This window comes from Helianthus annuus, chromosome 2, assembly GCF_002127325.2.
Source record: "Helianthus annuus cultivar XRQ/B chromosome 2, HanXRQr2.0-SUNRISE, whole genome shotgun sequence".
Lineage (NCBI taxonomy): Eukaryota > Viridiplantae > Streptophyta > Magnoliopsida > Asterales > Asteraceae > Helianthus > Helianthus annuus.
In genome coordinates this window covers 56,673,729-56,745,817 of record NC_035434.2, presented here as the reverse complement: position 1 = coordinate 56,745,817, position 72,089 = coordinate 56,673,729, and the positions used below count along the sequence as shown (strand labels likewise).

The window sequence follows — 72,089 nt, the reverse complement described above, 5'->3', positions numbered from 1 at the left end:
AATGGATGGTTATGTAGGATGAACATGTTTGATTTAAAATGAAAACTTAAAAGATGAACTACTTGAAGATCATGAAAAACATTTGAAAAATGCTTGTTTGATCCGTTTTGTTTGAGAATTAGACAAGGAAACATGTTTTTGCAATTCTATTGGATAGTACAAGTTGGACAGGTGTGTGAGTCGAGACCCCCTGTTTCGACTCGAGACCATCAAAGAAACAACTTGAGACCAGGCAGCAAACATCAAGGACTCGTGACTAGCTACTTCTCGACTCGAGACCTCATGATCTCGACTCGAGACTGAACTCGAGATCTCCAAGGCTGCTACTCATATATACACCACTCCAGAACAGAGGTTGCGACTCGAGACCAGCCATTCGCAATCCGTGACCTCTTGGTTTCAACTCGAGACCACGAGTCAAGACCTCCTGGTCTCGACTAGGCTGTCTGACTCAGTTATTGGGCCACCAAATGTGACAAAGTGTTTTGGGCTTGTATCTGTGCTACTGTGCTATGTGCTGATTGACTGTTTAAGGATTAGAACAGGCCCAATAACTTAAAAGGTAATTGTATGTGATACATGCTGCTGATTAACTGTTAGTAAGATAGGATAGGCCCAATAGCACTTGTGATTTGCATGTTATGTGTTAGAAACGTGTAAGATATACGTGACTTGTTTGTATCCGAGCTTGACCCAAACTGGTAACCATGTTAGGACGTGGTGACCAGCGTGCTTGACCAAGTAAACTAATCTGCCGAGCAACCCAAGGTGAGTTCACAACTTCTAAAGCATGCATTCCCGGTGGTTTGGGAAACGGAACTTATAACAACGCTATCCTTTTGTAAGGGATACAAACCTACTTCTCTTCCCTTTATATGGGACCTTTAGTTAATTACTATTTATATTGGATGCAACAAGCAATACTACACGAAACTCTATCACGCAAGTCCCTACTACTTAATACCGATTAGTCGTCGGGGCCTGGCGAACGGGTTATTAGTTGATAGCACTATTTAGGTCTTACCAGCCTCACACCGTGCCCGTGTATGGGATCGGGAGTGAACTAATAGACTCTGGCAACCGTCAATGATGATAGAACATTGACAAACGGGGCACTCTACGGAAACGTACGGTCGCATAGTATTCGGTAGTGTAAAACCAGTTTTGTAGCTTACTTAAGGGGTTGTTCCCCTTGGCATGGTATAAATGAGTAAATTAACTGTTGAAACAAGTTTTTGGAATTAAAAACTGAACAAACTCGTGAACTCGCCAACATTATGTTGATACCCTACTGCATGCTTTGCAGGTACCCAGTGACTCAGGAGCTTGCAGCTTAGGGATGTGTAGTGGTCGTCTTAACCCGTGTGTTGGGTTCTTTAATAAACTTAAACTATGAACTTTGTTTGAACTGTTTTGCCTATGCTTCCGCTACTTACCTAAACTACTATATGAGCTTAAAACTTTTGGACTTTGATTATGATATTTGCTAACCCTGTGGTTGGTGAATATTACTTATGTTATTAATTAAATTGCTCAGTATAATTGGTGGCTGGATCCTGGTCAGTCACACGCCTCGCGGTAGTACTCCGCATGTGGTTTTGAGGGTGTGACAGATGGGTATCAGAGCCATTTGTTAGAGTGAACTTGGTTTTAAAAAGAAAGTCTTTTTGAGAAAAACCAAACTATAACCCGTGACTCGTTACGACACTACACTCCAAGTGCAAGACTCAACGTATTAGACCTCATAGCTCGGACTTGTGTTTACTTGCCTGTTTATTTTATATCTATGCTCTACAATACGTACTAGTACGCCTACTTAGATAGATACACTTCCCTCTTCTATCTCATCCTTGCTACACTGCAACATCACACTCATATAATGTTATCTGGTTATGAAGACAATGAGTGGATGCAGAAGAGGAAACATTAACATGACTCAAGCTCAATTCACTAACCTGCTTAACACGGTGGCTGCCGCTTTCGCAGCTCACCCTGGAGGTAAACTCGTTATATTAGGATGTTTAGATCCTACCCCCGCATCGTCTTCTCACCCTTAAACATATTCGCTTCGCTTCTCACAACAGGTCAGCATACGCCTGCACAACCACGTGTTTGTACTTTCAAAACTTTCATGGATTGCAAGCCTCTCCCTTTCAATGGAACTGAGGGTGCCATAGGCCTTCTGCACTGGATTGAGAAGGCCGAAGCTGTCTTTGCTGTCTGCGAGTGTCCCCCTGCTAATTGAGTGAAGTTTGCTACTGGTACGCTTGAAGGAAACACACTTTCATGGTGGAAAGTGTAGACTCAGATGCTAGGTTTGGAAACTGCTAATGCTACTACGTGGGAAGATTTCAAGAACATGATCAAGGAAGAGTACTGTCATAGGGACGACATCCACAAACTCGAAAATGAGTACTTTGAGCTTAAGATGGTTGGATCAGAGATTGAGACCTACACCAAGCTATCCAACGACTACGCTGCTCTCTGCCCAAACATGTCTCGACCTGCTTACCGAAGAATTGAACTCTACCTCAAGGGTCTAGTTCCAGAAATCCAGAGCCATGTAACCTCAGCCCACCTCACTTCGATTCAGCAAGTCGTCCGTCTTGCTCACAAACTCACTGATCAGGCTGTGGAACAGGGCAAGCTGCCCAAAAGGATCAGTGCTACTGCTGGAACTTCTAGTGACAACAAGCGTAAGTGGGAAGGAAATCAAATCAAGGATGCTAACCCCACTCAGGCCCCAACTCAGCAAAGGAAAACTGAAAACAACAAGGGCCCTCAGCAACAGGGTGGCTATCGAGGAAACCACCCCAAGTGTAATAAGTGTAACCGACACGACAGTGGGCCATGTGGCAAAAGTCAATGTCAGCGATGCAACAAGATGGGGCATGAAGCCAAAGACTGAAGGAGCCAGTTTCCAGCTAGGCAGAATCAGCAACAACCACAACAGCAGCAAGGAAACAACCGTGGATGCTACAAATGTGGAGCAACGGGGCACATGCGAAGGGATTGCCCTGAACTGAACCAGAACCGCAACAACAACCAGGGAGTCGGAAACAACGATCAAAACAACAACAATGCTGGGAACTGTGCAAGAGGAAGGGCTTTTGTGATTAGAGCTGGAGAAGCTAGGAATGATCCCAATGTCGTGGCGGGTAAGTTCCTACTCGATGATCGTTATGTTACTGTATTATTTGATTCAGGAGCCGATGCTAGCTATGTATCCCTACGTATTATTGGTGCATAATGTCTAAAGCCTGCGTCTTAGTCATAGTTTGTTGGTGCATAATGTCTAAAGCCTGCGTCTTAGTCTTAGTTAATCAATGTATAGGGTCTAGTTATGTTAATTATGTATTGTATAGGGGTTAGTTGTGTAAAAGTTGGGTTTTCATATAAAGGTTTCGCTTATATGGACATGTCCATATAAGCGAAACTATTTGTTAAAAGGTTTCGCTTTTATGGTATGTTCACATAAGCGAAACTATTCCCCTATAAATACCCTAAGTGTTTTCTCATTTTGTACGTTGATGTCATAAGTGTAGCCGACCTGCTGACCATGTATTTCATGAAAGTTTAATGAGAAAACGGTGTAAAAGTGTATTACTTCTGTTTCTACTCATTTCTTCTACAGTTTTGCTTTGATTCATGCCAAATATGTATTTACGCTACATATTCGGTAGGTACTAGCTCGAATTGACTCATTTGACTGTCATACTCGGTCCTACAATTGGTATCAGAGCCAGTTGTGAGCTAGTTGACCCGAATCAAGGCCTTTTTCAAGCACTTTGTGAGTTTCTGACATTTCTACCGGACAAAATGGACTGAGAATTGGACATACTGTGTAAAAGTATCGAATAACAAACCCTTGAAAAGCTCAGACCTTAAATCAGCTTAAAAGTGACCTAAAATGGCTCGAGAATAGGTTCCGCTTGTGTGTCACCCTAGAGGTTTCGCTTATTTGGACCTGGAAATCAAAGGTTTCGCTCAAAAGGTTTCGCTTATAGTGCCATTTTTAGAGGTTTCGCTTGTGGAGTTCCGCTTATTGTGACATTTTCAGAGGTTTCGCTTGTGGAGTTCCGCTTATTGTGACATTTCAGAAGGTTTCGCTTATAGGTTCCGCTTCAAATGTCTTTGCTGAGGTTTCGCTTGAAGGGTTTCGCTTATTAGTCTTGAAGTAGTTCCGCTTTTGAGATCATTGTGTAGTTTCGCTTATTTGTACATCACCTGGTTTCGCTTATTGGGTTACTACTGGGTTTCGCTTATTTGAACAACTCAGTGTTTCGCTTATACGTACACTTAGTGTTTGGTTTCGCTTATTTGACCTGTGTTAGTGAAAAATCTGTGTTTTTGAGCAGTTAGTCCATTTTGTACGCGTTCAAGTATTGGAAACTTAGTCTGGGTTAAAAGTTTTCTGTCAGATACAACCTGTTAATCAAAAGGTTCAACATTGTTCGAGATTTGTCACTAAAAACGGATAATCAAGATTTCTATAACATGTTTGCGGGAAGTGGTGCGGCTATCCAAAGTCCAGCTAGTATCGTACAGAATGTCAACATGGAAAATGAATTGGAAACAATGCAAAAGCCACCCAAACTGATGAGCTTAGATGAATATGCTGGATGGTCCAGAAGGTTTAAAAATTGGGTTCAGGCCAACCATTTCGAGTGTTGGATGAAGATTGAAAAGAAATACGTACCTCCAGTTGACGGGCTCGGGTTGGTTAATGGCATTGGAAGTCTTACAGATACTGAACAGACAGAGTTTAAAGCTGAAAAGAAAATGGTGAGCATCTTGCAGCAAGCAATTAAAGAAGACATTCTTGTGTTACTACAGCATGACGAAAGTTCTCAGTCAATCTGGCAAACGCTACAACTGAAGTTTAAAGGAAGTGTTTCTATGATCAAGAGTAAAAAGGCGCTTATCAAGAAAGAATTCGATATTTTTACTGGGATCAAAGGAGAGTCAACAAAACAGTTAATCGAAAAATATTGCCACCTTGTAGTTGAAATGAAAAGATTAGAAATTGAAAAAACAAATGAAGAATGGATTGATAAACTTTGTGATGCACTTCCATATGATGAGTGGGGAACGTATCTTATGATGTTGAAAAACAGTTCTGATTTTGTGAATCTCAATCTGAGTTCATTTATTGAAAAGATCGAAGCCCACGAGCTTGAGTTGTTGAAGATAAAGAAGATGAATTCTGCTAGCATGCAACAAGATGTATCTTTATACTACAAAGGCAGTCTTCCAGTTGCGAATCTTCAAAGCCCAAAGATACAAACAGGATTCAGTGCTGATAACACTTCAAATGCTACATCAAGTTCTCATCAATCAAGCAGTTCTACGCCTTTCGCGAATTTTGAACCGAATATCAAAGTTCAGGAACAATCTTCGCCTCAAAGCTCTACTGGATCAAATCATCAGGCATATGTTTCTGGAGTACAGTGTAATATTGCAGTGAACATCAAAAATGGAAACGAGATAACTGAAACTGCTGCGAAGCAACATATTGCACTACTCGCTTCCGTTCTCGAGGCATATGAAGGTCTAGTTGCGGGGAGAATTGGAAATCCGGACATAACAAAGGAGGACTATGACCAAATAGACCCCGAGGAGCTTGAACTGATTGACATTAAATGGGGTATGGCAAGCTTAGTTCGTCGTGCTCAAAGGTTCATGGAAATCACGGGAAGGTCCATATCAGAAGTTGGGATTTGATAAGTCGAAAGTAACATGTTTCAAGTGTAAAGAACGCGGTCACTTTAAACGAGAGTGTCCAAACCGTGAAGTCAACAATCACCAAAACCCGTTCACCAATGATTACTATCGACAGGCAATCTACCATCGACCGAACCAACATCAAACTGTTCAAAGGCCACAGATAGAAAACAAACCTGAAAATGCATTGATTGTGAACCAAGATGAAGAACAGGTAGCTGTAGGTTTTAGTTGGGATAAATATATACCTGGTAGAGATGATCAGGCCATGATGGCAGAGGTTGTTGAGATTTCTGAGGTAGTGTCTGAACTGGAGATTGTTGATGAAGTTGTTTCTGAAGTTGTTGAAGAAATTCCTACAGAAAATGTTATAGATGTTGAGGAAATAGCAGCTGAAGTATACTCCTATCAATCACAACAGGAGGAGTTAGCTTATACTATGAAATCAATTATGCCTCCTAATGTGTTTGATTCTTTTGCAGGTTATTTCGAGGAACCAAGAACCGGATCTTGTCCTAGATTTGAGGAGAAGAAAGAAGCCGTCGAAGAAGTGATTGACGTGTCTAAAGAGATGACCGGAGAAGTTCTGAAAGAAATTGCTGACAAAGCTCTAATGGGAAAGATTAAAGAGGTAGATTCAGAACCCAAGGAGTCACAGTCTGTCGATAAGGTGTCGGTTAACAGAGAGGAATCTGGAGTTCAGGAGGTCAAATCTGTCAAACAGTCTTTGTCTGAGTCAAAGCATGTCGGTAAAACTGATTGTAATAAAAAGGTTGATGAAAAAGTTGTTCCAATCTCTGAAACGCCATGCCAACGTTGTTTACAACCGTGCGTGGAGTGTCTTGAAAAGGACACTAAGTATCGGTAATTGAAACATCATACAGATATGATTAAGTTTGACATTGAACAATTAAAAGAAGCTTATGATACCTTAGCCAGATCAATTAAGATGATTCAAAAAGAAAGTGTCGAAAATGATAAAGCTACAAAATTGGCTAAAGCTACACTGTTTGATAAACAAAAAGAAGTCAATTCTCATCTTGACACAATTGCGTCACTAAGAAAAGAACTTGAATTGGCTAAGATAGAGAATGACATGATTGATAAAAAGTTAATGAGTGTTTTGGAACAAATCGTCCCTCAACAGCCACATGCTACACCTGTTTTCAAGAGCGTTCCACCCCCAATGTGGAATCACTACACTCAGAAATATCCAGATGGGGTGGAAGCTGCTTTAAATCTTAAGCTGAAAACGATTGAGAGTGATTTACCTGACAACATTGATATCACTTTCACTGCATCTGACATTGATAACGAATCTCAGGTTATCAAAAATGTTATCGATTAGGTGTTGGATGAGGAAAGTGAGAAATCTGAAAAGGCTCATTCTGAGAAGGCTGTCAGTGATTCTGAAGACGAAGGAAATTTCTTAGATCGTTATGTACCGAAATCGGAAAAGAGTACGAATGATGATCCGATCATGGTGGTATACACTATGATTGGAACTGACAAACTTTATTCCGACTTCGAGTACCCGCTTCAGAATGTCAAGATCGAAAATGTCGAGAAAGTGTTTAAACTGGTTGAATTGAACATTAACGAAATTAATAACAATGATTTCTTTTCGAAACTGAAAAAATCGTTTGTTACTTCACGTCCCACAAGTTCGGAAAAGAAAGATGGGGTTGGTAAAGGTCAAAACAAGAAAAATCATCTTAAAAACAAAGGAATTGGGTTTGAAAAGAAAACGGCTAAACAAGTGGTTAAGCCAAAAGAAAAGATAAATGATGTTTTTGTTGCTGGTCCTAGTACTGAGGTTGAAAAGGAGTATATTTTTAGTCAAAAAGATGTGGACGATTTCAATGCAGCACAGAAGCTTAAAGAAGAAACGGTCAATACTACTTTTGTCGAGTATGATAAAAGGGTGTGCTATCGCTGCAATGAGATTGGACACATGGCAAAACAGTGTCAAAAAGTGTTTAAGAAACATGTTGTTGAAAAACCAGTTCAAAAACAAATGGTTGAGAAACCAAAGGTTGAAAAACCAAATGTTCAAAAACAAGTGGTTCAAAAATCTCGACCTAAATCACCAGTTGTTTCAAAAGGTAAAAACGAAATGGTTTCTCCGATCCGTATTCTGAAAAGAGGTGAATCGTTGAAGTCGGAGGTTAAGCCGAAATCGACTTTGGAGATTGGCGAATCCTCTAAGACTAGAAAGACTTCAAAGTTTTACCCTAAGACGAAAATTTTTGAAAATCAGTCTTGGATCGCGAAATCGAAACCGTCGGTTGAGATCAAGAAGATGGAGAACACTTTGAAAAATGATTCAAATCTTTTTAAAGATGATGTGGTTGATTTTGAAAAAGAAGTTGATAAGTTTCTTGATGAATTTCCTCCAATAACTAACAAAGTTAAAACAATTGTGTAGGATCGATTTCGACCTGAATGAGTCGTTCGGAAGAGCTCTCGTACGTTTCAGAGGCGGAAACTAAGAAACGCACTAGAAAACAGCTAGAAAATCACTTTAATCCTCTTTTACATTCAATTAACAGTGTTTACAGTGAGAGGAAATACCGGCAGCACTTCGGTATCAATAGACCCTCTCGTTACAAATGTTGACAGTTTGAAGCCTATATATACTACACAAACTATCGTTTGAAACACTTTCAAACGGACACAATTAATCTCAAACGATATGCCTCAAACGGCCATCTTCAAACGATTACATGTTAAATTCAAACGGTTGACTTCAAACGGAAGTCTTCAAACGGTGGCCTCTCAAACAATTGAATCTTCAAACGGAACCTTCACATGATTGGTTCTTCAAAAGGCAACTTTCTATTGGACCATACTTCAGTTGTCTTATGTGAGAATGATGCACTATGTGATGTCATTGATGATGTCACTCATGTGATGTCATCAATGACATCACATAGTGCATCATGTGATGTCATCATCAAAGATGATGACATAAACCTTGATCAAATCCGCAACGAACCCGAGACTTGACATAAGACGAAGACGACAGATGACTGCACCAACAGACTCCCCCTCAGATGTTGACGAGTCTTAAATGTCGAGTCTTCACAATCTTCAGTCTTGATCTGTCTCTGGGCTTCACTCTCAGTCTTTTCTTGCAGGTCTTCAGACTCCCCCTTGCGATATGCTGGCATTTCTTCAGATCATCAGCATCATCAGCTTTAGGATCGTTGTCTGGCTTTCCGTCTAACAGGTTTTCATCTTATCCTGCAAAAACTCTTCCTCAAAGTAAAATTTCTCTCACATACATATCTCAAACATAAACACATGTACTAACTCCAACTCACTTCTCAAAAACATAATGATTTTCCAATCTGATGAACCACTTTAGGGTTAGATTATGAAAACATTTAATTCCAAACATACACTCCCCCTCAAATATTGCTCATTATGTTTAGCACTCGGAATTTTGAAAATCTGCTTTTCAATATCAGTTGTCAAAAAATCTTTTTGGATTTTTCAAAAATTTATGCTAAAACACACTAAAATCTTTTTGGATTTTTTCAATGAAAAGAAATGAAATATAGAAAAGAAATATTTACATACAATATTTTTGTGAGTTTGTGTAAGAGGATCATATCATTTTTGAGACAAATCACCAACACCGTTAAGCTTCATTTCATTTTAAGTTTTAAACAATTCACCTAGATTGTCAGTATGTTTGTCCACTTAAATTTTCACACAAAGTTCAATTGATCCGAGATACGATATCAATGTTTTAAGAACTTAAACTTATCTGTGTGTCCCACTACTTGAATATACTCCCGTATCCAGATCCCAATATTCAGTCTTACAGGTGAATATACCACAGATGATATCTGTAAGGGGTTAGGTGCGAAACCGTGAGAGCTCAGGTCAGAACTTCCGTTCAGCAGAGAGATGACGGCTCGACTTTTGGTGGGTCCCCTTTAGAGGATCTTTTTTTACAACAGCAATGACTATCAATTTTATAGGTGAGTATACCACAGCTGATATCTGTATAGGGGTTAGGTGCGAAACCGTGAGAGCTCAGGTCAGAACTTCCGTTCAGCAGAGAGATGACGGCTCGACTTTTGGTGTGTCCCCTTTAGAGGATCTTTTAATTTCAACAGCAGCGACTATCAATTTTATTGTTTCATCAGCTTGTTGAGGGCGGCGCTTATGTTTCAAAGCTTTGCAGAAAGCATTATCCGGGGACTAGGTCAGTACTTCCATACAGCAGAAGTCCCGGGATAATACCCCAGATATCACTGAGCATAAAGACCTAGTATCTCAGAATAAGGGACCTTTCAAACAAGATTTCAGGGGTTACCTATATATCCAAGCAGTTTTGTTAACCCACAAAATAAGCAAGTTTGATTTTTAGGTTTATATCTCTTCACAATTTACTAAATGTGTAAAAATCTACTGACACATCCGCAGTAAGATTGTTTATCACTTTTAAACTTTCCAAATCTTTAGCATGTTGTGATAGTCCACTGATGTACTATCATTTCCTCTTTTTCACAACAAAACTCATATTTGATTTTATCATGTTTTTGGCTTTTTCAAATTTTCTAATGTTTTTGGATTTTCTGAAATTTCTACTCCCCCTAAAATGCAAACACATTAAAGAAAACTGAAATCAAACTATACAGAAATATGACAATCGATATCAAATCGCATCAATTCGCCATTCTCTTGGCATAAACAATCAGAACTCCCCCTATCAACAAACTATTTTCTCATTTAGATTTCAAAACACTTAAGTTTGTTTTAATCAAAATGATTTTTCCGGAAAATAAGTTTGGTTGATTTTACCACTTGTAAGTATATCAATACTAAGTTTGGGGAGGTGGTTCATCATCTTGTTAGTTTTATCAAATGTAGCAAATCAAGTACAACTTAATGTCCTTGATTCACTGTTTGCAATCAAGCAACCTGTACCACTTGTAAAAATAACCAAACAATACCACTTGTAGATATGTCACTTCTACACAAATCATTTTACCAATCAGAATGCCGATTCCTGCTTCGCACTTACCAACCTGGAAGCTCCGGCGTAGTCATTCAACCTGTAAAGTTATTACAATTTTAAGAATTTTTTCATACAAACTCATAATACATGAATGATGCCGATTCCTGATCCACGATTACAAACTTGGGATTTCCGACAAGTCAGGTTTTTTAATCGAAGAAAATGTCCACCCAAGCCTGACCAGCCTTGGGTGATTTCAATTCAGACTTGGTTGGGGTGTAAGTTGCTTTCTTTGTAGCGTAAAAGTCTTTTACCCCTTTCACCTTCCCATTGACCATCTTTCCGAAAATCTTCTTTACTTTCCCATTAAATGCTTTCTCAACATCAAAATTATCCTTTTCAGAATAATCCTGATTTGAGATTTCAGACTTTCCAGCTTTCCTTTTAAAATTCTCAATCCTCAATGGTGGAAAGTTGTCGTTATCCATTGAAGGAACTGAGTTTTCATCAATCTCATCAAACTGTGGCTCCTCTGATTTTGTGGAATCAGATTCATCGCCAGATTTTACCTCAGATTTCTTAACAACCCATTTTTGGTTGTCAAGTTTCACACTACGCCTATAAAATCTCTTCGAACACTCACCAACTTCAAATGTTGAATTTTTGAAAACTTTAAATTGTTCAGTTGGTGGTTCGGTTTTATCAACAATAACTTCTTTCAGTTTTCCAGAAACTCCCTGTTTTGTGTTTGTCGCTTTCAGACAGTTCAATGCAATGTGACCAGCTTCATTGCATCGGAAATAGATTCTGGTTTCTTTCTTCACATAAGCTCCATTCTTTTTCTTTTCGGCAAGAAATTCTTGATTAGATTGTTTCCAGAATGAGCTTTTTGCTTCCTCTTCCGAGCTTGTACCTGAAACAAATTTTGTATTTGTTTTAGAAAATTTTCCAGTTTTATAGTTTTCTGGTGGAGTAAAACCAAGTCCTTTCTTTTTGTAGCTACGATTGTGGTTTGGTTTCTTTTGAAAACCAGAACCAGAATTGTAACCTATTTTCTTGTTTAGTCGTTGTTGAACTCTTGAGGTGTAAAATTTAGGTTTACTATTAAGATTTAAATCTTTTATTTCAGAAATATTAATTTCTGTTAGTTTGAAAATGTTTTTAATCATTTCTGGTTTAACACCTCTTATTGGAAACTCTTTATCAAAATATAATTTGTCAGAACCATTCAAAGTATACACAACTTCAAATGTTTCATCATTCAAATTAGATTTTGAAAATAAAAACTCTTTATTGTAAACCCGTTTTCCCAATGATTTAGAACTCTTTTCAGACGAACTCGAACTCCTGACTGACTGACACGAACTTTCGGACTCGGACTTTGACTCTGACTCCTCATCCTTATCCAACACCTGATCGACCACTCGTTTTATCAGTTCGGACTCATGATCTGTGTCGAACGCTGTGAACGTGACGTCAATATTGTCTGGTAAAACATCGGTTATCTCGGATTCTAGCTTAATATTGACCGCTTGTTTTAGTTCTTCCTCATTAGGTTTTCTAGGCGAATACCCTTCCCAAATCGGAGGCGGACACTTATTATAACAGACACCCTGTTTCTTACGAGTATCCTTCTTCTTCTTTGGCTGTTCATCTTTAAATGCCTCAAAACCTTCAACTGTCGGATAAATTCTATCAATTATGTAGTCACAGCCTTTGTAACTTTGCAGCAGTCTTCTGATTCTTTCATTCTCAGCTGCTTCATTATCCAACTCTTTCTTCCATTTTTCACATTCTTCAATGTACAAGTTGATCTCTTTCTGCTTTGTCATCATTGTAGCATTCATCATCTTCAAAGCTTTTTCTCTTTCTGAGTTAGTCTTCTCCAGACCATTCACATGCCTATTTAATACATCATGTGACTTTTTTCAAGTTCTTTACATCAAACAATAACTGTTCTTTCAACTTTTCTAACTCACTAAACCTCTCATCTTTTTCTATACATTGTTTACAAGACTCTAAACATGTAAGACAGGGTTTTGTGACTTCAACGATCTTCTCGACTTCAACTCTCTTTTCTACTTCCACAATCTTCTCAATCACTTTGACTTCCTTCATTTCCTTTGCATCTTTCTTCTCTTTCAATTTCTTCAGTTTTTCTGCAAAATAAAATTCAAAACTATCAGAAGATAAATGAGTTTTTTCCAATATTAATCTGTTCAATTTCTTCATCACTATCACTTGTTTCTGATGAACTGTTTTCAGAAGAAACATATCCTTTATCTTCACTCTTCTCTTCATCAGATAACACTTCCATCCATTCCTTCAGCATTTCTGGCTTTCGAGTAATATGTGCAATGAACGCTTTAACATTTGAATCAGCTGGAATAAACTTGTCCCAGCTAAATCCTTCAGCCATTTTCTCATCATCTTGATCAATGATGCCATAATAAGCTTTCCTGTTTGCATCCTCGATCATTCTTCCATGTGCCATTTGAGGTTTTTTTGTTGATGCGGTTGATGAGTGATTTGCTGATAAATGGTTTTTCTATAATAATAATCTTTCCCAGACGACTCCTTTTCTCCTCTTGGCTGCTGATTCTTGCACTCTCTTTTAAAGTGACCTTTCTCTCTGGAACGAAAACAAACAACTTTAGATTTATCAAATCCAAGATTAGAAAGATTTGCATCGAAGAAATCAGTTCTCCCTGTAACCAATCTAAACTTTTCTGCTCTCCTCAAAACACTTGCCAAGGCCCACTTGATGTCCATGAATTCTAGCTCCTCTCCATCAATCTGGTCATAATCTTCTTTTGTCAGCATTGGATTGCCAATTCTTCCTGCAATCAACCCTTCATAAGATTCCAATGCAGTGACCAGTAATCCCATATGATGCTTTACAACTTCTTCAGAATAATTTTGACCATTTTAAAGATGTAGAGCTACATTGCACTGAATCGAATGTCCATTTCCAGCAGATGCACTTTGAACACTTGGAGGATTCACCGTTGAAAACCCACTAGTGTTGACAGATCCTTGACTGCTTGGTTCAGACTGATTTCCAGCAGTAAATGCAGTTTGTATCTTTGGACTGGCTTCAGCAGTTTGAACATTTCCTTTATAATACAATTTAATATCTTGTTGATGAGTAGAACTGTTCATTCTAGCAATTTTCTACTGCTCCAAATCCTGTGCCTCCAGCTTCTCGATAAACTATGCAATAGATAACCTGCTAAACTGTCCGGAATTCTTCAATATCATCAGATATGTGCCCCATTCCTTTTGCGGTAATGCATCAACAAGCTTTTCAACCCATTCAGCTGGAGTTTTTGTAATTTTTAACTGTGACATGGTGCGAACAAGATGACAGTATCTCTCAATAAGAGTTTTCGTTGTTTCACCAGGCATGCACGTAAACAGCTCAAATTCCTTCTTTAGTAAAGCTGCTTTACTTTGTAGCATCTCCGTACTTCCCTCAAACTTCTTTTTAAGAGCTTCCCAGATAGAATAAGCATTTTCATCGTATTGAAGCAATACAAATATATCTTCCTTAACAGCTTGTTGTAGCAAATTGATCATCATTTTTTCTGCTTTGTAACTTTCCCTCTCTTGTTCACTGAATTCAGAAATGATTTTATCAACTCTCATAGCGTTTTGTGGTCTAACATATTCAGTTTCGATGCTCTCCCAAGCTTTTAGATGATTTGCCTACACCCAATTCTCGAACCGTTTCTTCCATCCATGATAATCTTCAATTCCCATGAGTTTCGGGGGTTTTTGCATTGTTTCGTTTTCATTCTCCATTGTCATGTTCTTAGCAATGTCGGATGGACTAGCAGGAGTTGTAGCAAACGCGTTATAAAAATCTTCACTCATGATTTGATATCGAAGAATTTCCCAAACTAGCTTTCAAATTGGAGAGAAGAGGTTTCAAATGTCACATTTGATTTTCCGAAAACAAATGAAAAGTGTGATGTTGTGTTCGGGAGTGTGTCGGAAGTAAAGAAATCATGGGCTTCATTGTTTGAATAAATTGTTTTTGTTGATTGCAGGGGCTGCCCAAGTCAATTCTATCAAGATGGATTATGGATAGTGGAGCTTCACGACATATGACTGGGACTTTAGCTCTTCTTTATGATGTTAAGTCAATCAATGGAAGCAATGTTGGGTTTGCAGGGAATCAAGGAGGAAGAATAGTCGGTCAAGGAACGCTTACAAACGGAGTGATCTCATTTGACAAAGTGAACTACATAGTCGAGCTGGAAAACAACTTACTGAGTATATCACAGATTTGTGATAAAGATTTTAGTGTGCATTTTACTAAATCTGAACGTTTAGTGTTGAAACCAGGGTTTAAAATCCCTGATGAGTTGGTGTTGTTGCGCGCTCCGCGGGTAAATGATCTTTGTATTTTGGACATGAGTGTCGCAACGCCAACAACTCATCAAAAACAGTGTTTTGTCACTATGTCTAAAGCTACTGAAAAGGAGTCCATAATGTGGCACCGGAAAATGGGTCACATTCACGTGCGAAAAATGAACTTTTTTGTACATAACGATTTAGTTGAGGGTGTTAATGTAAAAAACTTTCACTTAAATGATGATTGTATTGCATGTAAAAAGGGAAAGCAGAATCGGAAGTCACATCCACCGAAGTTGCTCAAGTCTATCAGGTTACCTCTTGAGAGATTGCACATGGATCTCTTCGGGCCTGTCAACGTCAAGAGCATTAGCGGGGATTTATATTGTTTGGTGGTGACATATGACTTTACGAGGTTTTTGTGGGTTGTGTGCTTAGAACGAAAAGATCAAACATTTGAGTCATTGATGATGCTTTTCAAGAAGATGGAAACGGTGTACAAACTGCCAATCCGGAGGATTCGGAGCGACAATGGAACGGAATTCAAGAACAACAAGATGTACGAGTTCTGCAACGAGAAGGGAATTCTTCATGAATTCAGTGCACCGTATCCACCACAGCAAAACGGCGTAGCTGAACGAAAGAATCGGACCCTGATTGAAACAGCACGTACGATGTTAGCCGATTCCAAGCTACCAATCTACTTCTGGAGTGAAGCAGTTTCAGCAGCCTGTTACACTTTGAATAGAGTTCTCACTGTCAAGAAATACAAGAAGACTTGCTTTGAGCTGCTGCACCGTTACAAGCCAAATCTTGAGTTTTTAGAACCGTTTGGTTCACCTTGCACGTTTATAGATGAAAATGGTAAATTTGGAGCAAAAGCTAATGAGGGTTTCTTTGTAGGTTACGCAAGCCTGCTGAAGAGGGTGTTCGTACCATGTCTGGGGAAGGTGATTCGAGTTCAACACGTGGATTGTCAGAAGCACACTCCATCGCCACAACTTCCCGGACAAAGATTCCTATTCGATTACGACAAACTCTGGGAGTCGTTTCAACTGCCTGTCGAGCCGAGTGATAAGGAACTAGCTTTTCTGTACCAGTATCAGCATATACTTCACAAGCGCCTGTGTCTAGTCCGCTAGAAGTTTCTCAACCCACCGTGGGTACTCACGACAATGAAGCAGGACCAAGTGGAACTACTCATGAACCACCAGAGGAACTAGCTCCGTCATTTGACGTTTCTGACGACTCAGAGGAGGAACCCGCTCCTACCTTTGACGAGGAGCCAAATGATACTTCGGAGGATGCTGTGGATCAAATTGTTGATCTCGAGATTTCGAATTTGGAATCAGAAGTAGTTGTGCCTGACACCGTGTCATGCCACGGACGCTGTCTTACCATCCTTCAGAACAGATCATTGGTGACCTACAAAGTGGTGTCAAGACATGACATCAAATAGACCGAGCACTTACTTGTTTTTACTCTTCTATTGCTGATATGCAGAAAGAAGTCTCACTTAAATGTTTCATTTCGCAGATAGAGCCCAGAACCTACAAAGAGGCATTAACCGAGGATAGCTGGGTGAATGCTATGCAGGAGGAGCTGCAACAGTTCGAAAAGCTGGGTGTCTGGAGACTTGTCGATCTGCCAAAGAATCAGAAGTTAATCAAGACAAAATGGGTCTTTAAGTGTAAGCGTGATGACAGAGGTGTCGTGGTGAGAAACAAGGCACGACTTGTGGTTCAAGGCTTCAGTCAACAGGAAGGAATAGATTACGATGAAGTTTACGCACCGATGTCAAGACTTGAAGCAATTCGAATTTTTCTAGCCTTTGCGTCTTGGAAAGATTTTAAAGTTTATCAACTTGATGTCAAATATGCCTTCCTGTATGGCATAATCAGAGAAGAAGTGTATGTGGGGCAACCGTCGGGGTTCACAGACCTACAGCACAGAAACAAGGTGTATCTTCTGGACAAAGCGCCATACGGACTTCACCAGGCCCCGAGAGCCTGGTACGAGATGCTTTCAAGATACTTGCTGGACACCGGGTTCACAAGATGTACAGTAGACAACACTTTGTTCACCAAGGAAGAAGCAGGCCACTTGTTGATTGTGCAGATATATGTTGACGATATCATTTTTGGATCCACCAACGACGACCTGTGCAAAGAATTTGAAAAGGTTATGAAGAAAAAGTTTGAGATGAGCTCAATGGGGGGATGAAGTTATTCCTCGGGCTGCAGGTGGAACAAATGCCAGACGGAATCTTCATTCACCAGATGAAGTATGTAAAGGACGTGCTCGATAAGTTCGACATGACAGATTGCAGTCCTGCATCCACCCCCCTCGCGCAGAATCATGGAATTTGTCCCGACAAGCAAGGTGTGAAGATGGACGAGACATTGTACTGATCAATCATCGGATCGTTGATGTATCTCACGGCTTCCCGTCCAGACATCATGTACCCGCATGTCTGTGCGCCAGATATCAGTCGAATCCGAAGCAGTCACACCTGACCATAGTGAAACGTATCTTACGGTATTTGAAAGGTTGCCCAAGCATCGGCTTATGGTATCCTTGATCGGGTGACTTTACTTTGTCTGGTTTCGCTGATTCTGATTTTGGTAGTTGTAAACAGAATGCTAAGTCCACCACTGCAGGGTGCCAGTTCTTCGGAACTCGACTTGTCACCTGGCAGTGCAAGAAACAAATTGCAGTAGCGTTCTCTACATGTGAGGCTGAGTATGTCTCAGCTTCTAGCTGTTGCTCGCAGATCCTTTGGATCCAACAGCAGATGCGCGACTTCGGTTTGCAATTCTTGGATACACCGATTTTCGTGGACAATGAAGCAGCTATTAATGTTACTAAAAATCCGGTTCACCATTCGAAAACTAAACACATTGAAATCCGTCATCACTTTACCCGTGATTGTCACGAGAAAAAGTTAATTCGGATTGAACACGTTAACACCGATGATTAGAAAGCGGATTTTTACACTAAACCATTTGACAAAAAGAGATTTTATTATCTTTTGAAATTAAATGGGATGAAGAATCTGCAATCTGGGAGGGTAATCGAATGTGAAGCCGAGTTGGGCGGCGATCTGACATGAACCTGTGTCGTGTTGTCAAATTTCTTTTGCACAGTTTTATTTTCTGCTTTTCAATAAAATCAAAAACAAAAAAATATGTTTTAGTTTTAGGGGGAGAAATTCGCAGAAAACTACAAAAACATGATAAAACCGTAAAAATAGAAAAACAATAGAAAACCATATAATCCAAAAACATTAGAAAAATTCAAAAAGAGTTGTGTAGAATAGGGGAAATGATAGTACATCAGCTAGACGGACACAGTACGCTATAGATTTGTAGTGTTTAAAATGCATTTAAGCAGTCTCGCTATAGATGTGCTGATAGGTTTTTACAAAATTAGTAGATCAGTTTGTGATATAAACATAAACTCACTTGCGTTTACGTGGGAACACCTCCAGGATATATAGGTAACCCCTGAAATCCTGTTTGAAGGGTCCCGTATTCTGAGATACTAGGTCTTTATGCTCAGTGATATCTGGGGTATTATCCCAGGACTTCTGCTATATGGAAGTACTGACCTAGTCCCCGGATAATACTTTCTGCAAAAGCTTTGAAATATAAGCTCGCCCTCAGCATGCTGATGAAACAATAAAATTGATAGTCGCTGCTGTTGAAAACAAAAGATCCTCTAAAGGGGACACACCTTAAAGTCGAAGCCGTCATCTCTCTGCGTATACGGATGTATCGACCTGAGCTCTCACGGCCCTCACAATTACCCCTAAACAGATATCAGTTGTGGTATACTCACCTGTAAGACAAAATACTGGGGTCTGGATACGGGAGTATATACTGAGGTGGGACACATGTAAATGTTTAAGTCCTAAAACACTAATTTAGTATCCCGAACAGATTGAAAATTTTGTGAGAGTTTAAGAGGATCAATATATCAGCAATCTACGTGAATTGTTTAAAAGCTTAGTATGAAATAAACAGCTTAACGGTGCTCGTGTCTGGTCGGCAGCTGATATGATCCCCTAACATACTCACTAAAATGTTGTGTGTACATAGTTTCAGTTTATCCAGTTAAAATCCAAAAAGATTTTCTTTTCTCATCTTATTTTTCGACAACCGATGATTGGGAATTGGAAGATCAAAGCCTAAGTGCAGAACATGTCAGTGTTTGATGAGGGATGGGTAAACTGGAGATTGCTATACAGTGATTGGTATATTGTTTGAAAGTTAAAATGTGTTTGAATGTTTGAAAATGTTCAAAAGTTCATTCATTTGAACTGCTTTCAGAAAGAAACGTCAGCAAACTTCATAAATCTGATCATCCAAGGCCATTAACTTGGACTTGGTGGGTCAAACAGTTGACCAAGGTCATTGACTTGGACTTGGTCAATTGGGTGTGACGGTGGTTAATCTGATAAGTGATAAAAAAGTTATTTTTTTTAAAATTAACCAAGGTTTCGCTTATTTGTCACTCAAAACAAAGGTTTCGCTTATATGACTGTTTCAAGTGTTTTGCTCATAGCTTCGTATGAGGTCCGCTTATTTTTTAATGGTCACAAAAGCGAAACCTAATCACCTATATAAAGCCAAAGGTTCCGCTTTTCTGTCACTTTCACCCTTTCGCTTATACGTCACTTTCTCTCCGGCGATTTGAAGCGGAACTCTATTTTGACCATTTTCAAGTGTTGTGCTGCCCGATTTTCATCAGTTTTTGGTTCTTTATTAGTAGATCAATCATGGGAAAGGTAAGTCTTCCTTTAATTGGTTCAAAATCATGCTTAATTTGATATGTCGGCACCTGTTATTGAACTGAACATAGATTTAAGATGTTAACTGTTAAATTGAAGCTTGAAAACAATCATGTGCAGTCGATTTAGTGTATAGGTCATGATGATGTGTGTCAATTGCTTAAAATTTGTTGTCTGATGATGTTTGTTGATGACCAGATGTTACGGTTGTAGATCTAGGGTATTTGTTAAGTCAAAAACTCAATCAGAATCAACCCCTAGTGTCGGTTTTGTCATGTTAATAGATTAAGGGCTTAAATTTTAAGATTTAATCAGTTTTGAAGGGCTTGTTGAGGGTTTCGCTTAAACGGTCACTTTACATGTTCCGCTTATCTGTACAGTGTAAGGTTCCGCTTTTAAGTGCATAAATGGTTCCGCTTATGTGTTCAATTGATGGTTTTGTTTTTAGGGAAGTAAGAGGTTTCGCTTAAACGGTCATATTCATATGTTTCGCTTATATGTTCCTCAAGATGTTTCGCTTATCTGTACAGTGTCATGTTCCGCTTGTATGTTCATATATGTTCCGCTTGAATGTTCATCACAGTTTCACTTGTATATGTTCCGCTTGTATGTACATTTACATGTTCCGCTTATGAGTTCGTCACGTGTTTCGCTTATATGTTAATCAAGGTGTTTCGCTTAGTTGTACATTCACATGTTCCGCTTGTGTGTCCAAAAATAGTTCCACTTATAAGTTCAATTTGTAGTTCCACTTTTATGCACATTTATAGTTTCTCTGATTGTGCATTATATCTTGTCACTTGTAAAAGTTTAATGTTTGAAAAATTTCTAAGTGTCTCATTCAGTGTGTTTGTCATTTGCAGGTGTCTAATGTTGTATTTGATCCTCTTCACAACAGCTGTTGTGATTTGGATGTTCAAAAATATCCGGAACTGGTCAATTTCAGTGGTATATTGGAGTTCATGGGACGTATTCCCATCCAGAAGGCGTTGACTGATCAAAGACCACTGTATAGATCTCATATTGAACGATTCTGGAAAAACGCCAACTACTATGAGCAGAATAAAGTTATCTCTTCAGTTGTTGAAGTACATGGCAAGTTGGAGAAGATTCTGGTCACCGAAGCTCTTATTCTTGAAGTTGTTAACTTTCCTGATGAAGCAAATTCTCCAATGAGATTTCCAGAAAGAATGGTGAAGGGATGCATGTTAAGGATGGGATATCAGGGAGCTTTGAATGACGGAAATTATTTGAAATCAAAGTTTACAAAGCCGTATAAGTTCTTGATTCATTATGTTTTAATGTCGTTAAGTCACACCAAAGGAGGTTATGATGCGATGCATGACTACCAAATGAATATGGTGACTGCATTGGTACTAAACAAGAAATATAATTTTTCTCATATCGTATTTCATTACATGGCAGAGAACATTACATCAAAGATCAGGTCTTGGACGTATCCGAGGTTCGTGTAGATGTTGATAGACCACGCGTATCCTGAGATCGACAGAAACATAAAAGATGACTTGTTGGTGCAATCACATATGAACAAGATTACAATTACACAGCTTGTGAAGTATCACCCAAATCACCCTGAACCGAAAGTTGATGTTGCATTCTTTGGGGCTATAAAAGATGCTAACTATGCTGATCCAGATCCAGTTGAACACTAGAACTGGAGGAATGAAGCTGAGATGAAAGAAGCGGCATATGCTGAAGAGTTGAAAGTTCTTGCAGAGTTCAAAAACACAAAGAATGAGTGGTATGTGAAAGAAACTGGGAGAAGACGCAGAAAGGCGGCTCCTATAGTTCAACAGGGTGAAGGATCGTCATCAAAACCTAGAAAGAAGCAAAAGAAAGCAGCAACAATATCTTTGATTGATGAACCGGAAGAAGATAATCCGGTGGTTACTGCAGAAAAGGAACAAGTTGTAACTGCTGAAGACGATCCATTTAATGTTGATCAGTTGTTTGATACAGATGTCTTGGAAACAGGGCCATAAATTATTGCTGATGTTAATAAAGTGGTAAATGCTGAAAGTCAGAAAGAGAAAGAGAAGATTGTTGAAGATATTGAGGGTGACGATGTAGATAAGAGTACAACAAGTTCATCAAGTTCTTCAGATGATGGTATTAACGAGATTGAAAGTCGAAAAAGAATTCAAGAAGAGATAGAAAAAGAAAAGCTGTTAAGGAAGAGAAAGAGACATGAAAAGGATGATGATGATGTTTATGTGCCTTCTCCAGAGCATGTCTCAGGATCACAATCTTCTCCGAGAGTTAGAAAGAAAGCTGGAGGTCGAAAGAAAGTGGTTTCTCCAAAGATTCTCAAAGCTACTCCAAAGATCAAAGTGCCAAAGATTGTGCTCAAGAAGAAACAAACAAAGAAACCACCTACACCACCACATGAATCAACTCCACCACAATCACCTATCCAATCACCACCCCGACAACCTACTTCACCACAACAATCCTCACCACCTAAACAACCAACACCTCCAAGACAACCATCACCTATTCATCAAACACCACCACCACAACAACCTTTTGTTACCTACAAGAAATATTTCAAACACCTCCACTCACCCAAATGCAACCTGGTTTGTCTAACAATGGTCTTTATACTCCACAGGATAATCTTTTAGATGTTGGAGATTTTGATTTTGCCAACACTTCACAAGTCAAAAATGTTGAAAAGAAAGTTGAAGAAGTTGTTGCTGAGAACAAGAGGCTAGCAGCTGAAAACAAGAAAGTGTCTGATAGGGAGAAAGTTTTAGAAATGTGTGTGAAGAAGCTGGAGATGAATAACAAAGAGTTGGTGAAAAAGATTGAATCTGATCAATCAGAAATTGATATCTTGAAGGTTAGAGTTGCTGAACTTGAAGAAGAAAAGGCTAGACATGATGAACAGAATGAATACTTTAAGTTGAAGAACAAAGAATTTGAAGCAGCTAAAGCATTAAGAGATCACGAGTTCTATATGCTGAACAAAGTTGTTAAAAGCATGCTTGGAACATCGGTAGAACAAAAGTTTGAAGAGCTGCAGGTTGAAGAGCTCAGAGCTGAACGTCAAGCTAAAATAGAAGAGCAAATGAAAGACAAAGGCAAAGGAGTTGAAGGAAGTTCAGCTGTGACTGAAAGATCGATTGTTCCTTCAATGGTGGTTGATAATCCTGAGCCAATCACTGCAATATCTGGTTTGTTTGAGGATGAAACACATCTTGAAGAGTTGATGGGTAACAGTGATGATGAAGATGATGAAGAGGAGGATGAAGCAGAAGATGAAAAAGATGAAAAAGTGTTTTCTACGAGCAGTCATGGTTCTGATGATGATGATGATGATGATGACGCTGCAGGTGGTACAGGTTTGAAAGCTACAGAAGCTTCCAGTGAGAAAACAGTTGATGATTTGATGAATGATTCGGTAAATGAAGAATCAGGGGAAGCAAGTGGAAAGGGGGAGTCTAGTAAAACGCAGATCGTTGAACATACTGAAAAGTTAATCTTGGGATTAGATGTTTACAGAGAAATGATGCATACTGTGGATCCTGAGTTCAAGTTCGACTTTGAAGAAGAGTTGAATACTTTTGATATCAATTAACAGCCTGAATACACGTAGAAGTATATTGAAGAGGCTGATAAGTACAACACAGTTGAAATTGAAGACTAGACGGATGATGAAGATGTGGTTGAAGATACTTCTAAGTATCCTACACTTATGGAGTTCTTTGCAGAGGAAAATAGAGAAGAATTAAGAAAAAAAGTAGTTGAGGCGGTGAAAGATAAAAACTTCGAGAGCACTCAAAAGGAAATGGAAAAGGAAGATAGATCGAAGTGGTTCAGAAAGAGTCATGAGAGAAAGTTTAAAAGACCTTTGAAGTATTATGAACGTGATCGAAGCGTATCTCTTGGTGACATCATCAGTTGGGGTTTCTTACCTCAGGTGAATGCGTATGCAATTAGAAGAGAGTGCGGAGTTCAGTACTTTGAACGTTTATATGACATCATGTCATTACCATGGTGGAATGTGGATGAACTGCCAAAGGTTAGATGTTTGGATTATCATATTCGAAAGAATGATGTTGCTATGTGGGGCTACATTAAATATGAATCGTTGAAAGAGTTTCGTAAATGGAAGCCACATCATCCTAAGAGGGTGCAGAGGGTTGATCCTGAAACGGGAGTTGAAGAGACTATTTTGAATGTTAAACCGCCAAGAACGATGAAAACAATACCAATGCCTCAGATGGAACAAGACTTTTATAAAGGCTTCATTGGTTGGGTTTATAGTTGTATTTCTACCAAAGCCATTATTACTTACAGAGCAGGAGGGGAGATTCGAGAGATACATGTTTATGATCCCATGTGGCTTGTAAATTGCTCTGCGAAGGATATAGAATGCCTTTTCATCAACAAGATTCACTATCAACCAGCAGATAGAGAACAAGCGCAGCAGTTTCAACGTGTTGTTTCCCTTTGCTTTTAAAAAGGTATCAATTCTGAGACTAAATGGAAATCATCTTGGTGGTCGCTTGATGAGAAGATGAAAAGGAAAGCCAAATGTGAACGTCAAAAGCTTGAAGAAAAGAAAGGTACGTTTTTTAAGATGCAAGCTAAAGAAGAGAAAGCGAAGAAGAAAGAGAATGAAAGAATAAGGATTGCGCTTAGCAGGAAGCCGAAACCAAGGGAAGAGTCGTTCAGAGCTGTTTGAAGACCCAAAGACAAGACGAAGACTGCGGCTGTATCCAAGGGGGAGTTTGTTGGTGCATAATGTCTAAAGCATGCGTCTTAGTCTTAGTTAATCAATGTATAGGGTCTAGTTATGTTAATTATGTATTGTATAGGGGTTAGTTGTGTAAAAATTGGGTTTTCATGTAAAGGTTTCGCTTATATGGACATGTCCATATAAGCGAAACTATTTGTTAAAAGGTTTCGCTTTTATGGTATGTTCACATAAGCGAAACTATTCCCCTATAAATACCCTAAGTGTTTTCTCATTTTGTACGTTGATGTCACAAGTGTAGCCGACCTGTTGACCTTGTATTTCATGAAAGTTTAATGAGAAAACGGTGTTAAAGTGTATTACTTCTGTTTCTACTCATTTCTTCTATAGTTTTGCTTTGATTCATGCCAAATATGCATTCCCGCTACATATTCGGTAGGTACTAGCTCGAATTGACTCATTTGACTGTCATACTCGGTCCTACAATTACAGTCAAATGAGTCAATTCGAGCTAGTACCTACCGAATATGTAGCGGAAATCCATATTTGGCATGAATCAAAGCAAAACTGTAGAAGAAATGAGTAGAAATAGAAGTAATACACTTTAACACCGTTTTCTCATTAAACTTTCATGAAATACAAGGTCAGCAGGTCGGCTACACTTGTGACATCAACGTACAAAATGAGAAAACACTTAGGGTATTTATAGGGGAATAGTTTCGCTTATGTGAACATACCATAAAAGCGAAACCTTTTAACAAATAGTTTCGCGTATATGGACATGTCCATATAAGCGAAACCTTTACATGAAAACCCAACTTTTACACAACTAACCCCTATACAATACATAATTAACATAACTAGACCCTATACATTGATTAACTAAGACTAAGACGCAGGCTTTAGACATTATGCACCAACACGTATTAGTAAGAAGCTTAAGCGTACGCCTACGATAATAAGTTCTAAGCATACCGTTGAGTTAGCAACTGGTAGAAACATCGAGGCCTCACACGTCATCAGTAACTGCAAACTAGTATTGTCTGGTCAGAGCTTTAGCATCGATCTTTTCCCTATCGTTCTTGGAAGCTTCGACGTCGTCATTGGTATGGATTGGTTATCCAAACATCACGCTGAAATCCTCTGTCAAGAGAAAATGGTTCGCATTCCCCGCCGTTCTGGCAAACCCCTTATCGTTCAAGGTGACAAAGGCGGAGAAGTCACAGGCATAATCTCGTTTTTAAAGGCCCAGAAGTGTTTACGAAAGCGGCTCACCGCTATCTTAGCACTCGTCACCGACACCCTGGAAAAGGAAACGAGGATTGAAAAATTTCCAGTGGTACGCGACTACCCCGAGGTATTTCCTGAAGAACTACCTGGACTCCCTCCTCATCGTCAGGTCGAATTCCAAATCGAGCTAACTCCCGGAGCGACGCCTATAGCTCGAGCGCCTTATCGACTAGCCCCCGCAGAACTGAAGGAACTTCCTACGCAACTACAAGAAGTATTGATAAAGGATTTATTCGTCCTAGTTCGTCGCCCTAGGGTGCACCAGTACTCTTCGTCAAAAAGAAGGATGGCACATTCCGTATGTGCATCGACTATCGTGAGCTGAATAAGGTCACCATCAAGAATCGTTACCCTCTTCCACGTATCGACGATCTATTCGATCAGTTGCAAGGATCGAGCTACTATTCTAAGATTGACCTGCCATCAGGTTATCATCAGCTGAGAGTCCGTAATGAAGACACCTCGAAAACTGCGTTCAGAACTCGTTATGGTCATTACGAGTTCCTCGTCATGCCCTTTGGAATGACTAACGCGCCTGCGGTTTTCATGGATCTCATGAACCGAGTGTGCAAGCCTTACCTTGACAAGTTCGTAATTATGTTTATCGACCACATCCTGATCTACTTGAAAAGTCAAGAGGAGCATGAACAACACCTGCGTCTTATTCTCGAACTCCTTCGCAATGAACAACTGTACGCCAAGTTCTCGAAATGCGACTTCTGGCTTCGAGAAGTCCACTTCCTTGGGCACGTGGTCAATAAGGACGGAATTCACGTCGATCCAGTTAAGATCGACTCTATAAAGAATTGGCCTACACCTAAGACTCCGACCGAAGTTCGCCAATTCTTGGGATTGGCGGGATATTATCGTAGATTCATCAAGGGATTTTCAAAGATCGCTCAACCCCTCACGACCCTCACCCAGAAGGGTGTCGCTTACAAATGGAATAAAGCTCAGGAGTTTGCTTTTCAGAAGCTAAAGGATAACCTCTGTAGAGCTCCTATTCTCTCGTTACCTGAAGGTACCGACGACTTTGTGGTTTACTGCGATGCGTCTATTCATGGGCTCGGTTGCGTGTTAATGCAACGCGGGAAGGTTATTGCTTACGCTTCTCGACAACTTAAGACTCACGAAAGGAACTACACTACGCACGACTTGGAATTACCTGTACGGTACCAGGTGCACCATTTACACCGATCACAGGAGTCTCGAGCATATCTTCAAGCAAAAGGAGTTAAACATGCGACAAAGCCGATGGGTCGAACTCTTGAATGATTACGAATGCGCAATCAAGTACCATCCTGGCAAAGCCAATGTCGTAGCAGACGCCCTCGGTCGAAAGGACACTACACCTAAGCGCGTGCGAGCGTTGCAACTTACCATCCAGTCTAACCTCCCTACTCAAATACGAGGTGCTCAGGTTGAAGCATTGAAACCAGAAAACATCATGGCTGAGTCCCTGCGAGGATCGAGGAAACGTTTAGAACAAAAGGAAGACGGCGCTTACTATGTGACAGGGTGCATTTGGGTTCCACTCTATGGAGATCTACATGAACTTGTGATGGACGAAGCACACAAATCTCGTTACTCGATACATCCTGGTTCGGATAAGATGTACCACGATCTCAAGATTACATATTGGTGGCCTGGTATGAAGGCCATCATAGCCACCTACGTTAGCAAGTGCTTAACCTGTGCTAAAGTCAAGGTCGAATACTAGAAGCCGTCAGGCTTGTTGCAACAACCGGAACTACCAAAATGGAAATGGGAGCAAATTTCCATGGATTTCGTCACAGGCTTGCCAAGATCTCAAAGCGGGAACGATACCATATGGGTCATCATGGACCGCCTTACCAAGTCCGCACACTTTCTCGCGATCAAGGAAACCGATAAGTATTCAAAACTTGCTGCAATCTACCTGAAGGAAATAGTTGCTAGGCACGGAGTGCCAATCTCTATCATTTCCGATCGTGACCCAAGCTTTACATCCGAATTATGGCAAGCTACGCATAGATCTTTTGGCTCACGTCTGGATATGAGCACTGCTTACCACCCACAGACCGATGGCCAAACGGAACGTACCATCCAAACGCTTGAAGACATGCTGAGAGCATGTGTTATTGATTTTGGAGACGGGTGGGAACGACACTTACCGTTGGTAGAGTTCTCCTACAACAACAGCTACCACACCAGCATTCAGGCAGCACCCTTTGAGGCATTGTACGGTCGTAAATGCCGATTGCCTCTGTGTTGGGCAGAAGTTGGCGAAAGTCAAATTACTGGCCCGGAACTTGTAGTCGAGACTACAGAAAGAATTGCCCAGATAAAGCTATGCATGGCGGCAGCTCGTGACCGTCAGAAAAGTTACGCTGATAAGCGTAGGAAACCGCTAGAATTCTAGGTCGGTGACCGGGTTCTACTTAAAGTCTCACCCTGGAAGGGTGTGGTTCGTTTTGGTAAACGGGGCAAGCTTAATCCGCGATATGTCGGACCATTTGAAGTTAACGGGATAATCGGTAAGGTTGCTTACAGATTGAATCTACCTGAAGAACTGAGTGCGGTGCACAACGTCTTTCACGTGTCTAATCTGAAGAAGTGTCTATCAGATGAAACGCTCATAATTCCTTTCAAGGAACTAACTTTTGAGGATCAGCTACACTTTATTGAGGAACCGATTGAGATCATGGATCGAGAAATCAAAACCCTCAAACGTAGCCAGATACCTATTGTACGAGTTCGTTGGAACTCGTGCCGTGGCCCAGAGTTTACCTGGGAGCGGGAAGACCAGATGAAGCGCAAATACACCCAGCTGTTCCCTAACGAAACTCCCAGCATTGAAGCTATAACAGAATTTCGGGACGAAATTCCAAACTAACGGGGGGATGATGTGACACCCCGTTGAAACGTTTTCACTCATACTAGCTTGACAGTGGCTGCCTTAACTTTCGGGACGAATGTTCTTAAAACTTGGGGATAATGTGACACTCTAGGTTTTCCCGAGCAACCTCCTTATTTAGCATTATGTGTACGTAAACTATTAAATGATGATTTGAGAATTATCTGGATGTATTATGTGATGCTTATTTTAAATTTAGGGGTATGTAATATATATGTATGTATAAGTGAGCCGAGACCACAAACCCGACTCAAGACCATTCGGTATCGAGTGAACAGTTGGGTCATTTGGGTCGCACCACCTCCATGAGCCCATTCAGACCCATTAGGGTGCATGGCCCTTGAATGGGTTATAAAACCCCCACATAAGCCGATACCTTCCTATTTTGGACACCTAAACCCCCAAGCATTCCCTCACACTCACTCCCACACACACTCTCTCTCTCCCTCTCACACTAAAACCCTAAAACACCACCATAATCCTCCTTCCCCACCTTTCGGATCCAAACGGCAGCGGCAAAGCTCTTGGATCAGCTTGTGTTCTTCACTCGAGGATTATCGGACAACAAACCTACTCATTTCTACACTCAAAATCCTTAGCCGGTTAGTGTTTCTTTTAGCACATGATAAAAGTGTTGATTATGTGATAATGTGCATTGTGGCTATTGTTTATGTATGATGAAAGTGTTTGCTTGATCTAATGGGTTCTTGTTTGTTAATGATACATGCTTGGTTGCAATATCTTAGATGAACATGACTTTTGTAGGATAACATTTTGTTAAGATGTTTTAAATGGCAAAGGAATGATAGTTTAGGATTGTTTATGACCATCTGAATTATGTTAGATGTTATAAAACAAATGTTTGTTCGATGATGGGTTGCAAAATGATCTTGATATCTGGATTATGGAGTAAATTGCTAAAATCGTCCCTGACATTTATTCACATTTGCTAGATCCATCCAAAAAATGTTTTTTTCTCATAGGAACCACTGAAGTTTCAAAAAAATTGCTAAATCCATCCAAAATGACTAATACTCTTAACAATACTAAGTTGATAGAGGGGTAATTTCATCATTCTTTTAATTTATTTAATTTACCTTTTTTTAATAGGTTATTACATGCCCCCACCCCTTTATATGAGGTTGTATGCACTGATAAACCATCTGAGACATCAGACATGCGTATGTTGATAGTTACTTGGATGATTATCATATTGTATTATCTTCGAGGGGATTATTGAATGATGTTCAAATGTATTGGTTATCATTGAAAGATGTTGTAATGTACTAGTTATCATCTAATGAAATCGATGGCTATTTTTTGCATTTGACAGAATGTATTTGTTACTATCTTTTTCTTTACTTCTGGCTGACCCATATAAGCATTTTGTATTCGACGGAATGTATTTGTTATGTTTGTTTGATAAAGCCGATCCAGCTGACCCATTTGATGGCTGTTTTCATATCAGCTGGTTCAGACAAGCAATTGAATAAACCATTTCAACCTGACCTTTGATGGAGGTTGTGAAACCCGAGTGTTAATGTGCGTATTTTGTGTGATTTATTGTCGTTTATGTGATTATATACTTTGAATATGTTCACTACGAGTTTTCGTGGTTTCTCAGGTTAAACGCGTAATACGGTGAAGTTAGAGTGATTAGAGATTAAGCGGAACGGCCAAAGTTAATAAACATAGTACATGGCGTTTTTCGGGATTGGTTTCGGATCGAATGCTACCTTAGAAGTGCGAGAGATGTGAAAGTAATGATGTCATTTGCTAAAAGTTGAATATGAAGTCAGCAGATACAAGACGTAGCCTATGGATTGAAAGCGTAGCTTACGGTTGGGCAAAGATGAAAGAAACAGAATGTACGTTTCGTAACTTACGGTGTGGAGACGTTGCTTACGGCTGTAGCATATACTACATCAATATCACAATTTTCAGGGGGCGGTGCATGTGAATTAATGAGACTTGTGGATTTATGGATTGGGCCGCTAATACAAAGGTGGGCATCATAATTAAATTGTTTCCACCAAATCTGAAAAGGAAATAAGACTTTTTGGCACAAGTCACGTGAAGTGTTGGTGGTTTTTGTCTAACATCATATCATCATCACAATTCACAAATAATATCATCATATTGACGGCAGTTCTTGGGGGACTACATTATTAAGCCATCAAATCATCATCACAAATAAATATTACAGGGTTTTAAAAAAGTAAAAGACATCATCATCACGTGCACACATCTTTGTTTGATTGAGAGAAGAAACAATATTATTATTGAAGGCAGACACATGGAGGAGATTTATGCACAAAAACACAATAACGTCACAATTACCCATCATTTTCATGGGTTGCATGTGTTGTTGGAGCAGTGGGCCGCCATCTTGACTTGGTGGACCTCTGAGACGGCAGAAAAGACACACACATATACTTTTGGGCCGATGACATCACATGATTATTGAATCCACACACGCACATGTGGGCTTGGGTTTGATTCGACGGCAACATTAAGGCATACATATCATCTTTGACAGTGGGAATTCTAATCATCATCGATCTTCACTAATCCGCACAAGACCGAATCGATCATGAGTTCAACTTTATACCAAGCTTTGGAAGATGGTACGCGTATCATGAGCGGCTAAATCTCTCGTGGACACTCTGGGTGAATGATTCTTGTGAGACACTTTTAATTTTAGTTTCTGTTTTTATTGAGATTTGGATTTGTAGTCGGGTGACAGCCGATTATTTACATGATTATATTATTTGTGTGACAGACAAATCCTGAGTGACAGTCAGAGTTATAATTATGTGTTGAATCCAATTATGCTTTTGTTGATTGAATGATTCCTATGTATGCTGGTTTTAATATTTACCTGATCAATTAATATTAAGATTTTGAACTGCATAGGTAATTGGTAGATGTGACAGATTTACTATTCAATCAATAGCATCCAATAAAATCAGAACTAGGTTATTAGTAATTACAGAATCTGAATCCCGGGGTGCTCACATTTTCTCATCATTATTTATTACAACTCAATCTTTTTCTTAATTGCAACTTGCTTCATGTGTTTTAATTCCATATCAGTTTTATAATCATCAGTTAGTTTAGTAAAATTTACAAACAAATAATAATTAGCATTAACCACAGACTCCTCTGGATTCGATACCCTGCTTACCCTAGCTACCTAGGTTAATTAGGTTTTTGCATGTCACTAACGACAGACATCAACCTTTCCATTCAATGTTGAAATCATGTTTTTATCCGGCTTATTCCGATCCACCTTTCCATTATATATCTATTTTCTACAGAAAAAGCTCTCGGTATTATTCGTTCATCCTAATAAACAACAAGTGTTCAACAAGGTCTGTTTAGTAATTTTTAACTTGATATTAGCGATATTGGTTAAAAGTAAAGTTTAAATTATACCAACTCTTTGGCAGTCAAATGTTGTAATGAGCTCCGGATTACTGTTAATGGCAGTTAAGGGTCTGTTATTCCCAGCTGTTCTCCACTTCACACATACTGAATTGCATTTCGAGAAATTGAACCTGCTAATATTTATCATACGCAGATCGCAGATGGTTTATCAGTGCATACAACCTCATACAAAAGGGTGGGGCATGTAATAACATGTTAAAAAAAGGGTAAATTAAATAAATTAAAAAAATGACTAAATTACCCCTCTATCAACTTAGTATTGTTAGAGTATTAGTCATTTTGGATGGATTTAGTAACTTTTTTGAAACCCTAGTGGTTCCTATGAGAAAAAAACCTTTTTTGGATGGATCTAGCAAATGTAAACAAACGCCAGGGACGATTTTAGCAATTTACTCCTGGATTATCTGTTATGATTCTTGTCCATAGAATGCATGGTAATGTAAGATGAACATGTTTGATTTAATATGAAAACTTAAAAGATGAACTACTTGAAGATCATGAAAAACATTTGAAAAATGCTTGTTTGATCCGTTTTGTTTGAGAATTAGACAAGGAAACATGTTTTTGCAATTCTATTGGATAGTACAAGTTGGACAGGTGTGTGAGTCGAGCCCCCGGTTTCGACTCGAGACCATCAAAGAGACAACTCGAGACCAGGCAGCAAACATCAAGGACTCGTGACTAGCTACTTCTCGACTCGAGACCTCATGATCTCGACTTGAGACTGGACCCGAGACCTCCAAGGCTGCTACTCATATATACACCACTCGAGAACAGAGGTTGCGACTCGAGACAAGCCATTCGTAACCCGTGACCTATTGGTTTCAACTCGAGACCACGAGTCGACACCACCTGGTCTCGACTGGGCTGTGCGACTCAGTTATTGGGCCACCAAATGTGACAACGTGTTTTGGGCTTCTAGCTGTGCTACTGTGCTATGTGCTGATTGACTGTTTAAGGATTAGAACAGGCCCAATAACTTAAAAGGTAATTGTATGTGAAACATGCTGCTGATTAACTGTTAGTAAGATAGGATATGCCCAATAGCACTTGTGATTTGCATGTTATGTGTTAGAAACGTGTAAGATATACGTGACTTGTTTGTATCCGAGCTTGACCCAAACTGGTAACCATGTTAGGACGTGGTGACCAGCGTGCTTGACTAAGTAAACTAATCTGCCGAGCAACCCAAGGTGAGTTCATAACTTCTAAAGCATGCGTTCCTGGTGGTTTGGGAAACGGAACTTATAACAACGCTATCCCTTTGTAAGGGATACAAACCTACTTCTCTTCCCTTTATATGGGACCTTTAGTTAATTACTATTTATATTGGACGCAACAAGCAATACTAAACGAAACTCTATCACTCAAGTCCCTACTACTTAATACCGATTAGTCGTCGGGGCCTAGCGAACGAGTTATTAGTTGATAGCGCTATTTAGGTCTTACCAGCCTCACACCATGCCCGTGTATGGGATCGGGAGTGAACTAATAGACTCTGGCAACCGTCAATGATGATAGAACATTGACAAACGGGGCACTCTACGGAAACGTACGGTCGCATAGTATTCGGTATTGTAAAACCAGTTTAGTAGCTTACTTAAGGGGTAGCTCCCCTTGGCATGGTATACATGAGTAAATTAACTGTTGAAACACGTTTTTGGAATTAAAAAACTGAACAAACTCGTGAACTCGCCAACATTATGTTGATACCCTACTGCATGCTTTGCAGGTACCCAGTGACTCAGGAGCTTGCAGCTTGGGGATGTGTAGTGGTCGTCTTAACCCGTGTGTTGGGTTCTTTAATAAACTTAAACTATGAACTTTGTTTGAACTGTTTTGCCTATGCTTCCGCTACTTACCTAAACTACTATATGAACATAAAACTTTTGGACTTTGATTATGATATTTTCTAACCCTGTGGTTGGTGAATATTACTTATGTTATTAATTAAATTGCTCAGTATAATTGGTGGCTGGATCCTGGTCAGTCACACGCCTCGCGATAGTACTCCGCATGTGGTTTTGAGGGTGTGACAAAACTCATGCACGTTTCGAAAATACCCGTGTGTTTTGTAAACTGGTGTGTTTAGCATAAGAATTTCGTAAACCATTAGAGTTTCGGGAAATTCATTTATAAAAGTGGTTTAGAAATATGTAGTTTTCGTTCATCGAAATATTTTGTACTTTTGTGAAACTTGCATGTCTTTCCACCCCCGAAAACATTTATAAAAATGTAAAATTGTACAAAGTGGGGGTTATGAACTCAACTCGATATCCTTGTGCATAGCTAGGATAATATGATCGGAAATGTCGTTTCCAAAACGTAACTTACTAGCATGCAATCTATAGCAATCCTATCAAGGAATAAGCTTATAAGTTCCAATAAAAGCGTTGCTAAATTACGTCTCACCAAGCTCTAACGAATCGCTAACCAGATGATTCAAAGGGAAGATGTTAACCTGATGGAAAGATAATGATTTATTTGGTTGGTTCCATTTGTAGTCGGTGATAAGTACTAAGTTTTAGAAGCACATAGCTTGCGACAAATTTAAAATGTATATATATATATATATATATATATATGGTAGGGTAGAGTTCATTTGAAAACCACTCTTATTGCGAGAACCACGAGAAACAATGTGAACACAAAAAATACCTAAAAAACGCACATTTTTTTTTTAATTTTTTTTAAAAACTGCTATATTTGGTCCATAAAAAGAATTCGAGTAACAATTATGGATGCACATGTGCATATGTATCTTTTCTTTAACAAATTTCGTAATACATTACCAGTATTATACAATTGCACTTTCATTTACATTACCATCGTAATACTCTACTTTTTAAATTAGCAATAATAAAAACCCACATTTGCATCTATATATATGAACATGATATAACGTGTTTTGGTACAAAAAGTTTGTAATTTCGAATGATGAAGTAGGCCCATATACATGTTTTTGGTTAGTTATATCTAGTGGTTGATGGTTTGGTTATATCTGTCACTTTATGATGTAATATGTTGTTTGGTATGGTATGAAGGGTGTTGTTGTACATTTGCATAAAGTGAAAATATTATACATATTGGTAATGGTAGTGTAATATGGATAATAGGAGGTAATGGTAGCGTATTATGGATGGTATGATAGACGAAAAGAAAAGTGTATTCAAAGTAGTGTACTAAAAACACGTTATATCATGTTCATACATATAGATGCACATTTGCATTTCTATATTTGTAAGGTAAAAAGTATTGTATTACGGATGGTAGTGTAAATGAAAAGGCAATTGTTTAATACTTGTAATGTATTACGGAATTTGTCAAAGAAATGATACATATGCACATGTGCATAGATAAATTGTTAGTCATTTTTTTTGGAACGAAATATAGCGATTTTTTTAAATAATAAAAAATTGTATATTTTAGGTATTTTTAGGTATTTTTGGCTGTGTTCGCAATAAAGGGTGGTTCCTAACCGAACCTTATCCTATATATATATATATATATATATATATATATATATATATATATATATATATATATATATATATATATATATATATACACCTTTTCCTATTTGTGAACAAAATGAACTCATCATATTCTGGCTCTTGATCTTGTTTAAATATTATAAGGGTATGATTGTCATTAGACATTTAGACATTATTTTTTGTTTAAATTTAATATACATAATCAATAACAATTACTAGATAAATCCTAACCACCTCTACATTCTTGCATTCAAAACATCATAATTGTAGGTTTGAATTTGTAATATCTTGTTTCGGCACTTACAAAATTTCATAAATAAGACCATTCAAATTTATTATTATCCTGAATTAAACATGTTGCATTCATTTAATAAATAATTATTACACATATCTATACCATACATGCGGTTTACTACAATACATAAGTGTAAATAGGTTGAAAGGCATATGTACACAAGTGCTAATAAAAAACATATTTTACCTGTATCTCATTATAGCCAACACCTATAAATAGTCAAATAATACACATGTATATCTAACTTAATAAACGTATAGAGGATAAAAAACAATAATACACGTATGATGGAACATTACTTTATATAAAAACTTAATTAACTACAAATCCACAAAATGTAATATGTTTCTAGAAATAAAGAACCACACAATAGATAAGGATGTAGGATCGGTTTTGACTCTGAAACGATTGCGAACGAACGTGTGACGTGCAGAATCCGTACACGAACATGATCAAACACACGAGAATGTACTATAACCGTGATTCTTATTGAATAATATGACGAGTACAATGCACCGAGAATCACGTTTGAGGACTTTCTCTCTCTAGACTTTCTCTCTCTAAGCACTAAGCTCCTAGACCTCAAATGAGCAAAAAGTCATAATTCTAAAGCCTAAGGCATCTATTTATAGGCACAAGGTTATAAGGATTTCTCCTTATTTACAAGTTTGTCACCTTGCCCTTTTAACTACATATTACATCATAAAGTCTAGAATTCTTCTGCTTCTGCTACGGTTTTGATTGACGGAGGCGATAGACACATACTGCACTAATAGACTCCCCCTCGGATATTGCCGCAGTCAATCTCATAGCGTCTTGTCTTTCAATTCTCTTGATCATCAACAACAGCAGCTTTTATCTTTGAACGCAGTTTCAAGTCCAGAAACTGATCTTTTAACAATTAAACTCCCCCTTTCAAGCAAATTTCCCCTTGAGTGTTGATTCAGAACCTATTTCTGACTTTTACGTCTTTAGACTCCCCCTTTCAACAAGCTGGGATCGCAGTCTTGAATAGAATTCTGGCTCAAACTTTATTCATGCTAAGGTATGGGAATCTTGCTCTGCTGCTTTCACAGAATCTGAAACATCTCCTGGCTTTCTGTAGCTACAAGATCAGAAATCTGTCTTTAACCTGCACAACTCTCTACCACTTGTAAGATAAACAATTTTGACATTGAAAAGCTACTTGAATTTGTAATTTTTCAAAATTTTGATTGAAATTAATGAACCAATTAACATTCGAAAATTATTTCGTATCTCAAACACATTCTCCAAATCCTCTAGATCATCAAGTTTAGCACTTGGAATTTTGAAAAACAGCTCTCCAACATCAGTTGTCGAAAACAAGATGAAATAAAATCTTTTTGAATTTTCAAAATTTTATGCTAAAACACTCCGAAAATCTTTTTGGATTTTTATTTTTGAATGAAATACAGTAAAGAAATATATACAGACAATATTTTTGTGAGTTTATGTAAGAGGATCATATCAGTTCATGGGACAAATCACTAGCACCATTAAGCTTTAAACATTTTAAGTTCTAAACGATTCACATAGATTGACGACATAGTTGTCCTCTTAAACTCAATCTAAAAACTTTCGAAATGCTTACCGATATGTTAAGGTATATTAATTTTTGCACTAAATTCTTATGGACGCCACGATCTCAGCATATCCCCTCATAATGCAATACACTGACTCAACTAATTCTTTTAAACTTTCATCAACTGTGATATGTGCAAAAACAAAGCAGAATATTTAAACATTAATACTCAGGTCGATCTTTCGATACGCAGAGAAAGTCCAATGTTTAAACAAAATAAGAAAATAAAACAAGTTGAAGTTGTTTAGGCTTTAACCACCAGGTCGATACTCCCGTATACGCAGAGGTGATCCAAAGCTTAAACGAAACACCAAAGAAAATAAAGCAGAACGTTTAGGCACTAACATCCAGTTCGACACTCACGTATATGCAGAGGATGTCCAATGCTTAAACAAAATAAAGAAATAAAACAAGTTTAAATCTTTGCAAAATAAAATGCACAACCACAGTGACTTTTCAGCAAAGTTGTGAAAGCTCACGAACTTAACCAGTTTTTATGCTCTTTTAGCATTCAGCGATCACTGAGTAGGTACACAATCACGAAGGACAAAACTAACTATGATGCTTTCAACCATGTTTCCCACTAGAACTAGGCTTTTTCATTTAAGTTTGTATCGTTATCGCAAATCTACTAGTCTAGCTGAGCCTATCGCCACATCCTTAGTGAAACCGTTTATCACATTTGACATTTCATTTCTTTAGCATGCTGTGATAGTCCACTAATTTACTATCATTTCCTCTTATTCACAACAAAACTCATTTTTGTTTTTTCAATGTTTTTGGCATTTTCAAATTTTCTAATTTTTTAAAAATTTTTCTCCCCCTAAAATCAAAATATATTTCAATTTTGATTTTCTGGGAAAATTTGAAAACAAACTACACAAGGAAAGTGACAAACTGATATCAAATTCAATTTGCCATTCACTTGGCATAAACAATCAGAACTCTCCCTGACAACAAATTATTTTCCAATTATAATTTCAGAACACTTAAGTTTGTTTTAATCAAAAATGGTTTTTTCCGGAAAATTAGTTTTGTTTGTCTTTTCACAAACTTGGGGTTCTTTTCATCACATTGTTCTTTTATCACTTCCTGAAAAATTTAACTTTTTTAAGTTCTACCAACAAAAACACTTTGTATGAAAGATAAATCAAGTACAACTTAATGTCCCTGATTAATCTTTTGAATTTCAAAATATCACAATCGTGAATTTCTCAAGAAAGATGCCGATACCTGCTCCACGCTTACCAACCTGGAAGCTCCGGTAAGTCAGGTTTTTCATTTAAACAGATTTACCCAAGCCTGGCCAGCCTTGGGTTTGACAGTTTTAACTTCAAAACTTGGCTCCGCTGACTTTGTCGAGTCAGTTTCATTGCCTGATTGTGGCTCCTCTGACTTTGACAAGTCAGAGTCATTGCCAGAAAGTGGCTCTTTTGCTTCCGATGAAACAAATTCTTTGCCAGAAGATGGCTCTTTTGTTTTCATAGAAACAAATTCATCACCATTTTCTATTGGAACCCAATCCTTACAATGTTTAACTTTTCCAAATTTATCAACCTTTGACATGCACAATTTTCATTGTCATTTTTATACTTAAAAACTTTGATAAAGGCTTTGTCTGAAAAATTAACTTTCTTTGATTGTTCATCGGTTTGATTAGTTAACTTTTCTTTCTTTATCAACCCATTTGTCCTCAGATTTGTATCTGATGAGTTCTTTTTGCTTGACTGATCCTTGTTAGTGGAGGAAATCAATTCATCAGAACTTTTTCTCGGATTATCAGTTGTACCCGAGGACAAAATCTTTTCTAGGTACTGTCTTACTTTCTTCCTTTTCTTTCTCAGTCTGTCTTTCTGCCCTTTTGATAACTTCACCTTCTGTTTTTTCTGTTTCTTTTCTTTGGGCTTTTCTTCAACATTGACTGATTCATACAATTGTCCATGAAATTCAGCCCTCGATCTTCTCTTTGATCTCATTGGGCAATCTCTGGCAATATGACCTTTGATTCCACAGTCATAGCATCTTTTTGTCTCAAAACTCTGATTCTGGCAGTTAACAGCAATGTGTCCTTGAAAACCACATTTGTAACACACCCTGTTTTCATACCATACACCATTTTCATACCACACACTTAGATTATAACATTGAATTGCCTTGTGGTAATCATGTCTTTTCTTGTATCCTTGATTTGGCATTTGAGAACTGTGGTCAAACCTGCACCACTTATTACCAACTTTTTGTGAGTTTTGATTTTTAAATTTTTGTGGTTTTTCATAATGATTGGATGATTGAACTGATGATCTTTTATTCTCTTTTTGAAAATTTTTCGAATTTTTAACATTTTGGTTTTGTTCTACATTCTTCTTAACAGGTTTTTGCTTTGAACATTCACCTATTTCAGTAGAGTGTAAAACAGTATCTTTAAATTTTTCTTTTAATTCCAAAAATATTTTTCTTTTCTCATTTTTCTCATTTTCATCATCAGTTTTATCATCACAATATTCAATTATGAATTTGTCATAATTTGTGATATTGTCACTTATTGGAATTTCATTGATCGGTTTTGGACATACAAGATCTGGTAATGATGACGAAGCCACAAAGCCTTTCAATTTCTTTTCTAAGTCATTGATTTTGTTTCTAGCACACTCAACTTCATTTTCAAGTTGAGTAATTTTCTCAAGATGAGAATTTATTGCCTTTTCGTTTTCAATTTTATTCTCTTCTAAAAGATATTTTTCATCAATATAACAACCCTTCTTAATATCGTATTTCATAGCATTTTTTGCTGCAAGACACATATTGACTCTTCTACTCATTTCAAGAACCACATCCAAACTTATTCTTTCTAAATTCTTTTCTATTTAAATTATCAACTCCTTCTTTTTCTTATCATTTTCATGCTTGAATGTTCTCACCTCACTGAAAAAATCTCTTGGATACAACTTCAAAATTTTAGAATCCTTTTTCAGTTTAATCAAAAACTCATTCCACTCTGCAGGTAACGCATCTGCTAATTTTGATATCTGTTCATCATTTGACATTTTTATTGTTGGAACCTTAAGGTTTATTCATAGAGAATTATAATAGTACAAGGTTGATTTTGTAATGTTTTTAACTATTTTAGATTGGGTCGAACATTGTAATGGGTTGGGTGGTCTCGAGTGGGCCTTGGACTGGTATCGGTCGATTGTAGTTAGTATATAAGTTAACCTTAGTTATGATTAGGGGTTAATGGTGGAGTAGAAGGTGAAGAAGGCCACTCGAGATCTCAGTAATTGTAATCTTGTATCTGTCATCAACTTAAGGTGAATGCAAGAGTATTTTGATTTGATTATCTCGTTTGAATACTTAACTGTTTTCTTGAATCCGCTTGTGTTTGGATTCCGCACCTACACAAGTTAATCTTGATATCATTGAGAGATCCTTTGTGATTTTACAATTGGTATCAGAGCCAAGAAACCAAGTCTTGGTTCGGTTTTTGATATCATTGGATTCAAGAAAACATTAATCGGTACTAATCTTGTTTGCTAAGTGTTTTAAAGATTTTAGATCTTTGTGACTGTGTTCAGACTCAATTGTTCTTCACAAATATTGTTTAAAGTTGCTGATTTTGGATTGTGATTCATTGTTAAGGTGTTTGCTGAAATTACGGAAGGTTGTTGAGGATAAAAGATTCAAAGATATCATATCTTTGAATTTTGGAAGCTGCTGAAAATCAGGAATCACGGTTGCTGTTATCTCATCAATCTTTTTTGCAGGTCTCGACTCGCAACAGCCTTGTTCTTGAGTATTGAAGTTTTGCTCTCGACATCGGTCTCGACTCGCAACAACTTTGTTCTCGAGTATTCAAGTTCTTGTTCTCAACGCTGGTCTCGACTCGCAACAGCCTTGTTCTCGAGTATTGAAGTGTTTGTTCTCGACATCGATCTTGACTCGAAACGATTGTGTTCTCGAGTATTGAAGCTGAGGTCTCGACATCAGTCTCGACTTACATCTGCTGTAGTCTCGAGTTGTTATTTGACTCGCAACTTCAGTTTCGACATACGGTCTCGACTCGCAACATCACCTGCAACGTGAAATTTGGACATCTGGACTTTAGAACTTAATTAATTAATTAATCAGTAATTTAATTAAGGACTTAAGCAACCATGACCTCGAACAATCAAACTGTGGACTTGGCAGGCATGTCTAAACATCAAGAACTGGATTCCATCATTGGAACTACCACTCGTGTTCCTCGGTTGTTAGATGGAAATGAATTCCCTGAGTGGAAGTGGCGTTTCGAGAAACATGTTAAGGTCAAAGATGCAAAAATCTGGCGTAGCATTTTAAGAGGCCCAAGAGAAATTATGATGGACAGTCCAACTGATGAGGGTGTGAAAGTGAAAAAACCTGTTGATAAGTATACTGAAGAAGATTTTAAGATTGTTGAGGAAGATGAGATGGCTTTTTCTTACCTGACCATGGCATTGGGACCAGACATTGCCATTGGTTTTCGCACTTGCAAGTCTGCTAAGGAATTGTGGGAATCATTGATAGATGTCTACGAAGGAAATGAAGATATGAAAGAAAGTCGCAGGAATCTATTGAGTCAAAATTTCAACAACTTCAACCATATATATGGAGAGACTGTTGATAATCAAATTCAGAGATTCGCTAAGTTGGTTACTCAAATGCAGATGGAGGAGATGCAGACGTCCAATGCTTCAACAAATAGGCAGCTTCTGAATGCTTTACCAAAAAGCTGGGATCATCACGTCGCTATGATAAAGAAAACTAAGGATCTGGCAAGATGCAGCTTATCTGAAATGATTTCTCACATTAAGGCTTGTGAGCTAGATGATAAACAAAGAGAAACAAATTACAAGAACAGCATGTTGGCTGCAGGATTCACCGCAACAACCCCAAATTCAAGCAACAATACTGCCTTTGTATCTCATGTTGGTTTTCAAATGTTCAGCAACTCTGCTTCTGCTAAAGCAACATCTACCTCACCAAATCTGTACTACTCTGGAACTCCCGCTCCTGCTGTTGCTATACCACCTTCTGCTAATGCAAATGTTACTCCTACTGCTGCTGCATCGTCAACTCACACTGCTACAAACGAGATGATTGCTTTCTTCTCGCAACAGACAAAGGAAAACCTTGAAATAGTCGCTTCTGTCATAAACTGCTTGAATGCTTTTGCTACTGGTAAACTCGGTCCTCCTAAGTTTTCCATGGATGACTTGGATCAAATTCATCCCGAAGATGTAGAAGAAATGGATATAACTTGGCAGATGGCTATGGCGGCATTTAGAGCCAAAAACCTCATGAGGAAAACCGGGAAAAACAAGTGGCAAGGTCTTACCTTTACAGGACCCACAAAAATGCCATTTGAGTTTCGTTGCTACAACTGTCATGAACAAGGTCATTTGGCTAGAAACTGTACCAAACCTAAGGTCAATGGTGAACAAACTCCAGTCCAACCTGCTGCACCTGCTACACCCAATCGAGAAAGAGCTCTTGTGACCACATCGAGCATGTCTGCTGATGTTGCTAACAATGGAAGTCCTCAACCTTTGGGATTGGCTCAAGCCTTGGTGGTTCAGCCTGATTCGCCCTTTGATTGGAGTTCGGAAATTGAGCGACTGAACATCTCAGCTCCAGAAAATCAAGCAAATTCAAGCAACATCGCTTTCATGGCCACAGATGATCAAGTTCCAGTAAATGCAAATGAGACGTCAACGCTTGAGGAGGAGCTTTCAGCTGAAAATCTTGCCTTCATGACTCAGATTCTCTCAGCTCCTGTCAAGGGTCTCACGAAAGAAGAGGTAATTTCCGTTTTCTGTACCCCTGAATGTAGAGAACGGGTTGAAGCTTATAGAATACACAACGCTGAGCTAATCGAAGATTACAATGAAATTAAAAGAAAGAATTTCACCTTAACTAATAACGAAAAACTTTTTAAGGAGAAAATCGAAGCTCAGCGTAAGGACATCATTCAACTTAAGGATGATGTTAGTGTAGCTACAGCCCAACTTTTTATGGTTAAAGAAAAACTATGCGTAGTGACTAAAGAACTGGAGGATATCAGGGATAAATATCAAATTAATGAGCTAAATATTAAAAAGTTTGATTCCTCTAGCAAATTAGTCAAAAATATGTGTAATCAACAGCTAGCATACCATAAAAAGAAAGGGTTGGGATTGGGTTATAATCAGGCTCCTTCTCCGTATAATGACAATTATACTTATTTGCCTATGACTGAGGAGGAGATGTTGAATGAAAGCAAAATGACATATGGTCCCAAAAATAACAAGCCTTCAGTAAATGTCAAACCTGCTAAAAAACAGGTGAAACCATCAGCTTGTTTTGTATCAAAGGGTACTTTTGATCCTAACGTTTCTTCATCATGTGCAGATAAAGTACCTAAAGTGAGATGGGGAGACTTGTTTGGGACTGAACAAGTTTTAGATTCTGATTCTTCTAAAACTACTTCTGATAATACTAATTCTGGTTGTGTGTTTGGACAAGCGTTTTTGAACTCGTTTCATAGTTATGTTTCGTCTTCTTTTGGGCCTGATGTTTTGGGCAAAACTGTGAATGCTTGTGATGAACCTTTTAAAAATGCGTGTGATGATGAATGTTTTTCAGTAGCTGAAAATTGTGATCCTAATGTTTCTAATTCTTCAGCTGAAAATAGTGTGACAGGTGAGGTCCCTCAGGACGCATTCAGTGAAACCACTAAAACTGCTTCTCAAGAGAATCAACAGTGTTCTGATTTTTCTTCAGAATCGATTTCAGTGGATGTCCCTAATGTTGAACCTAGTGGGACCCCATTAGAAGCCAAAGTTGAAAAAGAACCATTATTAGACTCAGATGATTCAGGCGTTGATGAAGTCTCAACATCTTCTGAGATTAAAACTGATAATGAATTTCAAAAGGAGAAAGAGACTGTTTTAAATGATAATTTGCAAGAAAACTTTTGTGAAGAGAAAATTAAAACGAAATCTGAAACATTCTCTCAAAATAGTTTAGATGAAGTAATAAGCAAAGATAAACCTAATTCATCTAAATCTCATGCTTGTGCCAGTGCTAGTTCTGATCAACAGGTATCTAAAAGCTCAGAAAAGGCACAAGCCAGTCAAACAAAACAGAACAAGCAAGCTCAATCTTCAAGACCCAAGAGGACCGCATCTGCTGTGAAGCATCAAAATTTTCCCACACTGAAACGACAAACTTGTTTCAATTGTGGAATTGCTGGACACATCGCCGGAAACTGTGTTCATCCCCCATCTGTGCAGTCTAAAAATAAACATGCACAAAATCAGAAAGTTAAGCCAAACCGATATCGTTATTCAGAGTCAGTGCGGACTGAAAAGTCTAAGACAATGAAGAATAACTCTCGTAAGGTCAGGCCTTCTGATCAAGATTGGAATGCAGCCACACGCAGAAATCAAAATCAACAAAAGGATTTTTTAGAAAATCAATCTAAAACGTTTGGTCATTACAACTCTAAATGGTCGAGCAAGCATTGGAAACCTAAAGCTAAGGCTATGCATTCCAATTCGCCTCATACATTTCGTCAAAATTCTGCCGACAAAACTCCTTCGAAATTTTTAAATAAAGATAATTCGGTATGGCAGAGAGTATCTTACGTTGATGCACAAGGGAAACCCAGATCCACTATGGGCTGGGTTCCTAAATCTAACTGATCCCGCTATTCGTGCAGGAACAGCTGTGGAGGACTACCGTGCGCCTTTGGTACATGGATAGTGGCTGTTCCAGGCATATGATGGGAGACTTGTCTCAACTGGTCAATGTAAAAGAATTTGACGGTGGATATGTCTCTTTTGCGGGAGGAGAATCTGGAAGAATCACGTTGAAGGGAACAGTGAAAAACGGCGTTTTAAGCTTCGAAAATGTGAATTATGTCCTAGAACTGAAACACAATTTGCTGAGTATTTCACAAATTTGTGACCGAGGAAATTCAGTTCATTTTACCAAGAAGGGATGCTATGTACTGAAGCCAGGAATCGTTATTCCTGAAGATTGGTTTTTGATGACGGCTGAGAGACGGGGAAACGCTTATGTCAGTGATATGAACAAGAAGCCGTGTGATGAAATTACTTGTCTCTTTTTGAAGATATCGGAACATGATGGTTTATTGTGGCATCGTCGTCTTGGACATGTGAATATGAAGAATTTGAATCCTCTTGCCAAAGATCAATTGGTCCGTGATCTACCAATCAAAGACTTTATGTTGGTAGAAAAATGTGTTGCTTGTGCTAAAGGAAAAGCTCATCGAAAGCCTCATAAATCCAAGCCTACACCCTCAACCAAAGCTGTGCTTGAATTACTTCATATGGATCTGTTTGGTCCAGTGAATGTGTTAAGTATTGGCAAGAAGGCGTACTGTCTCGTGATAGTCGATGACTACTCACGTTATACCTGGGTGTACTTTCTAAGTCACAAGAGTGAGGCTGCAGGTTTGATCAAACAAATTATTACTTTGGTGGAAAATCAAGCTAGTACGAAAGTGAAGGCTATTCGATCAGATAATGGGACGGAATTTAAAAATGTTACCATGGATACATTCTGTGCAGAAAAGGGAATTGATCAACAGTACAGTGCACCACGAACTCCACAACAAAATGGAGTGGCTGAAAGGCGAAATCGTACTCTTATAGAGGTTGCGCGTACTATGCTGGCTGACTCAAAGCTTCCTAGTTTCTTCTGGGCTGAAGCCGTTAGCACGGCTTGTTATGTCCAGAATCATGCTTTAGTTAACAAACGTCATATGAAAACTCCTTATGAGATTCTGGAAGGACATAAACCTTCGGTTTCACACTTTTGTATATTTGGTTGCCCATGCGTGTTACTACTAATGGACACCAATGGAAAGTTTGAAGTCAAAGGGGACGACTGTTACTTTGTAGGATACGCTAAAGGTTCGGCCTATAGGGTATACAACAAGGTAACTAAAAAGGTCGTTGAGTCGTGCAACATTGAATGGCTAGAAGAAAATACTACTGATGCTAGAGTTGGACCAGATTGGTTATATGATTATGCTGCATTATTTAAATCATTTAACATGTTGTCAAGTGTCCCTACAGCTGCAGGTGTGTCTACTCCAAAACAACTGTCGTAATTCGGTGACACTGAAGAAGAAGAACAAGCTGAAGGAAGATCAAGAAATCATACCATTGACCCACCGGGAATGGTTTTTACTCGACATCCTACGCCTCAGCACCCGTCCCATATATCCCCTGAAGGTGCTTCATCAAGTGGTACTGTCTCTGATGGTTCAGGATCTGCATTGTTTTCTGAATCCATTCCTGAAGATTGCACCGTTACCACTCCATTCGTTCATCATACTGCAGCATCTAATGAGAGGGAGTCTAGCAACACTAATGCTGATAATCAAGATGCTTTTCCTGAAGACGAGACCGTACCTGACATGGCGATACCTACAAACGTCCAATGAAATCACCCTATAGTGAATGTGATTGGTCCTGTAAATGCAGGAGTTTTAACAAGGAGCCAATCAGGAACCATCAATACATGCTTATATTCATGCTACATTTCACAGATAGAACCTAAAACTGTTGATATAGCTTTGCAGGAACCAGGCTGGGTAGATGCTATGCACGAAGAGCTGAACCAGTTTGAGAAGCTTGGAGTATGGAAACTTGTCAAGTTGCCAAAGGGAAAGCGCAAACTTGGAACTAGATGGGTGTTTCGAAACAAGCAAGATTCTGCAGGGGTTATTGTTCGAAATAAAGCAAGACTGGTGGTTCAGGGTTTTCGACAGATAGAGGGTCTGGATTACGATGAAGTATATGCTCCGGTTGCTCGACTTGAAGCCATCCGGATCTTCTTAGCTTACGCGTCATACATGGGGTTCACTGTATATCAGATGGATGTCAAGACAGCGTTTCTATATGGAGATGTGAAGGAAGAAATCTTTGTTGAGCAGCCACCAGGTTTTGTGCATCCAGATCATCCAGAATATGCCTACAAGCTAGACAAGGCATTGTATGGATTGCACCAAGCACCACGAGCTTGGTATGCCACACTAACTGAACATCTTTTGGCACATGGGTACACACGTGGCACAATAGACCAGACTCTGTTTATCAAGAGAGCGGGCACGGATCAGATCTTGGTTCAAATTTATGTCGATGATATTATCTTTGGATCTACAAGCGAGGAGCTGTGCAGAGAGTTTGAGAGAGTTATGAAAAAGAAGTTTGAAATGAGTGCTCTCGGGGAGATGACACTGTTTTTGGGTCTACAAGTCAAACATAATTCGCAAGGCATTCTTATTCATCAAGGGAAGTATGTGGATGATGTGCTAGCAAAATTCAAGTTTTCGGACGCAAAATCAGCTAAAACACCAATGGCAGAGAGACCGTTATTGACTGAAGATGAAGAAGGATCTCCTGTTGATCAACGTTACTATAGGTCTATGATCGGGTCGTTGATGTTTGCTGTCTGCAATTGCGCAAGATATCAGGCTAATCGTAAAACTTCTCATCTTATTGCTGTTAAACGAATCTTTCAGTACCTTAAAGGCCGACCTCGGTTGGGTCTGTGGTATCCGAGGGATTCCAATTTTGACTTGTTTGCGTTTTCTGATAGCAACTTTGGAGGTACTGATAGTGACAGGATATCTACATCAGCTGGATGCCAATTTCTGGGTGACAGGCTTATTTCTTGGCAATGCAAGAAACAACAAACGGTGGCGATTTCTACAGCTGAAGCTGAGTACGTTGCCGCCTCTGCATCTTGCTCTCAAGTGGTGTGGATGCAACATCAATTGCAGGATTACGGTTTGACTTATCTCAATACTACAATTTACAGCGATAATGATGCTGCAATACAAATTGTTAGAAATCCTGTTTTTCACTCCAAAACCAAGCACATAGACATAAAGGTTCATTTCATTAGAGACTGCTTTGACAGAGGTCTTATTACACTTGAACAAATCGACACAGATGCAAATGCTGCCGATTTGTTTACTAAACCTGTCAGCAGCTCAAAATTCAAAGTGCTTGTTGATTTTCTGAAAATGATCCGGTATACCGACTGAGCATGGTCGTTTGTATTTAAATAAATTTGTTCATAAAGTTTTCTATTCTTAGGTAGTTTTTATTTATGCACAAATTTAGGGGGAGAAATTTTGAAAAAATACAAAAACATAAAAAAATCCTAAAAATACAAAAACAATAAAAAAAATTGAAAATCCAAAAAGAAATTTTGCCATGATTGGGAAATGAAATGAATTTTCACATTATGGTCAAGGGCTGACTCATGTAAGACCAGTATCAAAACAGTTTGACTCTAGTATTGATGTGTTGGTAGGCTCTACCTTTCAGACTGGAAACATTGGCTGTTTCTGTTTAGAACTAAAACAGTACATGACCCCAGGAAAGAAAATCACTTGGATTTAGCTCATGTCTATTTGAATGTCTGTATGCTGTCCCGATACACACAATTTTGGTCTGACTCTGAAATCTTATCTAAAAAAGTCGTGTACCTCCTCTGCTGCATCCAGATACATGCTGACCTGGAGGTGCTAGGTAACGAAAGCTTCTGCTGCATCCAGATATATGCTGACCTAGCTGTACGTTGTCGAGCTGTAGATCTAATACACCCGAAAGAGGCCCTCAAGTGCCCAAAAGAAACCCCAAGAAACCTATATCAAATTGAGAAAAACTCATTTGATCTGTATATTATACCATCTCTGTTTAAGATCTATTCTGTTCTCTTCTCAACCTATTCCCAGTTAAGATTTCAGGGATCTGGATTGGACTTGTGAAATATGTGGTAGGGAAGCTACTTGCATGATAGAGTGTGTTATTTATATTTCCGGGATTTGATGAATATTTGCTTGGGTGTTCATTGTTAAGAAATTAAAACATGATAATATATGTTACAGGCAGTTATATGGAACAGGTCTAGGGAGATGAGTTAAGGTGGACAAATATACTGGCAATCGTCTAGATCATTCGATATTAGATCAGTGTTGATAAGTGAAGTTAAGCCCGAAACCTCGTGATTTGATCCCTGAGCAAATTATGATATTTCCTTTTTTATTTTTATAAATAATCTTTCTATGTTATTTAAATTTGTGTTTGTAGGTTTTTTTTTTTTTTGGTCTAATAAAACATGCTCAGGAAGTAGAAGGGTTGTATAAGAAAATATTGTTTTAAAATTGGATTTCTAAAATAAATGATAATTATATTTTTGAATCCAAATTTATAAAAGCATTGTGGTCTCGAATCGAGACTGTGGACTAGGCCCATTTCATTAAAGGTCGGCCCACAGACAGAGTATTTAAAGGGATCTCGACTCGAGACCCCATTATGCACTCGAAACAATCTCCGGTCATCTTTGAAGATTCTCTCATTCTCCGGCGATTCTTTGTGTTCTTCCGATATATCTCTGGTCTCGACTGGTTGAAAAGGTAATCTTTTGGGTTTAATGATATCTTGGCGAAGGTTTGGTTGAAGATTTTGCAGGTTCGTTTAAAGTCTTGATGAAGATTGTTGAAATCGTATGAATATTTGAAGATCCTCATGAACCCTAAACTTGGATATATTGTGGTCTTAAGTAGATTTGAAAGTGTTGGTGGATTTTGATCCAAATTTCAACAGATCAAAAAGGTGTTTGGGAGATCTCGACTCAGATTGAAGCAAACCTTTAAGGACTCAAGATCTGTGCTTGCGAGTCGCAATCTCTGTCGTCCCGAGTCGCAATCTCTTCGGTTTCGACTGAGGTCTCGAGTCAATATCATTTTGGTATCGAGTCGCAATCTCTGTTGTCTCGACTGAGGTTTCGAGTGGTTATTTCGTCTCGACCAAGGTCTCGACTCGAAACCATATGGTCTCGACTTGAGATATCATGGTCTCGAGTAATCAGAAAATCATTTCTTTTGTAAAATCTGAGTCGTTGATTGACGATCAGCCTGTTGACTGTTGACCATTTGTTTGTTATTAAATCTCATCAAATAAGGAATTCTTATGAAATTAGTGTTTATATTGTGCAGATATGGATCTAAAGTTCATCCCGACGCATAATCAAGCTGGATATTTGGCAGCTCCTCCAGCAAAGCACAGAGGGCTATATACGTCGCTGATTAAAGGATTGCATAGCTGCAGACTTGTTCATGCATTGAGAGAGAATCCCGTTGTTTATGAGAATTTAGTTCAAGGCTTTTGGAAGACTGCTAGATTTGATGCACTTGGAGCTAAAGGAAAGGGAGCCTTAATTGCTGAAATTGAAAAGAAACCAGTTACTGTGACTGAACAGATGATCAGAGAGGTACTGCAGTTCAATGACCAGGAAACTGATTCTATTGAGCTGCCAGCTGGTACTGTGGAAGCAATTTTGCCAAGATTAAGCTATGAAGGAAAGTACCCTCCATTTGTGAAGAAGTTTGTGCATCCTTATTGGCGATTGTTGGTACACATGTTCATTCTATGCATGACAGAAAATCGAGGGGGCATTGATCAATTAAACATCACTCAATCTGCTGCTTTTACTTGTCTGATAACCAACGCACCTTTCAATTACTCGAAGTACATTTTTGAAGGAATGAAGAGGAATGTGACTGGAGTCCGAAAAGACAAGTTTTTGATGTATCTAAGGTTCTTGCAGATGATTTTTAATGCCCGTTATCCAGACCTAGTTCGATCTGGAGATACTCTGGAGTTGAAACCTATGGGACCTGCTTGTTTTGGTGCTCTAACTCCGAAAAAGGGTACTGAAAAGAAGTTCGAGGGTTTGATTCCTCTGGAGAAGTTTGGTCAGTTTGCTGAGACAGAGGAGGTAGTTGTTGATCCAGTGATAGTACAACCTGTACCTGTTAATGCAATGGTAGCTGAAGAGCATGATGTTCAGGGTGCAGTTGCTGATGAGCCTGAGACAGAGATCTTGACAATTAACTCTGACGATGAAGGCATAGAAATTATGTGTGATTCGGGAGATGATGAAGAACTTCCTCCTGAAAATGAAGCTGAAGTTGCTGTTTCTACTGTTCCCTCAGTGATTACTGCTGAAAATCTGGCTTTGTTATTAAAATCAGTGACTGATAAGATGGGAAATCCTCCTTCCGATCTTACAGTATCTCATGAAGAGCCAAGAGACAACCCAAGGGATCCTGATTCGTTACCTTTAAAGCGAAAAAGGAGGGATCCTCGACTCGGTATGTATGTTGAGCAGAGCAAAGATCAACCTGTGTGTACTGCTGAAGAAGATGATGGTTTGTATGATTTTGATTTCGAGAAGAATGTCAGTGACACCACCACCACAACAGAAGATATTTTTGAATTTAATACTGATTCTCAAAGAGATGTTTTGGAGACCGCCACTGCAGATGTTCAGGTTTCAAATGTTGATGTTGATAATGTTATTGAGACAATGCCATCTGGTGTTTCTGAATCTGCTGGTCCTTCTAGAGTTGATCTTGATATGCCTAGCAGTTCAAGTGGTAAGAGACCTGAAGAACCGTTTAGAATGCCGTTTGATGATGATTCAAGCGATGATGATGAGTTCATTAGTATGAGATAAATGAAGAAACGGTTAATGGTAGTTGAGCAAGATTCAATTCATAAAGAAGCCAAAATCATCCAACTTGAAGATACTATAGTTCAAAAGAATCAACAAATTGAACAGCTTCAAGGAGATGTCAGTTTGTTATTCAACATGGTATATGATTTACGTGGAAAGTTGGAGAAGAAATTTGGGAATGAGTTTTCTGACCCAACAGATGTAGAAAACAGAAGGAAAGCCTTTGATAAAGATGATGCTGAGCGAAGTGCTGCAATAGAAAAGTATTTTGAGAGAGTGATTGATCCTGTTGCAGAGAAAGAAAAGGCTGAGAGGATAAAGAAGAAAAGGGAGTTTGTGATACTGAAGAACAAGAATCTTAATCCTGATGATGATGATGCTGAGGCAACTCATCATTTAATGGATGTTGGTGAAACTCTCTATGACAAGGTTGGAAACAGATCTGGTGTTGTTAGCTGGGGATTTGATCATGATCGTAAGAGATGGTGGATTAAGAGAAATTTTGGTCCTGTTGAATGGTACAAGGCTCCAGCTCAGTTTCAGACATTTACCAGGATTGATCTGACAAACTTGGCTAATGCACCTTATGTGGACGACAAGCCTGGTGGTCGTGGTCATTTGTTTTGTGAGAGGTTGAAGAGGGAGGTTCTTCGTGGGTTCCCTCTATGCATACTGCTGAATCTCTTGTTAAACCACTTAAAGGTGTTCGAGATCCGTATACTAACAAGCGAATGAAGGTGGTTCACTGGCCTGCGACTGACAAAGAGAAGGTGATTCCCTTAGTGAGAAAGATTCCGAAAGGTGCCTTGAAATCGTTGCATTTTTGGGCATATGATGAACGACTAGGGCAGGCAGTGATCGTTTGTGATGCTGATGTGAATTTCCGCTTGGTGGATCAAGTTGATTTATTGAATGTTGCTTATGAAGATCTGCAGGTGTTTGCTCAGAATCAGATTAGAGCTACTGAGAAGTACGAAGAAATTGCTAAAGGCTGGACTGAGGCTGTTGCTTCGGCTATTCATATTCGTACAAAAGGTTTTGGCGGGCTCAAAGATCGGTTGGGTGGTGCTCGTGAAGACTGATGTTTCAAGACTCTATATGCATAAACCTAGGGGGAGATTGTTGGAACCTTAAGGTTTATTCATAGAGAATTATAATAGTACAAGGTTGATTTTGTAATGTTTTTAACTATTTTAGATTGGGTCGAACATTGTAATGGGTTGGGTGGTCTCGAGTGGGCCTTGGACTCGTATCGGTCCATTGTAGTTAGTATATAAGTTAACCTTAGTTATGATTGGGGTTAATGGTGGAGTAGAAGGTGAAGAAGGCCACACGAGATCCCAGTAATTGTAATCGTGTATCTGTCATCAACTTAAGGTGAATGCAAGAGTATTTTGATTTGATTATCTCGTTTAAATACTTAACTGTTTTCTTGAATCCGCTTGTGTTTGGATTCCGCACTTACACAAGTTAATCTTGATATCATTGAGAGATCCTTTGTGATTTTACCATCTTATCTTATGATTTTTTAAATTGTCAATTAAACTTTCAAACCGTTTTTCCAATTCAATAACTGTTTCATTCTTTTTACACAAGAAACATTCAAATCTTTCAACCCATCCTTCCTTTTTCACATTATTATAACTACAATCCCAATATCCACAATACCAATTATTTAATCTTTCAAGTTTAACATTTTCCTTTTCGTCAAACATTTTGACCAAACTTTCTTTGTTAAATGACTTGGTTTAAAAATTGTTTTTAGCTCAGAGTCCACAAAATTTCAACTTCTTGGTATTTGCGCCTTGTAAATTACCTCAAATCACCTGCAAACAAACAAACAAACAATCAGTTTAAATGGACTGTGTAGGACCGTTATTGACAGTCGTGTGAGTCAATCAGAGCTAGATACTACCGAAAATGCAGCGGAAATACAAAATCGGCATCAATCAAAGCAGAAATGGAGTAGAAACAGAAGTAGATCACTTTGAAACAGTTTTCTCATTAATCTTTCACAAAATACACGAGCAGCAGTTCGGCTACACGGGATACATGAACGTACATAATGAGAAAACAACTGAACTATTTATAAGGGAGAGGGTTTCGCTCATATGACCATGTCACTTGGAGCGAAACCTTAAGCTAGTGATTTCGCTCCAATGACACATGGTCATATAAGCGAAATCAGAACATGAAAACCAAACATTTACACTTCAACCCCCTTATACATTACATAAATAACACATCTAGACCCTATACATTGAACAACTAAGACTAAGACGCAGGCTTTAGACATTCGTGCACCAACAAACTCCCCCTTGGATACAGCCGCAGTCTTCAGTCTTGGTCGTCAGGTCTTCACAAGGACTTAAACTTTTCTTCGTGCTGCTTAGGCTTCTTCCTAAGCAAATTCCGTATCCTGTCGTTTTCTTTCTTTCTCTTCTTATCCTCTTCAGCTTGAATGTGCATCCATTTGCCTCTGTTTTCTTCAAGCTTTTAACGTTCACGAGCAGCTTTCCTTTTCATCTTCTCATCGAGCGACCACCATGATGACTTCCAGTTACTTTCAGAATTAATACTCTTCTGAAAGCAAAGAGTAGCTACACGTTGAAATTCCATGGCTTGCTCTTTATCTTCAGGCTGATAATGAATTTTGTTGATGAATAAACATTCGATATCCTTTGCAGAGCAGTTCACAAGCCATATAGGATCATACACATGTATCTCTCATAATTCGCTCCCTGCTCGATAAGTAATCACTACTTCAGTAGTAATACAACTATAAACCCTGCCCATGAAGCCTTTGTAAAACTCTTGCTCCATTGATGGCACTGGTATAGTCTTCATCGTTTTACGCTTTTTCACATTCAGTATCGTCTCTTCAACACCTGTCACTAGATCTCTTCTTGTAACTCTCTTCGTATAGTGTGGCTTCCAGTGTTTGAAGTCTCTCAAAGCCTCGAACTTTATTAATCCCCACATAGCAATGTCGTTCTTCCTGACAGGATATCCCAAAGTTCTAACCTTTGACAATTCATCCACATCCCACCATGGAAGTGACATAATATCATGTAACATCTCAAAATATTGCACGCCACATTCTCTTCTTATCGCATACGCATTAATCTGAGGTAAGAAACCCCAACTAATGATGTCACTGAGAGATACGCTTCGATCACGTTGATAGTACTTTAACGGCCGTTTGAACTTCCTCTCGTGACTGTCTTTGAACCACTTTTTCCTTTCTTCTTTTGCCATATCTTTTGGAGTGCCGTCAAAGTTCACATCTTTCAAAATTTTAGCAACTTTTCTTCGCAACTCGTCACGATTCTCCTCAGTAAAGAATTCCATCAACGTTGACAACTATGACGTATCTTCACTAACACTTTCGTCATCCATCCAATCCTCAACTTCAACTCTGTCATACATATCAGCCTCTTCAACATATCTATACTCATACTCAGGCTGTTGGTTGATGTCGATGGCATTCAACTCTTCTTCAAACTCGGTGTTCAATTCTTCTTCAAAATCGAACTTAAAGTCAGGATTCACCATGCGAGTCATTTCTTTAATTGCTTCCAACGTGTAAGTATGGAAATGCTCTCCTTCTTCACGATAAGTATCCAATCTCAGAATCAACTTCTAAGCTTGTTAAACATTCTATGCATCACCTGACTCCCCCTGTCTATCAGCTCCCCCTGATTCTTAGTTCACTGAATCGTTCATCAAATCGTTTACATTCTTCTCAGTGGAAGCCTCAGTAACTTTCAACCCTGTACCACCCTGAGCATCGTCATCATCATCGTCTTTACCAGAACTATGACTGCTCGCAGAATATACTTTCTCATCTTTTTCATCTTCCTCGTCATCCTCCTCATCATCATCTTCTTCATCACTATCACCGATTAACTCATCAAGAGGAGTATCTTCCTCAAAAAGACCAGATATTGCAGAGATAGGTTCAGGATTTTCAACGACCATAGAAGGAACAATCGATCTCTCAGCCACTGCAGAACTACTTCCAACACCTTTGCCTTTGTCTTTCATCTGTTCATCAATTTTAGCTTGACGTTCTGCTCTGAGCTCTTCAACTTGCAGCTCTTCAAACTTTTGTTCTACAGACGTTCCAAGCATACTTTCAACTACTATATTCAGCATATAGAATTCATGATCTCTGAACGCCTTAGCCGCTTCTAGTTCTTTGTTCTTCAACTTGAAGTATTCATTTTGTTCATCTCGTCGAGCTTTTTCTTCTTCAAGCTCAGCAACTCTCACCTTCAAGATGTCTATCTCAGATTGATCAGAGTCAATCTTCTTCAACAACTCTTTGTTATCACCCTCCAACCTCTTCACACGCATTTCAAGAATTCTTTCACGATCTGCAACTTTCTTGTTTTCAGCAGCTAATTTCTTGTTTTCAGCAATCACTTCATCAACTTTCTTTTCAACATTTTTGACTTGTGAGGTGTTTGCAAAATCAAAATCTCCTACATCATCAAGGCTTACATTCAGATTTGAAGGAACATTTGGAAAACCTCGGTATCCCGCAGAACCAGGTGTTAGTTGACCTTGGGTGAGTGGAGGTGTTTGAAAAATTTCTTGCGATGTATGAAGGGTTTGTTGTGGTGGTGGTGAAAGATGTAGTAGTGATTGATGTCTTGGTGGTGTTGGTTGTTTCGGTGGTGAAGATTGTTGTGGTGGTGTAGGTTGTCGGGGTGGTGATTAGATTGGTGATTCTGGTGGTGTTGGATCATGTGGTGGTGTTTGTGGTTTCCTGGTTTCCTTTGTTTGTTTCTTCTTTAGGACGATCTTCGGCTCTGATATCTTCGGTGTAACTTTTCTGATCTTTGGAGAAACTACTTTCTTTCGAGCTACAACTTTCTTTTTAACACCTGGAGGAGATTGTGATTCAGAGACATGTTCTAGAGAAGGAACATAAGCTTCATCATCGTCCTTTTCCTGTCTCTTTCTTTTTCTCAACAATTTTTCTTGTTTTGTAGCTTCCTGAATCCTTCGTAAACGTTCAGTTTCATCAACTTCCTCTTCTGAAGAACTCGAGGAGCTTGTAGTATCTTTATCAACATCATATCCCTCAATGTCATCAATAACTTTATCTTTCCCTTTCTGAGATTCAACATTCACAACATGCTCAGCTTCAACTTCCATAGTTGGCCCTGTCTCTAAGACATCAGTATCGAACAACAAATATTCTTCAACATTAAACGGATCTTCTTCCGCAGCTACCACTGTTTCATCTTCTTCAGGTTCATCAATCAAAGACGTTTTCGCAGCTTTCTTTTGCTTCTTCTTTGGTTGTGAAGAAGATCCATCAACCTTTTGAACAATAGGAGTGGCCTTTCTGCGTCTTCTCCCTGTTTCTTTAACATACCATTCATTCTTTGTGTTTTTGAAATCTTCAAGAATTTTCAGCTCTTCAACATACGCCGCCTCTTTCATTTCAGCTTCGTTTCTCCACTTCTGATGATCAACTGGATCAGGATCAACGTAGTTTGCATCTTTTATAAAACCGAAGAATTCAGCAACAACTTTTGGTTCTTGGTGATTCGGGTGATATCTCACAAGCTGTTTAAGCAAATCATTGCTCATGTGTGATTGTATCAACAAGTCATTCTTTATGTTTCTGTCAATCTCAGGATAAGCGTGATCAATCAACATCTGCACGAACCTCGGATACATCCAACTCTTTCTGTCTGTCTTAATATTCTCAGCCATATAGTGGAATACAATATGTGAGAAATTATACTTTTTGTTCAACACTAATGCAGTAACCATATTCATTTGATAGTCATGCATCGTATCATAACTTCCTTTTGTATGGCTCAATGACATCAACACACAGTGAATAAGGAACTTGTACGGTTTCTGAAACTTCGACTTCAAATAGTTTCCAGCATTCAAAGCTCCCTGATAACCCATTCTTAACATACAGCCTTTCACCATTCTTTCTGGAAATCTCGTTGGCGACTCTGCCTCATCTGGAAAGTTAACAACTTCACGAATAAGCGCTTCGGTAACTAGTATTTTCTCCATCTTGCCATGCACTTCGACAATTGACGAAATTACTTTGTTCTGATCATCATAGCTTGCATTCTTCCAGAAACATTCTATGTGTGATTTGTACAGTGGTCGTTGATCAGTAAGTGCTTTCTGGATTGGAATACGACCCATAAACTCCAATATACCACTAAAATTGGCCAACTCTGTATTTTTCTGAATATCCAAATCACAACAACTGTTATGAAGAGGATCGAAGATAACACCGGAACCCTGCATATCAACATCACATACACTGAGAATTAGACACTTAGAAAAACTTCAAACAATTACACTTGATCACACATAGTACACTAAAAGCGAAATCAGTATAGTGCACTATAAGCGAAATCACAAGTGACATAAGAGCGAAAATACAACATATGAACTTAAGAACGAAACCACTGATGTACACAAAAGCGGAATCATATGATGTCTTCAAAAATGAAATCACATTATGTTCAGAAAAGCGAAATCACAGGACTTAAACATTTTGGGGCGAAATCATATTACGTACATATGAGCGGAACCATCTAACATGACAGTTTGAGAATACTAACCTGGTTAAGAAAGTAAGAGGACATGTATTGATTTTGATAAATCTTTGTAAATGATATAAGCTGAAGGATGCGGTTTGAGAATACTAACCTGGTTAAGAAAGGAAGTCATAAACCCGCTAGCTTCGATGAACCCGTGCTTCTCATAGGGAAAAGTGTCAGAGATGACGGGGGAGTCGGGCTCTTTCCTTTTACGAGATCGGAGGCGATAAGAGATTGGCAGATCCTCGATACAAAGGTCGGGACAGTGAAGGTTTTTGATTTGGTTATGTACGATTAATACTCTCCAAACCATGGGCATGGTTTGAGCAAAAGAGATGCCGGTGGTCCGGAAGAATTGCATCATGAATTCGGGAAAGGGGTATCGAAGACTAGTGAAAAAGGGTATGCTGGAAAGCAAATCCAATCTGTGGAAGAAACATCCGACCGAATTGACCGATCGAATGGTCTAAAGACTACGTTATCATGAAAAGCACCGGAAGCTCTCAAAGCCGCAATGTCTGCATTATCAAAGGCACAGACTTCTTTCTCAGGATTTTTGAGAAGATTCTGTTGGGTAAAAGTCTCGGATGATTCACCGGTTTGGGAATGAGTCCTGGTGGCCATGGCAGATGAAGAAAGAAAGATTGATAAAAGATGAACAGGATGTAGGGGATTACCTGGAGACTCTGTTGAAGATATAGGGGCATTGTGGATCTCCATCGAGTTAAAAGCGCGTTGGAGGTTATGATGTGATTTTGACCTTCGTCTAGGTTTAATTGCTTTAATTTATAAGATAAAATTTTTAAAATATATCCGTTGGATTGGTATACCAACAGATATATTTGGGGACAATTGTTATGGGCCATTTTTTGAGCGTACATATCTTGATCAATATCCTGCTTCTAATTGTTTATTTGTGACCAGGATACTGGACGGGGATATTGCTAACATCCTGGGCGATATCCTGAGGTTGATTGAATTAACCACGTGTAGGTTAAAGGCTGGGGTTTGCTAACGGTCAGATGGACTTCATCTCCTCAAGACTCGGGCATGTTTGTTGTGGGAGAGACGTTGAACCCGAAAGACTAGGTCAACCTTTACTTTTCTGCTCACTGTTTGATCACAGATACAGCTCTATATCTTGAGTCGTATCCTGAAACTGTTTTCGCAAACTAACAAACCAACATATTTCTTACAAAGTATTGCTAGCACACTACCTCACAAAACTAATTTGCTCACTTAATTACTTAGGTAATTTTTGACCAAAACACTCATATTCCTCCTTCATCTCTTTTCTCTAGCACACTTTTCCCTCTCCCTCTCTCTCTCTCTCTTTCTCTCTCTTGTTCTAATATAGATAAAAACAAGATCAAAATGAAATCGGAGAAACTAATGAGCAAATCCATGTAAACGCCATCTAGATCTAGATCTAGATCTGCATCGTCATCTAGACCTGGATCCATCATGTTTCTTTTAAACCCGTCAAGATCTAGATCTAGACCCGTCATCTAGATCTGGATTCATCATGTTTCTTTTCAAACCCCATGAAGACGGATCCTCTTTGGTTTATTTTGAAGAAAATCGTACACGAAGAAGATGATGAATCAGATATCGAAGAGAAGGCTGAAGTTTTTGTTCGAAACCAGGGAATGATCCGATGAAATCATTTTTTTACATTTTTTAGAAGGCTGAAGGGGTTTGTTCGAAAATATTGTTCAAGAAGGTGAATAAGTATGTTTTTTTCAGCTTTGTTTGCAAATCTACACTTTTTAGTCCGCATTTTTGTTGTGTTTTGTGGATCTGCAATTTTTTTGTTCAAGAAGATAGAGGTTTTTGTAGGATCGTTTTCACGACCGAAATGAGTCGTTCAGAGGTGTTTTACTCGATATGAAAGGCGGAAACAGACATATCGAGTTCGATTCAGCTAGATATTTACTTTAACTGTCTTTTTGATTGATTTGACAAAGTTTTACAGCAAGACGACACTTCGGCAGCACTTCGGCTCTAGAAACACCACGACAAGACCCCCTCAAACGAAATTACATGGCATCTATTTATAGGCTGGGTAATTTCGCATGAACTGGTTCAAACGAAATCTCATTCACACGAAATTATAATTTCTTGCGAAATTACCTGTTAATTTCGTATGAAATGACACACAATCATTTCATGCGAAATTACCTATTTTGACATATTTCTCAAATAACGTGCCCTGATCTATCTATATAAAAACAAGACTCGATACAAGACGAAGTCGACGACGTATGCACCAACAGACTCCCCTCGGATGTTGACGAGTCTTCAGTGTCGAGTCTTCAACGTCTTCAGTCTTTATCGGTCTTTCACTCTTCCTGAAGTATCTGACAATGTAAAACCTCTTTAGTCTTCTATCTACTCTATTCATCTCCAGGGTCTCGACCTGGCTCTTATCTCTCTCTAATTCTCTTGATTCCTTAAGTTCATCAGCATCATCAGCTTGCGTGAACGTCAGGATCTGAACTTGGCTCTACAATCTTCACACTCCCTTTTTGTTAACAGACTCCCCCTTGACTTGTGCTTGGGATCGTGGTCTGGCTTTCAAGTTCAAGATCGAAACCTGGTTTACCTGCACATTCTCTTCCTCACAATAAATTTTACAAATTTAACATTTGACAAATTTATTTACCACTTGCAGGAATAAAATGATTTAACATTTAAAACCTTCTGATGACTACTTGTAAGCAAACATTCAAAATCTTTTCTTATTATCCATAGACTCCCCCTCATAAAATGTTCATCATGTTTAGCACTTGGAATTTTGAAAATCAGCTCTTCAACATCAGTTTTCGAAAATCTACTTGTATTTTTTCAAAAATTTATGCTAAAACACACAGAAAATCTTTTTGAATTTTTATTTTTAATCAGAAAGCAAAAAAAAAATATTTACAGACAATATTTTTGTGAGATTGTGTAAGAGGATCATTTCAGATTATGAGACACATCACTAACACCGTTAAGCTTTAAACATTTTAAGTTCTAAACAATTCACATAGATTGTCAGTATATTGATCCACTTAAATTTTCACACAAAGTTCAACTGTTTCGAGATACGAGATTAATGTTTTAAGCACTTGAACTTATTCGTGTGTCCCACCTCAGAATATACTCCCGTATCCAGACTTCTGTATTCAGTCTTACAGGTCAATGTACACTAATGATATCTGTAAACGGGTAAATGCGAGACCGTGAGAGCTCAGGCTAGAACTTCCGTTCGTACAAAGAGATGACGGCTCGACTTTCGGTGTGTCCCGTTTGGGGATCTTTTCTTCGACAGCACATGATTCGCATCTTTCAATGTTTCATAATTTTTTGTACTGAGGGCTGGCTTTAAGATTAAAGCTTATGCAAAGTATTATACGAGGACTAGGCTACTGCTCCCGCAAAATCAGAAGTCTTGGTATAATACCCTAGATATCACCACGCACAAAGACCTAGTATGTCAGAAACAGAAAGCCTTTCAAACAAGATTTCGGGGGTTACCCATATATCCGAGAGATGTTCCCCACGATATAAGTAAGTTTGATTTTTAGGTTTATATCTCAAAAACAATCTACTGAATGTATAAAAACCTACTGGCATATCCACAGTGAGATCGTTTATCACATTTGACTATACAAATCTTTAGCGTGTTATGATAGTCCACTGATGTACTATCATTTCCTCTTTTTACAACAAAAACTCTTTTTCATTTTTAAATGTTTTTAGCTTTTTGTGGTTTTATCATGTTTTTTTCTTAATTTTTCAAATTTTTCGAAATTTCTAAAATTTTTACTCCCCCTAAAAGCAAAATATATTTCAATTTTGATTTTCTGAGAAAATTTGAAAACAAACTGTACAATAAAATGACAACTGTTGTGAATTGCTTCAAATCGCCATTCACTCGGCATAAACAATCAGAGCTCCCCCTTTCAACAAACTATTTTCCCATTATGATTTCAAAACACTTAAGTTTGTTTTAATCAAAATGGTTTTTCCGGAAAATAAGTTTCGTTGATTTTACCACTTGTAGGTTAGGGGTTCATTTCATCACTTTGTTTTACTTCACAATCACTTGAAAATTTAATAATTTTAAGTTCTATTAACAAATACCACTTGTAGAAAATCAAGTACAACTTAATGTCCCTGATTAACCACCTGAAGATCGAAACATCACAGTTACCAACCTGTGAATTTCTCAAGAAAGATGCCGATTTCTACTCCCCAATTACCAACCTGGGAGTTCCGGCAAGTTAGGATTTTTACATATGAAAAACAGACATCCAAGCCTGACCAAACTTGGATGTAACTTCCTCAGCTTCACTCGGGGTGTAAGTTGCTTTCTTTGTTTCATAAAAATCTTTTACCCCTTTCACTTTACCCTCGACCATTTTTCCAAAAATCTTTTTAACATTCTCATTAGATGATTTCTCGACATCAAATTCTTTCTTCTCAGAATAGAATTGATTCGAGATTTCAACTTTACCAACTTTTTGTTTGAAATTTTCAGTCCTCAATGGTGGAAAATTGACATCATCCATTGGAGGAACTGAGTTTTCTTCTTTTATAACAACTTGTGGCTCCTCTGACTTTGTGGAATCAGATTCATCGCCAGATTTCACATCTGATTTCTTAACAACCCATGCATGGTTGTCAAGATTAACTCTTCTTTTGTAAAATCTTTTCTTCGAACATTCACCAACTTCATATATTGAGTTTTTGAAAACATTGAATTTCTCAGTTGGTGGTTCATTTTTCTCAACAACTTTTTCTTTAAGCTTAGAAACAACTTCCTGTTTGATGTTGGTTGCCATTGGACAGTTCCAGGCAATGTGACCAACTTCTTGACATCGATAACAGGTTCTTGTTTCCTTCCTCTAACTAGCTCCATTCTTCATTCCCTCTTGTCTTCTTGCAAGGAATTCTTTATTCGATTGTTTCCAGAAAAAGCTCTTTTCTTCTTCCTCAAAACTTGTTCCTGAAACAAATTTTGTTTTTGGTTTAAAATTTTTCATATTTTTATGATTTTCTACATCAAAACCAAGACCTTTCTTTTTGAAATTACCATTATGGTTTGGTTTCTTTTGAAAACCAGAACCAGAACTGTAACCTTTTTTCTTATTTAACCGTTGTTGAACTCTTGAAGTGTATTTTTTAGGTTTTTCATTAAGATTTACATCTTTTATTTCAGAAATATTAATTTCTGTTAGTTTAAACACTTTTTTTATCTTTTCAATTTGAACACTTCTTATTGGAAATTCTTCATCAAAATATAATTTGTCTGAATCATTTAAAGTATATGCCACTTTGATTGGTTCGTCATTCAAATTAGATTTTGATAACAAGAATTCTTTATTGTAAACCCGTTTAACCGACGACTTTGGACTGTCAACTGATTATGATCCTGAACTTTCAGACTAAGACTTTGACTCCGACTCCTCATCTTTATCCAACACCTGATCAACCACTTTTTTTATTAACTCAGACTCATGATCAGTGTCAGATGATGTAAACGTGACGTCAATGTTTTCTGGTAATTCATCAGTTATTTCAGACTTCAATTTTTTATTGACTGCCTTTTTGACTTGCTCCTCATTCGGTTTTCTGGGAGAATAACCTTCCCAGATCGGAGGCGGACACTTGTTATAACTAACACTTTGTTTCTTACCAGTATCCTTCACTTTCGGCTTCTCATCTTGAAATGCTTCTAAACTTGCAACAGTTGGATAAATTCGATCAATCAAATAATCAGAACTAGAATAACTTTGTAACAATCATCTAATTCTATCATTTTCGATCTTTTCTGTCTCCAACTCCTGCTTCCACTTTGCACATTCTTCAATGTAAAAATTTATAGCTTTTTGCTTTTTGCTTTGACATCATCACAGCATTCATCATTGTCAATGCATCTTCTCTTTCAGAATTCGTCTTTTGTAGACCAGTTACTGTTCTGTTCAATACATCATATGATTCTTTCACGTAATTGAGATCAAACACTAACTTTTCTTTCATCTTGTCAAACTCATTCAACTTTTCATCTTTTTCTTCACACTGCTTGCAAGATTCCAAGCATTTAAGACACGGTTTGATGACCTCAACAATCTTTTCTACTTCAGTTATCTTCTCCACTTCAACCACCTTCTCAGCTTCAACCATCTTCTCAACAACATTAACTTCTTCATTCTTTTCATTCTTCTCTTCCTGATCTACACTCTCGCATTTTACTTCTTTCTGATTCTTTGTTGCTTGCTTCTCCTGTAGCTTCTTAATTCTATCTGCAAAATAAAATTGAAAACTTTCAGGAGATAAATGAGTTTTTGCACTATCAATATGCATTTCTTCCTCATCATCACCACTGTCATCAGTTAGTGATTGATCAAAAACTATTGTCTTTTCTGAACTATCATCTGAAGAACTAGATTCTTCATTTTGATTCTTCTCATCACTGTCAAACACTTTCATCCATGTTGTCAGCAAATCAGGTTCTTGAATGACTTGTACAATGAGAGCTACAACTTTTGAATCAGATGGAATGTATTTGTCCCAGCTGAAGCCTTCTGCCACTTTTTCATCATCTTGATCAATGACACCAAAATAAGCTTTCTTATTTGCTTCTTCGATCATTTTAGCATGTGCAGTTTGTGGTTCCTTTTGTTGAAGCGGTAGTTGAGGAACTTGTTGGTATATGGCTTTTCGATAATAATCATTACCACCAAACGGATTCTGTGCTCCACTTGCTTCTCGATTTTTGCATTCTCTCTTGAAATGACCTTTCTCCCTGCATCGAAAACAAGTAACTTTAGATTTCTCAAAACCCAAAGTAGAAACATTAGCGTCTCTAAAATCATCTCTTCCTGTAATTATCTTAAACTTTTCAGCTCTCCTCAAAACACTAGCTAGACACCATTTAATATCCATGAGCTCCATTTCTTCAGCATCGATCTGATCATAATCCTCTTTTGTCAACATATGATTTTCGATCCTTCCAGTAACCAAACCTTCATATGACTCTAACACTGTACCATGTAATGACATGTGACCTTTAATGACCTCTTTAGAGAAATTTTGACCATTCTGAAGATGCAATGCGATGTTGCAGTTTAAAACTTGACCATTACTGCTGTTTGTGTTTTGAAACTGATGACTTGAGGTTGAACTCTTCGGATTAACACTCGAGTATGACGAAAATCCACTGCTACTTGAACTTTGATTAACTGAACCAGATGAATTTTCAGCACTAAAAGCAGTTTGAACCTTCGGAATTAATTCAGTATCTTGAACACTTCCTTTGTAATACATCTTGATGTCTTGTTGACCACTTGGATTGTTCATCCTAGAAATTTTTTGCTGCTCAAGATCTTGTCCTTCAATCTTTTCGATGAACTGAGAAATTGTCAACCCATCATATTCTCCAGTGTTCTTCAAAATCATCAGAAATGTACCCCATTCTTTCTGAGGTAATGCATCAGCCAATTTATCAACCCATTCTTCTCGTTCTTTGTTTATTTCCAACAAAGACATCGAACGAACTAAGTGACAATATCTTTCAATCAGTTTCTTTGTACCTTCGCCCGGTAAACTCGTAAACAGATCAAACTCTTTCTTTAACAATGCCTTTTTATTCCAGATCATCTTCTCACTTCCCTCAAACTTAACACGAAGTGCATCCCAAATCGAACGTGAAGTATTGTCATGTTAAAGTAATATGAAGATGTCTTATTTTACTGCTTGTTGTAGCAGACTCATCATCATCTTTTCTGCTTTGTACATGTCTCGTTCTTTACCCGACAATTCAGAAATTGCTTTGATAACTCCCAAATCAGTACGAGGTCTAACATATTTCTTCTCAATACATTCCCAAGATATCAAATGGTTTGCTTGAACCCAATTCTCAAACCGATCTTTCCAACCATAATATTCCTCAATTCCCATTAGCTTCCGGGGTTTTTGCAACGTTCCAGTTTCGTTTTCCATATTCATACATTGAGCAATGGTAGCCGGAGTAGTCGGGGATGTAGCAAACGCCTTATAGAATTCCTCTTCCATGATTTGGTAACAAGTTTCAAAATCAGACACTTTCACGTGAAATTCCTCAAGCGAAATTACCTTTTCAAGCGAAATAACCTGCAAGCTTCAAACGGAATACCAATTCAAACGAAATTAGAAATTTCAAACGAAATAGTGATTTCGTTCAAACAAACCAAACGAAATATAATTTCGTACGAAATTAACTTGTTTTCAAAGGAAAATATCCTTTTTGGAACGAAATAACTAATTTCGTATGAAATATCTCACACGAAATCTGATTTCACACGAAATTAACACCAATTTCAAACGAAATTAAACATAAAATGTAATTTCGTGCGAAATTAAGGAGCTATTTCAAACGAAATTATGCTAATGTCATCATGTCGGCCAAACTTTTGTCAAATTGATCAGGTTTTAGTTCGATTTTAGGTCCAATTTTCTCAAGGCTTTGTTAAAACACTGTTTCGCATGTAATGTGAAAAATTCAAACCATTTTATCCTTTAAAACTTGTTCAATTTAGAAAAGAAGGTGTAGAAGTTAGAAAATTTGATGAAATCAAGCTGAATTTGCTAGAACTCCTCCTCTTGAGCTCTGATACCACTTGTAGGATTTTTTCACGACCGAAATGAGTCGTTCAGAGGTGTTTTACTCAATATGAAAGGCGGAAACAAACATATCAAGTTAGATTCAGCTAGATATTCACTTTAACTGTCTTTTTGATTGATTTGACAAAGTTTTACAGCAAGACGACACTTCGGCAGCACTTCGACTCCGGAAACACCAAGACAAGACCCCCTCAAACGAAATTACATGGCATCTATTTATAGGCCGGGTAATTTCGCATGAACTGGTTCAAACGAAATCTCATTCACACGAAATTATAAGTTCGTGCGAAATTACCTGTTTATTTCGTATGAAATGACACATAATCATTTCATGCGAAATTACCTATTTTGACATATTTCTCGAATAACGTGCCCTGATCTATCTATACACAAACAAGACTCGATACAAGACAAAGTCGACAGACGTATGCACCAACAGTTTTTAAGTTCTTGTTTTATGGGTTTGTTGTTTTTATTATTGATTGCACAATTTTGTGTAAAATTTGTTTCAGATCTGTACTAACCAAAACAATTTGAAGATGATGTTTCAGATGTTGAAGATGATTCAAAAGATGTTTGATGTTGAACATAGTTATGAAATGTAACAATCAAAGAAAAAAATGCATGTTACATTTTTTCTTGTTATATAAATAATGCACGTTACTGAAAATAAAGTGCATTGTTACACTTTTTTAGACTGTTTGTAAACATAAAGTGTGTTGTTACATTTTTTCCCAGATTATTGTAAAAACAAAGTGTCTGTTACAGAAACAAAGTGTGTTGTTACAATTTTTTTTTGTGTTAGAAATGTAACAATCAATCAAAGAAAAAAATGCCTGTTATATTTTTTAGTGTTACAGAAATAATGTCCGTTACAGAAAATAAAGTGCATTTGATCATGTAAACATTATATGTTACGTATCTATGTAATTATTTATGTTACAGAAATAAAGTGTGTTATTACAAATATGGCATAAATTGATAATTAAAAAATGCATGTTACATTTTTTCGTGTTACATAAATAATGCACGTTACTGAAAATAACTGTTGTAAAAATAATGTGTGTTGTTACATTTTTTCTCAGATTATTGTAAAAACAAAGTGACTGTTATACAAACAAAGTGTGTTGTTACATTTTTTTTGTGTGTTAGAAATGTGACAATCAGTCAAAGCAAAAATGCCTGTTACATTTTTTTGTGCTACAGAAATAATGTCCGTTACAAAAAATAAAGTGCATTTGATCATGTAAAAATTATATGCTACATTTCTATGTAATATTTTATGTTACAGAAATAAAGTGTTTTATTACAAATGTGGCATAAATGGATAATTAAAAAAATGTATATTACATTTTTATTTAATACAAATACAGATGTATATAAAAAATAAACAAAAGATCTGATTTATATAAAAAATGAAAAAAGCAGAATTACATCAAAAGAAACAAAAATCTAACACATGTAGACTTTTTGTTTGTTTGTAAGAAATCAGTGTAAGAGTGTTCCCATTTTACCCTTTAAGTACATCATATATTTTTAAATATTGAGAGAAAGCGAGAAAAAGCCACAGATATCCAAAAAATTAATCTTAGCCATCCATGCATCATAATCAATGGTTGTTATTGGGTTTTTTGGGTTTATTAAACTTAAGTGGGTTTTCAATTTATCCTTGCCTATATATATATATATATATATATTTATGAATTCGTGTTAGTAGTCTCGGATGTTAGTACGTGTACGTAAACAAGTGTTTGTATAACTATAATACACGTTAGTGACTCGTATAAGCTATTCACATGTTTTTCTGAATGGTTTACATACACGTTGACGGATAGTAATACGACTCAACGTAGTTTTTCGTATGATATAGACATATGTGTGTGTACACACACACACGCACACATATATATATATATATATATATATATATATATATATATGTAAACGTAAGTATGTATGTATATAAATGTCGTTTAGCCGAAAGGATAATCTCGCGTGTCGTGGATAATTATCTAAATAATTATATATAGTTGTACGCTTGTTATAATCGAATCTCGTATGTTTGTTATCAAAATGATTCGAGTAATAAGGTATGTGAAGATCGGATGGTAACTCGTCACATTCGGTTTAGGTGTTTGAAATAAATATAAATAATTATATTTATTTTGTAAAATCTTCTATTTGTAGACGTTGGAAGTAAATATATATAATTATATTTATTTTGCATAATTGTCGAATATTAGACATTTGAAGTAAATATAAATAGTTATATCTATTTCACATAAGTTTTCGGGGTTCTAGATGTTTGAAATAAATATAGATGATTATATTTATTTCATATAATTTTTCGAGTTCGGTTGACTTATAAACCATGTTTGTTGAAACGTTATCAACTTGTTTTGCGAGTTATAAGGAGTCCTCAACAATAAATATACAAGTTATATTTATGTTTATAAAATGCTTTGAATCTGATAGGTTTCGTATTTATAATAAGACACTTTTCGTATTACGGATTCTTACGAAAAACGGACAGAGTTTCATCTGTTTTGTTCGATGCTGACAATGCAAGTTGTCAATAAAATTTCAAAACACAACAATTGATTGTAACAATTTACGGGTATCTTTCATTATATTCAAACGCCACTTTCTCGTCTCGTAAACTCAACATATATATATATATATATATATATATGTATATATATATATGTATGTATATATATATGTATGTATATATATATGTATATATATATATATATTATATATATATATATTATATCATGTATCGGTTCGTTTTTGACTTATATACTCGTATGTATGTACGTACGATATATCATTAAAATCACGTATAAGTCCAAAAATTTTATTTTCATAACGATTATGTTAATTCGTTCGGGTTGGAGCTCGATGTCGCGTTAGGACAAAAATCAGAATAAGTATATAGTAACATTTCGTTATTAATATTTTACCAAGGTTACTGTTGACCGGGTTTGACCTGAACCCAAATCTGACTAGTTGACTTGCGTTGACCATAGTTGACCCGTTGACCGAGTTTGACCGCAGCTGACCGGTAGTTGACCATGTTGACCCTAGCACCAAAACTGACCTAGTTAACCCACAGTTCACCCGAACCATACCTGAACCAAATCTGACCCGTGTTGACTGAATTTGACCCGAACCCGAACCGAACCAAAATAACCACCACTGCTGCCACGGCAGCTACCAGCCGACCTAGAGTCGCTCGCTGCGGCGCTTCCTTCACTGTACATCAGTGTAACGTTATGCCTACGAATCATTATAGTGGTACATCAATCACAACAAATTGAATATCAAGACTGTTGAGAAAAAGAGAGCTAAGAAAGTACACCAAAGCTTCATATTCAAATTAGTCTAGTGGCAGTGAAAGTATAAATCTTGAATCAATGACGATGTGGTCACAAATGGCTCAGATTTGAGACAACTCAGTGTTGATGGCAGTTTCCCTGTATCTCTCTCTCGTCACAAGCCGTTCACCCTATGATGATGGCGCTTGTTAGGGGAGTTTCATGCGTGAAAAGCTATGATGGTCACCCGATTCAGGCCGTGTTGTTTGGCCTTCGATGGTGCAACCAGTAGGGAGAGGGTACGGTGGTGATCTAGGTTGAAAAAGATTAGGTGTTGGGTCCCACTTACTACTAGTTTGTGTATTTAACTTTGCCACTTTTATTAACAAAGCCTCGCTAGCCGGAAACTAGACAAATGCCAAACAAGAACAACACAACATAACTTAAACTGACCATTAATTAAATGGTACATCACTCATCTCCTTGATTGATGGTGGATCCCATGTATTAAACGGCAATAACCACGACCCTCCCATTTGATAATTTTAAGACAAAAATAAATTAAAAAATATAAAGAGGATAGTGGTTTGGGTCATGATCACACTCTTAGAGTAATAGTTTTGAATGGAGGATTAAAGATGGATGACATGCCCATATCTCTCTCTCTCTCGTCACAAGCCGTTCACCCTATGATGATGGCGCTTTTTAGGGGAGTTTCACGCGGAAAAAGCTATGATGGTCACCCGATTCAGGCCTTGTTGTTTAGCCTTCGATTGTGCAACCAGAAGGGAGAGGGTACGCTAGTGATCTAGGTTGAAAAAGATTAGATGCTGGGTCCCACTTACTTCTAGTTTGTGTATTTAACTTTGCTACTCTTATTAACAAAACCTCGCTAGCCAGAAACGAGACAAGTGCCAAACAAAAATAACACAACAAAACTTAAATTAAACATCAAAATATTTCCATTCTTCCAAATCAACAACACACCATTTAGTAGAATTTATTGGGTTTCATAATTGTCTTCAAGTCTCTTCTGCCTTTGTTCTGAAAACATAGAAACGACTACATTTCGAAGGACAAGGACCAATTCCTACTAATTGAATTATGTGACATGATTAAGTGTCGTTTTTAAAGTTTGCCTTTTAGTCAAGTATTTGGACAAAATGTCAGCCTGAATTAGATACTCATTACTAAAATGTGCTAAAAGTTAAATACAATCAGAACCACATGTTCCTTCGTTTGCTCGTATATATATACCCATCATTCCCACATGTTGTTTCATCAACTTAAAACACATACTTCATTGCTTCCACTCTAGAGGCTAACATAAACACACACATATATTCTAATCATGTATGTTCTTC

At 37.9% G+C, this 72,089-nt stretch overlaps 3 protein-coding genes across 3 annotated transcripts in view; 2 read left to right on the top strand and 1 right to left on the bottom strand.

Moving 5' to 3' along the window:
- Positions 1 to 21,544: 21,544 nt before the first annotated feature.
- Positions 21,545 to 23,451, top strand: LOC110900891 (titin-like). Its single transcript, XM_022147750.2, has 4 exons — positions 21,545 to 21,832; positions 21,896 to 22,213; positions 22,483 to 23,086; positions 23,207 to 23,451. Exons 1-4 carry the CDS (start codon positions 21,545 to 21,547, stop codon positions 23,449 to 23,451), a joined length of 1,455 nt encoding a protein of 484 aa, XP_022003442.2.
- A 32,417-nt stretch (positions 23,452 to 55,868) lies between these two features.
- LOC110900892 (interaptin-like) lies at positions 55,869 to 66,070 on the bottom strand. The gene is made up of 4 exons (XM_022147751.1): positions 65,770 to 66,070; positions 64,733 to 65,046; positions 57,056 to 58,451; positions 55,869 to 56,650 (listed from the first exon to the last, which is right to left on the bottom strand). The coding sequence occupies exons 1-4, from the start codon at positions 66,068 to 66,070 to the stop codon at positions 55,869 to 55,871; spliced, it is 2,793 nt and encodes a 930-aa protein (XP_022003443.1).
- A 5,935-nt stretch (positions 66,071 to 72,005) lies between these two features.
- LOC110897955 (jasmonate O-methyltransferase) overlaps positions 72,006 to 72,089 on the top strand; it is a 2,193-nt gene continuing 2,109 nt past the window's right edge. The window contains exon 1 of the mRNA XM_022144688.2: positions 72,006 to 72,089. This exon is cut by the window's right edge and continues 53 nt beyond it. Coding sequence (XP_022000380.1) covers positions 72,077 to 72,089 — 13 coding nt within the window. The 5' untranslated portion in view covers positions 72,006 to 72,076.

What these genes read in the sequence shown, in the direction of transcription:
- LOC110900892 (XM_022147751.1), bottom strand. Translation starts at nt 66,070, where the DNA reads ATGTATTACAAAGGAAGTGTTCAAGATACTGAATTAATTCCGAAGGTT. An exon ending in AGTGTTAGAGTCATATGAAG is followed by an intron (nt 65,047 to 65,769) that starts GTTTGGTTACTG and finishes TTTATTTTGCAG; the next exon opens with ATAGAATTAAGAAGCTACAG. An exon ending in ACGTGAAAGAATCATATGAT is followed by an intron (nt 58,452 to 64,732) that starts GTATTGAACAGA and finishes GTTGATATGCAG; the next exon opens with GGTTCCGGTGTTATCTTCGA.
- LOC110900891 (XM_022147750.2), top strand. Translation starts at nt 21,545, where the DNA reads ATGAAAGAAGCGGCATATGCTGAAGAGTTGAAAGTTCTTGCAGAGTTC. An exon ending in AGATCAAAGTGCCAAAGATT is followed by an intron (nt 22,214 to 22,482) that starts GTGCTCAAGAAG and finishes TATACTCCACAG; the next exon opens with GATAATCTTTTAGATGTTGG. An exon ending in ACATCTTGAAGAGTTGATGG is followed by an intron (nt 23,087 to 23,206) that starts GTAACAGTGATG and finishes ATGACGCTGCAG; the next exon opens with GTGGTACAGGTTTGAAAGCT.